Raw genomic sequence first — 72089 nt, 5'->3', positions numbered from 1 at the left:
AAAGGGGAAAATAAAGAGAAGAAAAGGAGAGAGAGAGAGGAGGAAGGAAAAGAAGAACAGAAGAAAAGGGGAGAGGAAGAGGGGGAAAGAAAGAGAAAGGAAGGGGAATGAGGATATGAGAAAGAAAAAAAAAAGAAGAAAGAAATGGAGATGGGAAACGAAAGAGGGAGATGTTGACCCGGACGTCGATTTGATGTTCGAACTAGGCGGCGCCAAAATAACATTCGAACTACGGGGCGCCGAACTGATGTTTGAACTGGGAGGGGGGCGCGAAATTGATGTTCGAACTATGGGAGCGCCGAATTGATGTTCGATCTAGCGGGGCACCAAATTGATGTTCGAACTAGAGGAGCGCTAATTTGAATTTTGACCTTAATGCGACAAATACATGTTTCAGAGGGGGGGGGGGGGGGGGGAAGGGCAAAGTTATATATCACATGGGGGCGCCAAGTTTATGTTCAACCGAGGGCGCCAAATTGACCTTGAACTTAGGGGGCTTCATGCAAATTCATTTTCGACTGGGGGCGCAACATTGCTCGTATTGCCTGTTTATAGTGAAATATATGTCCTGCCCAAAAAGCTTAAATTAATGCGGGTGAATTAAAATATCCCGTTTTTACGATAATAGACAAAAACAATGTTTTCGAGTTTTAAGTCTGTTTAGCGAGATAGATACCCTGTTCAGGGTCACAAAAAAGGGTTATTATCAAATTCAGCTCGCGCTACGCGCTCGCAATATTTCATCAATGAGGTATGCATCCTCTGCATCAATCCTACATGTAAGTGTTAGTGTTTTTCAAGTCAACATACATAGGCCGATCTACGGGGCAAAGATTTTGCCCCCCCCCCCCCCCATGGTGGCGCAAAAAAGGGGTAAGAAACAGAAAACGAAGAGAAAAAGGACAAGCAATTAGAATAGGAATTATACCTTAGTTCTTATTAAGTCAGTATATAAAAAATTGAGCTCGCGCTTCGTGCTGGCATCAATAAATTGTTTAGTTATATACGCATCTCGACCTCACAGTTTTTTTTTAAGAGAACGAGAAGCACAAGCTGAAAATATTTGATATTCTAACCTGACAACTGAAAATGTATTTTTCATTTCATCATTATAAAAGTTTTCAGCTAGCGCTTCGCGCTCGCATTCATTTCTTAATAGATATGCATCGTGTTCATCATAACAACTACTAACATAGGCGAATCCAGGGGGCCCGAGAGCCCCTCCCCCTATTGACGGAGGAAATAAATTGGGAAAAACGGGGAAAGACAGACAAAAAGAAGGGGAAAGATAAAAGGAGGAAGACGAGTGAATAAAATAAGGTCAGGAGAAGACTTGAAAAATATTTTTTTTAATATTTAATGTCACTTTATTAAAATTTCGCTCGCGCATCACGCTCGCATTGCCTGTTCGATGAGATACATATCTCGGTCAATATAGGCTGATATATAGTTCAAAAGATAAAGTTTTGAAGTCAATATACAAAACATAATTCAGCTCGGACATCGATCTTTCATTTTTTTGGTTTTATTTGCCAATTTATTTTTTTAAAGTGCTCTGGGAAATGTCCGTTTTATGGTGTGAATCAACATTTGCAACATTTTGTGCGCTCGCATTATTTGCTATGTAGGCCTACCTTTTGCCTTTTTGTATTTCATATAAGATTATCTAAATATTCCTTTTCAGGTGTCTCGATTCTAAACAAAAATGAAGGCCTATGCTCACGCTGTGCTCTCGCATTTTGGTGAGTTATGTACACCTATACTGTATATTACAAACTACTTAAATTCCCACCCCCCCCCCCATTTAAACATTTCGGATCGCGATTTGCGCTCGCGTTATTTATATATCAACCAATGAATCCTATTCATGATTATAAAAATACTTAAAATTTCCAGTTTTCAGGCCTCATACACTGTCAACAAATTTCACACACTCATTAGGCTTATTAGATTAATAAATATGAAATAAAATTGTTATGAATTCATAATAAACTAAGTTGTCCCTTTTTCATAAATAAATATCGACACGTTTTAGGAAAAGAAATAGAAGATAGTCATCATTCTTATATGATGACAAAATATCCTTAGGCTTAAAATGTCTCGATCCTAGGTTAAAATAATAATAAAATATCAGCTCACGCTTCGCGCTCGCATCATTTATTTAATAATATAGGGTATTTATATTGCGCACATATCCACCTTGTTAGGTGCTCAAGGCGCTCCTATATTACCCGGCTAAGCTAGGCGTTCATAGCGCACACAGCTTTTTAAGGAATTACTTCCTACCGGTACCCATTTACCTCACCTGGGTTGAGTGCAGCACATTGTGGATCAGTTTCTTGCCGAAGGAAATTACGCCATGGCTGGGATTCGAACCCACGACCCTCTGTTTCAAAGTCCGAAGACTAATCCACTGGGCCACAACGCTCCACATTTATTTAGTTTATAGTGCTATCCACATCGACGTCACAATTTCCCTATATACAAAGTGCTGTAAATAGTGCTTAAATTGACTCATTTCATATCGGAATTTCAAATATTATTTTCAACTCGCGCTCTGCGATCGCATTATTGATTTTCATGATGAAAAATGAAATGTATTCAGAATGCAGATTCTGTCTAACTCTAAAACACGCGCACGCATGTTTTTTTTTTTAGATACGCAGCTTGATCTTATTCAGTTTCAGATCAGAATATCAAAAATTTTCTGCTCGCGCTTTGCGCTCGCATTATGAAGACACTAAAAATTACCCATCCTTTTTCATGATTGACAAACATGACTCGAGCGTCCTGTTGGGGGGTTTGAAATCTCATCTTTTTAGGTTGGAATATCAAAAATGTTCAGCTCGCGCTTCGCGCTCACATTATTTAATCGTTGAAATATATATCGTCTTAATGGCTAACTGCAAAACGTCCTTAACAGGTCCCTTTTCGACTAGGCCAGAATGCATATTTAAAGGTCAAGTCCATCCCAGAAAAATGTTGATTTGAATAAATAGAGAAAAATCAAACATGAATAACGCTGTAAACTTCATCAAAATCGGATGTAAAATAAGTTATGACATTTTAAAGTTTCGCTTATTTAAAGAAAAAAAAAACAGTTTTATGCTCAACTCAGTGATATGCAAATGAGAGAGTCGATGATGTTACTCACTCACTATTTCTTTTGTTTTCTATTGTTTGAATAATACAATATTTCAATTTTTATGAATTCGACAATTAGGACCCCCTTGCTTGAACCACAAAATGTTAAAAAATTGAATTACATGTGTTCAGGGAGGAATGAAACTTTGTTTCACATGACAATGACGAGAAAATCAAAATATTTCATATTTCATATAATAAAATACAATAGAAATAGTGAGCGGGTGATGTCATCGGTCCCCATATTTGCATACCGACCAGGATGTGCATATAAATGTTTTGAAAAATTAAGCAAAACTTTAAAATGTTATGTGTTATGTTAACTTTCTTTTTTTACATCCGATTTTGATGAAATTTTCAGTGTTATGTTTGTTTAATTTTTCACTTTCTATTCAAAGCAACTTTTTGTTGGGGTGGGCTTGTCCTTTAACACTTCTGATCGCGCTTCGCGCTCATGGTAATTATGTAGTTACATAACGCGTTCTATTCAGGTTCACAAACATTGCCCAGAATTTTCAATTTTCTGGACAAAATACATGAAATTTCATTTTTTTTTTTTAGCTAGCATAGGGCTTATGAGATTATTACACATTTATGTTGTTTATAAATTAAAGCTAGGAAATGACTGTTAGGACATGGGCGTTTTGCCCCCCCCCCCAAAAAAAAAAAAAAAAAAAAAAAAAAGAGAGAAAAGGAAAGGGATTAGTATGAAATATGATATTATTTTCCAAATATTATGTCAAAATCTATCACAACCTTGTATTTTTGTAATAAAAATGTCAGCATATTTGCTTGCTCGCTTCGCTCACTGGAAACTTCTTATTAATTTTATGCGATACGCCATATCGTGCCCCCTCAAAATTTTTGGCTTATTACGCCACTGGAACAACCCCTTCAAAGAAACCAAACAAAAAAAAATCAACATTGAGCGGCCGATCGGGGAAAATATGGGTGAAAAAATTCGCCCCCTCATTTGCGGAAGCTGGGTCCGCCCCCGGAATTAGGCTTTCAGGATGAAATACATAAAAAAAAAAATCAGATCGCGCTTCGCGTTCTCATATATTTAGGCCTTGTGAAATACCTCAATGTGTTTTTTAAAATAAAATCTCAGATATTCTTTAACTTCTACCCCCCCCATTTCATTGATTGTTGTTATCTTGGTGCCCTCTACAAAAGTTCAACAAGACCCCCCCCCCCTCGTGCACCCATGCTGAATAAATACGCCACAATTGAGGAGAATGAGTCGATTGCTTCGATATTGCATTATTCCCAAGAAGCAATCATTAATATTATTGAAGGCTATTCTAAAACAACTAGCAAAGAAACTACAGCTCCCGTTCACACAATATTCTAGTAGGGCCTACTCTCGTGAGAAATTAAACCAAATTGAACCCCCCCCAAATCGCTCGCGCTTCGCGCTCCCATTGATATTTCATTATTATATTCATGGATTTTTTTTTAAAGAACACATTAAAAGAGTGGTCTTTAATTGCCTTTTTAAAATGTGATTATAAGATAATTCAAAATCCATTTAAGGCACTTAAGTTAGCCTGGCTGGAAGGGAGTGGGCGCAATTTTTCGAAAAGTACACATGGGCGCCAAGAATCAGGTCAAATTTGGGCCCCCCCCTTCTCACCAAATCCTGGATCCGCGCCTGGGTTCTATAACAATAACCAAATTAGGGCAATCATCCACTGACAACTACTTCAAGGAAAATATGATCCCCATATTTTTACCGCCGGGGACTGTTACCCCCAGAAATTTACCCTCGAGACAATTACCCCGGATAATTACCCTTAGTACGGAGCCTTTAAAATGCCATCGACGTGACGACATGGCGTGATACTTTATCTTGCCATGTATAGTTGATAAGCTTATTATTTCGACATGGCGATATATTCTATCTTGTCAAGTCGATATGTCGACATGGCGAGATCTGAAGTGTACAAGTCCCGGCCAGAATCCCGATATATCGCCATGTTGACATATAACTTGTTACAAGTCGACTTGGCAAGATAAAATATCTCACCATGTTGACGTATAACTTTTATTTATTTATTTATTTATTTATTTATTTATTTATTCATGCATGTTCACAATATACAATGTAAAAGAATATACAGATAATGTATAAATATATGAAAACACAAGTAAATAATGAACATACAAAGGTGTTGCAACATAAGCTAAAAGCTTGATTGGTTTAAGCACCTTTAAACTGGTTTTGCATCCAAGAAAACAAAATAAAAATGTAAGAATAAGGAAGAGAGGAAAGAAAGAGAAGAATGTAAAAGTGATAGACTGCCGAGATATAACAATTAAGTTTTAAATTGTTATGAATATATGGTAGAGTAATTCAACAAAGTTAAATTCTTAATCTTCAGTTACGAATAAGAGAAAGAAAGAAGATTTAATTACTTACATGTATACGTTACTAGCAGTTTACACATTCTGTAATTTTGAAAGGAGATTGTGCTTTACAGCCAATTTAAAAGAATGTGAGGTTTTCAAATTTCGAATATTATGTGGAAGAGAATTCCAAACATCTGAACCACGGTGTCTGATATGTGGACTTGGCAGGTATCTCGCCATGCCGACATAATATGCTTATTTAGTCGATATGGCAAGATAAAGTATCTCGCCATGTCGTCAAGTCAGTGGCATTTGAAAGGCTCCGTACTACTAGGGGTAATTGGCGTCTAGAGGGTAAATTTCCGGGGGGGGGGGGGGTAACAGTCCCCGACGATAAAAATATGGGGATAATATTTTCCTTGAAGTAGTTGTCAGGGGGCGATTGTCCATTCGGTCATCGTTATAGAACCCCATGGACTCGTATCATTGACCGTTTGACCTCTTGATGACATTGGATCTCACTATATTCTTATCATAATTTTACACACACCGCGGACTATCGGACCCGCGGACTATCGGACCCGCGGTCTATCGGACCCGCGGACTATCGGACCCGCGGTCTATCGGACCCGCGGTCTATCGGACCCGCGGTCTATCGGACCCGCGGTCTATCGGACCCGCGGACTATCGGACCCGCGGTCTATCGGACCCGCGGTCTATCGGGCTGTAACCTCCTTGCATAAACCCGCTTTCTACACAGTTTTGCAAATTAAAGAAATTTAATGTGGCTAAAGTTTTTACAATCAAATCTGATGTGAAGGTAGGCATTTTATACCACTTCTGTTCTCATTTTTTTTAATAAATAAAACGTCCTAGCTTTCGCGCTTCGCGCGGTAAGAGGAATTATTTTGAATTCCTCAATCGTTTCCCATTTTTTGGGCGGTCATCTTTTCTTTTGAAAACAGGTTTTGTTTTTAAAGGTAAGTCCACCTCAGAAAAATGTTGATTTGAATCAATAAAAATGCGGCAAGCATAATGCTGAAAATTTATCGGATGTAAAAATATTATTAAGAAAGTTATGACATTCTAAAGTTTTACTTATTTTTCACAAAATAGTTATATGCACATTATTTTATGTTACATGCAAATAAGAGAATCGATGATGTCACTCACTCACTATTTCTTTTGTTTTTATTGTTTGAATTATTGAATATTTCAATTTTTACAGATTTGACGATAAGGACCAACTTGACTGAACCGTAAAGTGCTAGACAATGGGTAATTCCACATGTTCAGGGCGAAATAAAACTTTATTTCACATGACAAAGAGGAGAAAATTTGAATATTTCATACAATAAAATACAAAAGAAATAGTGAGTGAGTGATGTCATCAGTGCCCTCATTTGCATACCGACTGGGGTGTGCAAAACTTTAAAATATCATAACTTTCTTATTTTACATCCGGTTTTGATGAAATTTTCAGTGTTGTGCTTGTTGGATTTTTCTCTTTTTATTCAAATTTGATGGGGTGGACTTGTCCTTTAATCACAGCAAGACAATTGAATTCCGTTGATGAGGGTATTAGAAACGCAAGAGACGTCTTCTTTTGATTCAAATTTGATGAGATATCTAAAAGTTCGCGCTTTTCTTTTGATTTAGATTTGATGAGATATCTAAAACTTCGCTCCCCCTCCCTGCACCCCCCCCCCCCAGGGAGCGCCCTTCGCGTGCACTTACCGCCACCTCCAAAATTAAATCCTGGCTATAGGCCTAGCTACGCGGTTGGGAGCTATTTTAGTGTTTCAGGTGAAGAATTAAATGTTTGCTTTTGTCATGTTTGTAGTTGTTTTGTTTTGATAACACCGCACTCCAGCTACAAAGTATAGACAGGCCTATACAGCTGGGGGCCTCCAAAGGAAAGGTTATTTGAAAAAAAATTATCAAACAGAGTCGGATCACATGTCCAATACGGGGTATACGGGTCCCCAATCATGCCAATTGTCATGGCGCTTGGCTATAGCTGGATATCACGGGCGTAAATCCGGGGGGGGGGGGGGCTCATGGGGGGGGGGGTATCCCCCACTCTTCGGAGAGGGGGGAGGTGGCATGTACAATCATTCCACCCACTTTTATAGACAGAAACGATATTTTTTCAATCATCAATGATTACATTGTTAATGCGTGGATTCATCTTAAAATGCGATCGAAATGCTTAATTTGCCCAATTTCTCGTGCGGTCGCTCGATTCCCGCGCTCATTCTAATCTTTCCAGAATTTGGCCATGACAAATCCCTACGTTAAATAGCATATATTGATATTGCAAACGGTATCCCAGCATGCATCCTGAGAGTATGGTTCGTCCATGTATGAATTGTATGATACAAAATTAATGACCTTTAAATGGTTGATCACCAATCAAAACATCCTTTGAATACATTGGCGTGAATGCATATGTGTGTGTGTGTGGGGGGGGGGGGTGTAATTACTCTCCTTGTATCTTTGTGGAAGCGGCCGGGGATAATTTGTACAAAAAATATACATGTACCATGTATACAGATATACTCTATACTTCAAGTTAAGTGCACGATGAGTTACTGATGACCGACCAAATCAATACCGTTATAATGAAACACAGATGCAAGTATAAGGGCAGCAATATTTCCCACACACTTTACAATTTACAATCCGTTTATAGGAGATCTAAAATCACACGTTTTATTAATTTCATAACAATCTGATGAATATCTATTTATGAATTTAGTTTCAAATTTTGAATGTTGCATCATTCAAAATCTTTCCTTTCTGCAATATTTTTTCTTTAATTTGCATTATTGTGCTATTTCCAATAGGGCCTACTAGTAATTTTACAAAAAAATCGTAAATTTATAGGATTTTTGTATACCTTTTAAAAACAGACGACACAATGATTTAACAAACCAAACGTAATTATGCAGTAATATGTAACGTAGAAAGTAAATAAGTTCATGGACCTGGGAAGCGGGGGTGCTGAGGCACCCCCAAGATTTTCCCAGGGGGTGCTGCGTGTATTATTTTCCATAGGCAGCACCCCCTGGAATTCTGGTTGGTGTGTCACATGGGAGAAATGTATGGAAAATGACCAACATCTTGTGTTGAAACCATTTTTTTTTTGGCTTATCAAATTTGTTGGCAACAAAACAACCTTCATTGTTTAGTGAAACCTGTTTTGCTTGTCAAATTTACATAGGCGGATCCATGGGCCTAAGGGGCCCGGGACTCCCTATTGGCGGAGCAAAACAAAAAGGGGGAAGGCATTAAAAAAAAAGGAAAGAAGGGAAAAGAGAGGAGAAAATTAGAGGATGAAGAAGAGTGAATAAAAATAAGGTGAGGGGACGATTTAATGAAATAAAAAACCTTTCAAGTCACTATAAAGTTTTCGCTTGCGCTTCGCGTTCGCATTGCATGTTTGATGAGATAGGCCTACATGAGATTCTTCCTCAATAGGCTGATAAAGTGATACGGAGCTTCACATATCAAGTTTGAAGTCAATATACAAAACACATTTTAGCTCCAACATCGAGCTTTCATTATTTTGTTTGATTTATAAATTGATTTTCAAAAAGTGCTCACATTATTGATTTAGGATACCCAATTACCCACTCTTTTCATGATTTACAAAACATAAATAGAGTGACCCATTTTAGGTATAAATCACATTTTTCCCCCGCTCAAGCTTCGCGCTCGCATTGTTTATTTATATCCTATCCTGCGCATGATTATAAAATATGCTTAAAATTTACATTATTTTTAGGTCGGAATTTCATAAATTTTCAGCTCGCGCTTAGCGCTCGCTTTATTTGATTATTGAATATGTATCGCTTTATGGCTAACTAAAACAGTCCTCAACAAGTCTCTCTTCGATCAGTTATATACGGATTTTGTTCATGATCACAAAATTTGCCCAGAATGTTCGATTTTCAGGACAAGATACATGAAATTTCCAAAAGAAATAGCTCGCACTTTTTAAATATGGCTTATTAGATTACCTTGTTTTATAAGAACAAAGCAAATTAGTGACTGTTACGAAGAAACAAACAGAAATCATCTTTGAGTGGCTGATCGGGGAAAATATGGGTGAATTGTTTTTCGCCCCCCCCCCTTATTGGCGAAAGCTGTATCCGCCCCTGAATTTAGGCCTACTTCAGCACCCCCAGCCAAAAAATCGGTCCCAGGGCCCTGAATAAGTAAAATGTAAAACAAAGTAAAATAATTATAATTTGTAAAAATACCAACGAACTATACTAATATCGCGTTTTTACGTTGATTGCAGTCACTAGCGTACCTACGGGGGGGGGGGGGGGGCAGAGGGGGCAGTCTGCCCCCCCCTGACGAGCCACAACCCATGCAAAGGACGTATCCCTGCCCCCCCCCCCTGACGAGCTTGAAGGCCTTTATTGCCCCCCTGACGAGCTGGAAGACCCTTTTTTTTTTTTTTTTTTTTTTTGCTTGTCAATTTTTTTTCTGGTACGAAATCCTTCATTTGTGATTGAAGACCTTTTTTTGTGTGTGTGGTTTTTTTTCTGGTACGAAATCCTTCATTTGTGATTGAAGACCTTTTTTTTTTTGCTTGTCAAATTTTTTTCTGGTACGAAATCCTTCATTTGTGATTGAAGACCTTTCTTTTTTCTTTTTTTTTTTTTGCTTGTCAAATTTTTTGGCGGACGGTTTTGCCCCCCCTGTGAAAAATTCCAGGTACGCCACTGATTGCAGTGCATCCATCGTCGTATTTGTAAATTAACGGCAATTTTCGTGTTAAATGAATGTTAAAATTGTGGGGTTTGTTAACAGTTATCCAGTTTTTAACAGTTCATACTGTTTGTGAGTCCCAGCTGCCAGTAATAATTACTGTTTTTTTTTTTTACAGTTTTATATGAACAGTGCACCTTTTGGGGTTTTTATTCTTCCATGGTCAGCCCTTCTACTCCTGATTTTCAAAACCGTTCCGCGGCCCCTGATTCTGATTTTCGAGGGATGAACACAAAATAGGGCCTATTGCCTCGAATTTGCGAAACCCAGAAAATCTCGAAATTTCAATTTTCCTCCTTCGCTGCTATACAGTAACTCAGCAAGAAATTAAGATTTGAGCAGCAAGATGACTGGCCGTTAAAATATCATATTCCTTGACGTACAGATTGGGGTGCCATGGATTCCCCCAAATTTTTACTGCCCAAAAAAAGAGAAAAGTAAGGAAAAGGAAAGAGTGAAGAGTGAAATAATTATTAATTTATGAATATAATGTCAAATTCTATCACAAAATTTGAGTTTTGTAGTTAAAAATGTCTCAATTTTTGCTCACTCTCTTCTCTCCCTCGCAACTGTTTTTTCTTTTCTGGCCCTCTCAAAATTTTCGGCTCATCGCGCCACTGATCATAACATATAATTTTTATCGCGTGTTCAATTTTCTATTAATTTTTCTCAATCCATCTGTTTCTAACAATTTTGAAAGGAATGTTAACAAAGTCCGGTAAAAACACGATGGTCATCAGGCTTAGAAATCAATACATACCATCATCATGATCATTTTCCCCCCTCCTTATCATCATGATCATACTTGTCATCATGGGCGGAAATCCCAGGGGGGACAGGGGGGACGTGTCCCCCCTACCCAAAATAGTAGGGGGGACACAATATCAAATGTCCCCCCTACTATTTTCGGTTTAATTACGATGGAAAGAAAGAAATTGAAATAAAACATGTATTTTGGACGAAATGACCTTACTTATTGGGTGGTAACCTTTTTTTTTTTTTGCTTGTCAAATTTTCCAGCCCCTGGTCCCCCCCTACCTTTCGAGACAGATTTCCGCCCTTGCTTGTCATGATGTTCGACCGTAAATTATAAATGGGGGGGGGGGCGGGAATGATAACACAGGCCACCCTATATATACCTAAATCAATGGGGGAATATATTCCCCATCACCCCCCCCCCATAAGGGTTAGAATTCAAATTACCATCTCTTCCGAATATTCCTCTTTGTAATCCAGCACTTGGTCAAACTGCCACAGAAATAATATTTTCTTTTTTTTGCTAGAGACGGAGCGAATAATAAAATGGAATATTAAAGGGATTGTCCGGGCTGAAAATATTTATATATAAATAAATAGAGTAAAATTCACAAAGCAAAATGCTGAAACTTCTTTCATCAAAATCGGATAACAAATAACAAAGTTATTGAATTTTAATGTTTATAAATATTTTGTGAAAACAGTTATATGCACATCGTCATGAATATTCATTGGGTGGGCTAATGATGTCACATCCCCACTTTCCTTTTTCTTATGTTATTACATGAAATCATAAATGTTTCATTTTTTTCATACATGTGTTAATAATGTGTCTCCGTTATGATGAAGTAAGTTGTGGCAATAAATAACTAATACACTTAATCAGTTGTCAATCCAATTGTTTTAGCTCTTGGTAGACAATTTTTGAATAAACCTAATTTCATATAATAAAATACAAAAGAACAAGTGGGGATATGACATCATCAGCCCATGCACCTAATGAATATTCATGACGACATGCCTAGAACTGTTTCACCGGAATAATGCAAATCTTTAAGATTCAATAACTTTGTTATTTGTTATCCGATTTTGATCAAATTTTCAGCATTTTGCTTCGTGAAGTTTACTCTATTGAGATAGAAATATCTCCAGCCTGAAAGATCCCTTTAATTTCTCTGGTCAGAACGTGGATATAGTGCTTCAGCACTCTGGATCGCTGGATTGCGACTTTGCACTCCATCTTTCAACCAATATTGAAAGCGACTAAACGGGGGGGGGGGGGGGGGTTCAAGGGAGAATAACCCTCTCGCACGTATCATGGCCTATATCAAGATTTCAAGACCATTTTGCATGTGTATTTTGCTCAGTAAGACTGACTATAGGAACCAATCAGAATTGTTCTTTCAAATTTGCGATTAATCACTATTAACCTCTTTTGTTCCGGGGCCGCTTTTGAACAGGACAGAAACGAGACACTCTCTGAAAATGTCAAACATGTCAAAATCGGACAAGTTTCTACAAAATTATTACACATCTTTTTCCCCACTTATTGTTTTGTATTTTATTGATATGAAATTATATATACAGTATTGTCTTTAAGAAGAAAAATTGCTACTTTAGGGACTTAATTTGTGTAAGAAATAGAGTATAAAAGTCGCGGTTATAGAGAATAATTATAACAACAATTTTATTGGGAATTAATTATAAACATAGTTCTAGTTAAAATTCACTGCGAATGACTAAAATCGTAACTGAATTACATACGCGAAGAGCGCGGCCCTAATCTGGCAAAAGGGTCTATCTGCTCATTCGCCCTCGAAAAACTTTCTGAGATAATCAGCTTTGAAGTTTGAGCATTTAATTTACTTGTAGAATACTTGAGAGTTAATTTTAGCTGGTGGACTCTATTCTATCACTTAGTTTATCTTTGAAAAATTATTTTTAGTCCCTTTTTATTATTTTAATCCCTTTACTTTTCTTGTAAGATCCAATTTAATGCAGATAGACCCTTTTGCCAGATTAATCTCGGGAGCAAAGACAGTGATATTTATCTGGCAAAAGGGTCTATCTGCACATAGACCCTATAAAAATTGGCTGTAATCTGGCAAAAGGGTCTATCTGCACATAGACCTTTTTGCCAGATTAAATGATGGCAGATAATATGTTTATTTTATCAGGCAAACGGGGTGTATCTGCAGATACACCCTGTTGTTAGATATACAGAGGGAAATTGTGATAATTTAACCAGGCAGAAAGGTATATCTGCACGGTTGGTAAACTATTATAATATTGGACAGGCTGCGCAGGACTCTCAACTTCATGGTCTACAACCACTTGGTTTACTATCCATTTTGTCCAAAACCATTTGGTCTACTAGGCGTTTGGTCCATAACCAATTGGTCTACTAGGCATTTGTTACAAAACCATTTGGTCTACTAGGCGTTTGGTCCACAACCATTTGGTCTACTAGGCATTTGTTACAAAACCATTTGGTCTACTAGGCGTTTGGTCCACAACCATTTGGTCTACTAGGCGTTGTTACAAAACTATTTGGTCTAATAGGCGTTTGGTCCACAACCATTTAGTCTACTAGGCGATTGATCCACAAGCATTTGGTCTACTAGGTGTTTGGTCCATAAGCATTTGGTCTACTAGACGTTGTTACAAAACCACTGGTCTACTAGGCGTTTGGTCCACAAGTATTTGGTATACTAGGCGTTTAGTCCACGACCATTCGGTCTACTAGGCGTTTGGTCCACAAGCATTTGGTCTTTTTACTTGGCGTTTGGTCCGTAACTAATTGGTCTAAGTAGGCATTTGGTCCACAGCCATTTGGTCTACCAGGCATTTTACAAAAACCATTTGATCTACTAGGCGTTTATAACTAATTGACTTTGTTCTGAAAGCAATTGGTTGGATGCACAGGGTGTCTTAGCGATTGGAAAATTTAAAACCTAACCCCCCCAACAAAAAAATACATAAATAAATAAATAAGATAATAATAATAATGACACCATCCAAGATTTTACACTTAATTGGGTAGGATATTCTAATCAATTATAAAGTTGGGCATAACAATATTTTTTTTTAAATTTTATCCATCTTATAAGATCTTCATTAGTTATAACCAATTGTATTTTGATTTCTCTTTCTCACACATGCCACAGACTGACGAAGAGTTTTACTTTGCCTTTCATGCATTCTTTAAGAGCTATCTGTTTTCTTCTTAAATCTATGATTTTATTTTTTATATGGCAGTCTAACATTTACCAATTGTGTTTTTTCATTTCTATTTTTTGCCTTTTTCTCCTCTCTCCCTTGCTCTCCTTTACTTTTTCTCTACTCTTCTTCTTTCGTGCTATCCATCCCTTCCTTTCTTAAATCTGTATTCACCTTTTGCAATTTTCTGCGGCATTGCACTTTGACATATAGAAGTAGTGTGGGGAGCTTATTTCAAATATTGCTGGCCCTCAGCGATCTGATCCCCTGAGTCAGGGTTATACAGGCGTAATTACAACTGGCAGGCCAAAGATATTCATTTGAGCAAACCCATTCTAAATTTTTAATTTTGATATTGCTGATTGACAAAAATGAATGAATATGATTGATAATCTTACACTGATTCTAGGGAGGGTAACTTTACTGAACTTGCTTTTCTCAAATTGGGATGATATATCACCACTTTGGAACTATTTTTATACTGGCGGAAGAAGTATTGCCATTTTACTGTCTCAAGCCATGAATTTGATCCTGTCAGGTGTAGTCTTCATAAATGTGTTTTAATAGAACCCTTGTAGGATTATGACATCATTGACATCTGGACTAATGCCTTATATACTTTGGCGCAAGTCAAAATTTCACTGCAAAGAATACCTAGGACCTACTAATAATCATCCAAGCATAAAGGCCTAGGCCTACCACATAAATGTGGTACATGTATCAAGTAAATTCGGGAGAAGATATTCTTTCAGAAATTATGGGCTCATGTTATATTTTTCCTTAAATTGGGTATTTGTGAAGAGTCAAGTTCTTTTTTTTTTTTACTCACACGGTACGTAAAGTAATATTATGCGCGTCATTGCAGAGACGATTTTTTTTTTTCAGTCACTACTTGAACATATTTAGAAAAGAAAACTGCATTCATTGTTTGTTTTTGTCTTAGACATGTTAAATATTAATTGGATATTTTTAACCTTTATTGGGGCCGGGGGCATCATGCCCCGGCCGACCGCTCCCCCCTCTCCCGAACACAGAAAAGCAGAATTTTGAAAATAGAAGAGTTATGGAATTCCGCTTCTATGAGAAACAGGTAAGGGAAACGGATGATACTCCGCCATTTATAATCAAGGAAAGATATATCTAGGGGGCGGGGGCGTTATCAGACAAGTTGTCAGATCCGACAACTTTCCTTGATTTTGATTGGCTGAGAACCGGGGCTGAGAAGTGAGAAGCATTGTTACTATGGTGACTTCATGAAGATAAAACAATAGAGAAAAGGTTATTGATGAAAATGTTGGAAGAGATGGAGTGTTTGATGAAAGGACTTGTCGGATGTTTTATCCGACAGTTACCATAGTAACAGTGCTTTCCAGCCAATCCAAACCAAGAAAATATGTCAGACAGGACTAAAATGTTGATGAAACGCTCGTTGGGCGTGTCTCTTTTCTCTTCCCACAATGCCGCAGTCGAGGTTACGTGCGTTAGCTTTGAGATGTTCTTCCGGTATCTCATCAGCACAAAGAAGACCGTTGTGCGAATGAGACGGAATTTTTCGACCTGAGAAAAACATCATCCAGGAAAATGTCCGAGGGCCAAGAAGACCAGCCCCAGACCAACGAGGCTCCAGAGAAGATCGTTCTGGGTATGTTGATAAAGTTTGGTTGTATTTTGTGAACGGAAATGTGGAGTAATAATTAGTTAAATTTGGGCTTGTTATGAGGAGTCGTTAGTCGTGCAGTCACTTCACACGAAGTCGCGTCACGCTATAGCATGTGCAGTGCATTGCCATTATTGGCATTGCACACGTGCACATGCCTGCGTGGCGTGGCAAATCTCGGAGACTAGGTGAGTCCAAACTCCAAACTTCGCGGATGGTCATTATCTTAAAAACTAGCCAATATCCTTAAAATCTGACATTAACGTGAAGAGCTACCTAATATTACCCTTTGATGTAAGTTTCTTTAGGATGAGTTCAGTATTCATGAAAATATTGACCAAAAAAAATCGGCGTTCAGAAGAAATCTGAAAAATTCTCAACATTCAATTTCAACAAGTATCACGATCATCATTTTGCAAGCAGAATAGCAGATATCATAGCAGATATCAAAAATGTAAGTTTAATGTGGTACTGATTGATTCTATAAGACTATAGCATTTTGGGAAATAGTTCCATATGCACCCCCCACCAAAACAAAAGATTGTTGAGACTTCCGAAGTTCCGGTTCGTTCACTTCAGATTTTTCTATCAGTATCATTTTTTTACTGTTGCTTACATGTACCTTAGTTGGGACTCGAACTCACCTCGTTTGATCTGCAGTCAAGACCTTTCCCGCTATGCTAGCGAGAAGCGCTGATACCGGAAAGGGTATTTTTACGATTATAAGCCGATAAGGTGATAGGTCGACTAGTCTTGACTCGCAGACCCTTTGCTTTAGGCTTTACTGACTAAATAAAGCGATGTCTCTGGACAATGAATTACACGCACAAGATCTCGCTCGAAATTTGACGGAATAAAGCCATATTTTGGTATGTATTTCCACTTCCCCATCATATATGTTCGATATTACTAGGGCTAGATATATTATTCTGAACCTTCTCCATGTTTTTATTTTCAATTTTAGTGGGGGGTGCATATGGAACTCTTACCGCATTTTGCCGTCAGTTTGATAATGATATAAACATCTCAATTTTTGTTTTGAGCTTTTTGTTTAAATCTCCACAAAAACTTTGGTCCACGAAGTTAGGTCACACTTGCTCTTTTTTTTAACAGATTTCCAGCACTGGCAGTGACACTGACAGCGCAGTTGTTGATCGGAATAGAATTTTGAGATCGCGAAACCCCTTGACCTACTTCACATTTTCGTCAGTTTTATAGTAAACAATCTTGCCGCGTATGCCGCTGCCGTCACTTTGATAGCTAATATTTGAATTGGATTTTGATTAAAATTATGAAATTGATGATTTTGTTTGACCGATCGGGCCACCAAGAAAAAAAGTTAGCCTTGGGCTAATTTTTGTAATAACAAAGCGAAGTACCATCAGTTCTGATATGATGGATTAAAATAGTTTGTGCATAGTAGTAGTTACAGGCTGGAAAAAACATTATGCAGCCACACACTGGCAGAGTTACTCTAGGAAAAGAAGAAATTTAATATAGGAAATAACATGATACATATGGTAGAAGAAAAAGGACAGGTAAAATAAAAATTGAAATAAAGAGAGAGAGAGAGATAAATAACTTTACAAGAGAGAGAAAGAGAGAACATATAAGAAAAGGGGGATAGTATTATTAAGTAGGCTAATGCCCCAAAATGGAAATTAGACGTCTAGACCAAGGCCAAGTAAAAAAAGAAAGTAGTTGATCGTCCTCGCGCGCATCTATTTTGGCCGCCGCATGAATTTTTTTACTATTTACTATTTTCAAAAATTGGCTTCCCTTTTTGATTGCAGCATCAATTTTCTTGATATTTACTATTTTTATGGCTGCTGAATAGCGAAAAAATTCACAAGATTGGCAAGCGATTTGCTCTTATGTGCTCTGGGATCTCTCGCAACTTCATAAAACAATTGCAAAGTCCGATATAGCCGTAACTGCAAGAAAAAAAAATTCTGATTTGGTTTTTTATTGGAATTTTGAAGAAACAATCATAAATTAGCAAGAAAATAAAGTTTGCAAACTTGGAAAATATCACAGATTTCTTCATTTTTAGTGCATTTTCGGGGACCCCGCTTCCTGAATCTGAACTAATCCGTCGCGTGCTTTGGAAATAAGGCGCAGATAAATCAATTTTAATGACTTAATTTGTATTTCAGCAGGGTTTTTTGGTGAGTGATAGCACCTGTACTTTGATGTGTGTTGCGGCATGGTTGCAGTGATTGACTGCTGGGTGTGCATGTCTGCTGCAGTGATGTGATTGACTCCTGGCACGACATGTGAATTTGTGAAATGAATTGAATTTTCTGGCGAGTTTTCTAACGTCAGCAGGCAATGCATTGAATATTAAAAAAATATTTCCATTTCAAGTGAGTTATTCATTATCAAGATTGAAGATCATTAATAGGATTCCAGTAAGTGCCAATTCTGTTCAAATTTGATAAACTTCATTCTTCCTTGAGCTATTCAATTTGATGGACAATTGTAAAAATTAGTTAGTAAATAGATCTAACACTAAATATTGAAATAATAAACATGTGAACAATTAACAATTAATTCAATAATCATTTAACATTTGATTAAAAAAAAAAGAATAACAATTTAATAAACAGTATATTGTAAACAAATATACGGCAGCTGGAAACTGCGATGCGAAACCATGCCCAGAGCTGAAAAAGAGATTGGCTCTGGAAAACTGAACAAGGCTTCCATGGTAATAAAATGAACCCCTCAATGCATTTTTTACCCTTACATATATATATTAATATAGAATAATGTTTAAATCATTCACTTGACATGAACATTTTGTTTTACAACAATACAGTACCGGTATACATCAGTAATACATCAATAGATTTTTATTGCAATATACATTTCCATAGATTTCCAATCAATTGTATATATCTATATATATATATTATGCATATAATATGTGTGTGTTTCTACTCATTTATTAATATTGAGCATACATCGATCACATAATTCGAGCTTGACATGGCCTGACAATCATTTGAATAAAAAATAGCAAAAAATAGTAAATAGTAAGGACCTCCCTCATCACTGATGTCAAAAAACGGGCGGAGAAAATGTCTCCTTGTTTTAAAAAAAAATAGAACGATAGCAAATAGTAAGGACCTCATCACTGCTCTCAAAAATCCCGGACGATCAACTACTATCTTTTTTTCTTGGCCTAATAATAATAATAATAACATTTCATTTACCCTGGGTAGCCACTTCAATCATAAGACTTCTCTTCCAGCGGGCCCTGCATAACATAACATGTTATTATTACCCTTCTCCAATCTAAATGCTGAGCGCCAAGCAAGAAGGAAGAAGTCTTTAGTATGACTCGACCGGGGATTGAACCCACGACCTCCCGTTCATGAGGCAGATGCTCTACCACTGCGCCACCATACCCAGTTATAAAGCTTGAATAAGGGAGAAAGAGAAAAGAGAATGGGAAGGAAACAAACTGATCATAGTGTAGTAGGTTTCACGGAACACCATGTATCTTTCTTGAGCGAATGTTGGTCCTAAATATTGTGCCTGTTTTGTATTATAATCATGGTAAATTTGCCATGAAATTGGCCATGCCCAATTACCCATCCCTAAAGTTCTGCCAAATTACCCATTTACTCACAAAAATGTCATAGTACTAGATCTGCAAAAATCACCAATCATTTCCCTATTTGCACATCTTTATCTCTGTCTTAGCCACAAAAGTTTCCGGAACAGTCAAGTGGTTCAACGTCAAGAATGGCTATGGATTTATCAATCGGTAAGGCTCTCTTTGTCATTCATCTATTGTTTAGCTAAGCTTGTAAATGTCAGTTTTGTTAAATGTGAATTTTCTTATAAGGGCTGGATCCAAGATACAAGGGCGGGGGCACCAACATTCTTTTTTTTTTTTGGGGGGGGAGGATGGTTGACAAATTAGTAACATATATCACTGTAGAGTTTGTCACAATTCTGATAAAAATCCACAAAGAAGGAGTTCATCACTTCAGAATCAGATAAAATTTAAACAGAATTACAAACTTCCAATCAGGGGCCTCTTTTTGCTTGATAAGAGGAGGGGGAGTACAAAGGAGGGCACTGCATACCACTGTTATTTGTCTACTGAAATCCATGTTAAACCCCCATTTCACAGAGAACAAGACCGCTGAAAGACCTTTCAAAGACCATGAATTCTGGTTGATCTTTCAGAGGTCTCTCAATGAACCTACAATGGTCTTTGAGGTCTTACACGAGTCCTGACCAGTTTCAGTGGTCTTCGTGGTCTTCATGGGCTCCAAAACTTTTTGTGTAAACGGTTGAAAACAGTCTTACAACGGTCTTACAGGAAAATGGTCTTTCAGAGGTCTTTCAGCAGTCTTTCAGTGGTCTTTCAATGAACTTTCAAAGGTCTTAATAGTCTTTAAATGACCTTTTGGCAGTCTCTCAAGATTTTTGTGGAGATCACTGTTAGACTCATGAGAGATCATTGAAAGATCATTCAAAGATCACTGAAAGACCAGGCAAAGTCCATGAAAATAATTCTGAAAGATCACTTGTTGCATAAAAGATCTCTATAGGACAAGTCTAAGACCAGTAAGACAAGAAATATCCATCAGTCTTTCAGAGTTCTTTGAGGGGTCTTTATGAGTCATTCCCCAGAGATGACAAATTTCAGTGATCTTGAAGACCGCTGTAAGACCTCACCAATTTTAAGTCTTTCAATGGTCTCCGTTCTGTGGAATGGGGGCCTTACAGGTTGAATTTCTGTCCAAAATGATCTGAATTTAGTGAAGATAGTTTTTTTTTGTCATATGTCTTATCTTTTATCTCTCTCTCTTGTACAGAGATGACACAAAGGAAGATGTATTCGTCCATCAAGTGAGTATTTTCTGCTTTTCATCTACAAATGAATGAATTACAGAGGTGTTATTGGGTCAGTTTCACAGTCACTATGGCTCAGCTCTGTGTTACTTGAACAGTTGGTTTGAGATATTATTTTTTCTTTTATGGCTACTCAATCCTATTTTTATTTATCATATTTTTGAAAGACAACAATGATGTGGGGGCTGTTCCAGAAAGCTGTTCGTAAGTTAAGAGTGACTTTAAGAACGGCTGGTGATCCTTTTCCTCGTAAATGATATTCACCATTAAATTATCATTGGTGATTATGTAGCATGTAAGAAAGGTTCACCAGTCGTTCATGAAGTCACTCGTAACTTATGAACAGCTTTATGAAACACCCACCTGAACTAAGCTTGTATTTGATGAGGATATGAATATTAAAAAAAAGAGTGATTTGAGCAAATAATTCAGAAAAATCTGAGGTTTTCTAAATTGTAGTACATTTGAAATAAAATGCAGTCTTTAACATTTAAAATGAGCCTTTGGAACTTCCAATCAGTCAGTTATTGCACATTGATGCATGAACTCTATGAGAGAGGCTGATAAATTTTGTCAAGTTCATTTTAAGAACAGGAAATATATGAAGGTTTCTGCTTTACTTTTATAAATGGGATTTTTAAAAATCGACAATAACTAGACAAGATCTCGGCAGCAATTGGTGATCGGAACTGGCACAGAACACAGGCTTGTCAAAGCACAAGTCACAACAACAATATTAATTGAACAATTCCCTCATATGTTAATGCATTGTGTGTCTCGTGTGAATCTTGTTTGTTTTTACAGTCAGCCATTGTAAGAAACAACCCACGCAAGTACCAGCGAAGTGTTGGTGATGGTGAAGTGGTAGAGTTTGACGTTGTAGAAGGAACCAAGGTAAGAGAGATTACTGCTTCAGTTATAAATTCAACAAAGACACCGTTCTCACTACCTTCCTAAAACTAGTTTACTGGAAACTAGTTGATCATGTAATGAGAATGCTCAAAGCAATCTTGGAAGCTATCTTCCAAACCGGTTCATAAAACCACCTTGCGATGTAGTTTTCAAGATCGCTTTGCCTCGTTAAACTGGTTTTAGCGTAAGTGAAGACACAAACAAGCGATCTTCGCACATTTTGAGCACGCTACTCCGCACACTGTAGAATGTCTACACTGCGGTTTCAAAGTTCGCGTAAAACATGTCACCCCACTGTGAGTGTTCCCGTAGCAACAAGATCGCTTTACGTAAAGTAAAGCAATCTTCCAAACTGGTTTCCTGAACCGGTTTCCAGTAAACTACTTTTAGAAAGTATAATGAGAACGGTGGCATAAATGCCAGTAGTCGTAACAAACTAAAAATGAGCTTGAACAGAATCCAATAATAGTCATCCCAATTGTGTATATGTACTAGGATTACAGAAAAATGAATGTATGCACCAAACAGAGCTGCCAAATAGTACGATTTTGTCGTATTCCATACGATTTTTCACTTAAAATACGACACTAGGATTTTTACAAATAAAATACGATTTTTTGAAAATATAGCTATGGTAAGATCGACATTACAGAAATCCACCTCGGGCAATCATTATTGAAAAATGTTAAGTTTTGGTGGCCCGAATCGAGCAACCAATAATTTTCAAAGTAGCGCAATTTTTCTCCCAATTTTGCACCATTTATCAACTTTATACAGTTCAAATTGCAACCAATTCGTCATGCGCCCTTTTTGTTGATCTACACACAAATACACACACACATGACAGTACATAGGCTTACCGCTCTAGCATACAGTAGCTATTATCCAGCCGGCCGGTTGGCGTGCGTGAGCTTTGCATGAAACCACTGCAGCTACATGTAGCTATCTGTGCGCTATCAGCCTATTCAGACTCGGGGAGCTACGATACGAAATGTTGCTGCTAAGATATCTTCCACAGAACTTTGAAAATCTATTTGCAAGCATTAAAAACAGGAATTTTGACCTCTCTTTTGACTCAAAAAGACCGATTTCCAAATGTATTAGTACACATAAAAACACATAGGTGAGTACATCACAGTCCCATATGTGCATTTGTATGTATGCTGATACTTGGTTTCTTTCGAAGCTGTGTCTTTTCTAGCAAAAAATAAGCAGACAGTTTTTTGTCTCACCTGCATAGCAGAGTGAGACTATAGGCGCCGCTTTTCCGACGGCGGCGGCGACGGCGGCGGTGGCGTCAACACCAAATCTTAACCTGAGGTTAAGTTTTTGAAATGACAGCATAACTTAGAAAGTATATGGACCTAGTTCATGAAACTTATACATAAGGTTAATCAAGTATCACTGAACATCCTGCATGAGTTTCATGTCACATGACCAAGGTCAAAGGTCATTTAGGGTCAATGAACTTTGGCCGAATTGGGGGTATCTGTTGAATTACCATCATAACTTTGAAAGTTTATGGATCTGATTCATGAAACTTGGACATAATAGTAATCAAGTATTACTGAACATCCTGTGCAAGTTTCAGGTCACATGATCAAGGTCAAAGGTCATGTAAGGTCAAAGAACTTTGGCCACGTCGGGGGTATTTGTTGAATTGCCATCATATCTCTATAAGTGTATTGGTCTAGTTCATAAAACGTGGAAATACGAGTAACCAAGTATCACTGAACATCTTGTGCGAGTTATAGTTTTCAAAATCAGCACTGCTGCTATATTGAATCGCGTGATGCAGGTGAGAAGGCCAGAGGCATTCCACTTGTTTGTTTATAAATGACTTCTTAAACCACTCTTCAGAAAGAAAATACTTTGGGAAGGCATTTCTTTGAAATGAAATGTGATTTTTTCAAATATTTTCTTTATATTTTGGGGTCACCAAACTTTAATATCGAGCCACCAAAAAAAATAATTTGAAGGTTTTGGTGGCCCGAATGGGCCACCACCAAAAATAGTTAATGTGGAACCTTGCCTGTCGGATGTAAAAATTACAGTGAGCACAACAAAATAATGAGATGTATAGTAGGAAAGTACACGACGGGTATGAATAGGATTTTTTGTCTAAAAATAGGATTTTTTGGGTGAAATAATAGGATTTTTTGTCAAGTGTGGTTGGCAGCTCTGCACCAAATGATTCTGCGAGAAAATTTGTATTTGCTGAGAAATTGACAAAACAATCATGGTATTCCAGTCATATGTTGGGGTCTTTTTCCAGGCAATAATAATACACTGTTCCCCCATGTACTTATCTGTGTTGTTGATCGTAAGTCCTTTTATTGTAAGCACTTTTGAGTATATTGAAGATTCTGCATATTCTCTTCCCCTCACTCAGGGTAATGAAGCTGCCCGTGTAACCGGTCCTGATGGTGCTCCAGTACAAGGTAGCAAGTACGCAGCGGACAAGCGCCGCTACCGTGGCCGCCCACGCTACTACCGCCGCCGCAGACCCCGCAACTCGCAAGGAGACGAGGAAGAGATGGCCTCCGATGAGAAGGATGGAGGAGGAGAAGAGAACGATGCTCCCAAGGAAGGGAGGAGGCAGTATCGTGATGGAGGAAGGGGAGGCTATCGTGGCGGTCGACGGAGGTTCAGAGGTCCACGTAGGCCAAGACCAAACCAGGATGGACAACCTCAAGAAGGGGAGCAAGTAAGTACAATGCTTTCTATTGATTCACACTCCAGAGATGAATTTATCTTGCATATTTTAGAAGAGGGAAGGGGTGTTCTTAAAACTGTGTAGAGCTAACCAGACCATTCTATTCATTTTATATTGCAATAATGACAGAGTGCTGTTGCAATTAACTAATTGAAGAGCTTGATTCCAAATGGGGCTAAATCCACTTATGACCAGGATTGATTTTTTTAGTATAAATATATGGATCTTAGATGTGGGAATCAAATGCACCATATCACATTTGAAAAAAAAAAAATTGGAAGGTTGGTAAAAATTGATTGCAAATTTGAGTTATATTCCAAAAGGAGCTAAATCCAAAACAGTTTTATTCCAAAAGGAGATAAATCCACTATACAGTTATTTGAAAATGGTTAATTACTACTTTACCAAAAGTTATGCATTCCCATTTATAGGTACATGTTTGTGGATAGTAGTTCACACCATCAGTGCAAATTGTACTATTTTTATGAATATTTTTGGATTGAGCTCCTTTTGGAATAGAACATTGAAAAGTCAGTCCTTAGAAATGATACCAAAACATAAACATAAAAAAAAGATAAAATGTACTCTGCTAGCAATATTTATGTATTTCGTGTTCAGTTTCTAATATTAAACATGTTTGAATTGTTTAAAGCATGTTAACAAATAGAGTTCAACTAAGGTTTAATTCCAAAAGGAGCTAAATCCATGAAAAATAAAATTTAAAGAAATTCTTAAAAATTGATAACGACTGCTAGATTTTTAAATCATGATGTAATTAATCTAAGATGATGGTACTATCATATCAGAATAAAACAGTAGTGGATAAGGAAAAGTGAATAAAAAACTTTGATTTACAGAAAAACACTAAAGGTGGATTTAGCTCCTTTTGGAATGAAACTCAAATTTTTCCTTTCTGTTGTACTCTCAAGAATATGAACAAATTAGTTATTATTAATTTAAGGTTCAATAGATGACAGAACCTCGTAATATCATGGCGAGTTGGGCAAAGGGCTTGAGATTGAGTTTGCAACAAAATTGATAATGATTTCTAAAAGATAGGAGTTGAAGTTAACATCTACCACATGCATTTAATTTACAGAATGAAGAAGACGGTGAACGCCAGGAGAAGGAAGGCGGTGACAAGGAAAGCGGCAACCGCCGTCGACGTTACCGTCCAAATTACAGGTACAACGGCCGACGCCCCCAGTCCCGCGGTGACCAGAACGAGGATGGAGATAGAGAGAATGGGGAAGGTGGCGAGGAGAAGGAAGGTGGTGATGAACAGCGTAGGAGGCCAAGACGCCCTTACCGTCGTCGCTACAACAACCGCAAAGGTGCCTCCAACAAGGGCGGAGAAGGGGACCAAGGAGAGAACGGAAGCCGGGTAAGCTCCATGATAGATAAAGATTTCGCTAATACAAACTTAGTGATTGATCATAATTGTCTTACAGTTAATTGTATTGGTCGTCATGTGCAATTATTCATGAAGTACTTGGCAAGACCTACGAGTGGAATTCTAAGTATTTTCAGACTCGAGTATTTATTGCATTCCCAGAAAAATTTAACTGAATATTTAGCCCAAGTGTGTTTCTATAGAAATTCATTTCTAATATTGAAGACCTCAATATCTAAATGGTTCAATACTAGTTTCAGGGAGAAGTGTGGATAGCTAATATTAAAACTTGTAATTGGGGAAGCATGCAGACAATGCAAACTGATGTTATGGAGTCTGAGATGGGTATGAAATTGAATTGGCAACCAATAGAGAGTTTGCATGATGTGTTTCAGTGTAGGTTTGTAGCCAAGATAAATCACCAATTATGGGGTATCGGGAAGAATCATTGCTTTATGCTGTAATTTTTGTAGGCGCCGTTTTTCAGACGGCGGCGGCAGCAACATTGAAATCTTACCAAGTTTTTTAAATGACATCATAACTTAGAAAGTCTGTGGACCTAGTTCATGAAAGTGTGACATAAGGGTAATAAAGTATTATTGAACATCCTGTCTGAGTTTCAGGTCACATGACCAAGGTTAAAGGTCACTTAGGTACAATGAACTTCGACCATGTTGGGGGTATTTGTGGAATTGTCATCATAACTTTAAAATTTATGGATCTTGTTCATGAAACTTGGGACATAAGAGGAACCATGTATACCTGAATATCCTGTGTGCATTTCAGGTCACATGACCAAGATCAAAGGTCATTTAAGGTCAAGGTATTTGTTGGATTGGCATTGAAAGTTTATGGATCTACACATGTAGTTCATGAAACATAGCTATAAGGGTTATCAAGTATGTTTTGCACACGACTTAGGTCACATGATATGGTCAAAGGTTGTTGGGTCAATGGACATAGTATTTTATTATCATATGAGTGTTTTCTTTTGTGAATAATTATTCAATAGCAGTTTTCAAAGTCAGCACTGTTCCTCTATTGAATCCAGTAATGCAGGCGAGACAGCCAGAGGCGTTCCACTTGTTATTACCTACCCAGTTGTTGAATAATATTTTTGTTTTGCTCTCTCGTAGAATGACCCCTCGGAAGGACCGGTCATTAAGGAAGAGCAGCCTGCTCCAGCAGATACCAAGGCTAGCATCAAGGTTGAAGAGTAAGCGGAGTTTACCACCAAGAAGCACTGCACCCTGCCTTGTAGAATTTCACCTATAAAATCATCATCATCATCATTGTTGGCACGGTCATCTGAGTTTAGACGCTGCTCACCAGCAATGCAAGAACAGTAATAGCAACCTCTTCTGTCATCATGGACAAGACACTTTTTCTTTTTGCTTGATATTGTTGTTAAGTTCAAGAATTTTCATTTGTTTTCTGCATTTTCTCAAAAACTACAACACAAAAAAGTGCATTATTGAAATTTTATGTAGGAATGAACCAATGACAGATAGGCATTGTGAATCAGTAAGTGTGATATGCAAGGCTTGCATGAATACCCATTTTGCGCCACATGCGTATGGGCAGTTTTCGTCGCTTGCATCACAAATTGAGCTGGACGAGGCTCTATACTGATGACATATCTGTTAATTGTTTGCATTCTTCCATACACAAATTCCGACTCTCTGAACTTGCTTTACTATTTGGAATGATTGGAATTAGGTAAAATTTTGAAAGATAAAAGAGGACAAAAGCACGTCTATAAGAAAAAAAAGATTACTTCTTGAGTTGCATTTTGCTACAGTTCTCAATTTGTTTGTGGGCAGTGTCGACTGTATATTATAGGCAGGTGCAAGTTATGGTATTAATTTGTATTAGTTCAAAGGAGTTTACAATCAAAGGAAAAAGGAAGATACCAAAGTAGATCTAATATCTTGTAAAGTAACATCTAGAAGGTACAATGTATGACCTATACCTGTTTGATTCGCCTGTTGGCAATACCTCCAGCTATCGCTAGCAGTTGCGCACATTTTGAAATGAACATTTTGCTATCAGTATATTTTCTTTTAATTTGTTTTCGTTTATTTTGACAAAATTTATGCGGGAAATTATTCAAATGATTTCGAATTTCCACAAGCATTTTATATAGTTCTAGTTTTTCCACTCTTGAAAAAAAATGTATGAATTGTAGAAAGAAGAAAAAGTGCTGAAATAGCTTTTACAGGCATATTTAATATATTTTTTTTATTTTAATTTTTTACTGCAAGAACTTGCGCATAGCGCATAGCAGGGAGGTATTGCTGTTTAAATACAGGCATATATTTTTCTCGAATGCCTCAGCATAAGATTAACACACGGAATTAAAGACCTTTCTATTAACAGTATGCATTTTCATGTTAGTGTTAAGACTCGTTAAAAGCAAAGAAAACGTCCTTAAGATCAAAAGTTTAACCTACCATCTTGAGTCTTAAATATTGCTCATCACCTCTCTTGTGACGCTGACCATCGAGACGACACAAGATGATGGCTGATCATTGCAAGCTCAAGAAAACAAGACCCTTATTTGAGCAAATCGTTGGAGTCTGTGTCTTTTCTTGTGTACTGTGTCTTTATTTTCATCTTTCAAGGCAGTGGCGTATCTAGCTGGATCGGACACAATACTTTTGATGGCCCCCACTGTGTGCATAAGCAATATGGCCCTTGAAATGCTATTGTATTTAATCCAACTAGATCTGCTACTGGTTTGGGGCCATCTCAGTTGCACTTTGCTGCTCTTGGGGAATATCACTGGGCACCTTCTACTGTTGCCATTGTACATCAGGGCCCCGTCTTACTAAGAGTTACGATTGATCCGATCAATCTCAAGTCTATGGAAATCCATCAATGTCCTAATTTTTTCTTTAGGAAATTTGCTGAATTTCCTTTGAAAACAAATTGAAGCATACTGCATTGTCAAAGAGAACAGTGGATGTATGAATATGCATCATTTCTAGAAAATATTGTGAACAAACATGTATTTTTAGATGTTGACGTTGCTTCCCTTCCATAGTTGCGATTGATGGGATCAATCGCAACTCTTTGTAAGATGGCCCCAGATATATTTCCTTGGGCCGCTGTAAATGTGTTGTTCTGGGTGGTAGGAGCATATAGAAATTGAGAAAGATTATCAGGGATTCCATCTGGGGACTGCCATGAATCTGTTCACAAAGTTATGCATGATTTTACAAATGCTTAGAATATTTTCTTTCCCATGAAGTCGGACTCTCCGTGTGTGATTTTAATTTGTGGTCTTTGACCATCACAATGAACTTCAAAGAGTACATCTATTCCACTTGTTGAAATTTCATTGAGTTTTATAATAAGTGTTGCCACACATTGCTAAAAATGATCTCAATTAGCCCAAGGAATAATTGAAGTTGTTTGTGAAGTCATGCATAACTTTATGGACAGCTTTAAGAAATGCCCCTCTGGTTTTGACTGTAGAGTGAAACCAAAATTTCTGCAGATTTCATGCATTGTTTATAGAGGAAGTGTCCAACAATGATGTATTTTTCATCACAACACACATTAATGTGCCCTATAGGCTATGTTTTGATTCAAGGAGTCATTGATTATGTTGATATGATTTTCATGACAATCATGATTTGAGTGCTCTTGATAAAAGAATGGACGCATTCTCAGTATTTGTCACATGCAGAGTTCAGCATGTTCGGTGGATGAAATCTGCGTAAAACAAGGTTTCAAACCATTAATTCAAAACCAATTTGGTGAATTTTGGCCTCTATAGGCAGTTTTAGATTGTGAGAACGCAGACTGTCCCAGCCTACTGACCCCCCCCCCCCCCGTGGGGTTTTCATAAAACTGTTCGTAAGTTAACTGGTGAACCTTTCTTGCCAGCTAAATAATCACCAATGAACATTTAATGGCGCATATCATTTACCACAAGAAAGGATCACCAGTCGTTCTTAAAGTCACTCTTGACTTACGAAGAGCTTTGAGGCCCCTGATCATGTACTAGTAAACAAATCTTTAGAGCACACTCAACACATACAGCCTATATTCAAAGGCACAACTAAGATCATTCTGCCACCAAATATTTGACCTCTATTCACTTCAGAATTTGGTACATATTCCAGACCTGCCAACCAGTATGTTTTAGCCGTATTTAGTATGTTTTTGCAACCAAAATACGGCATTACGTTTTTTGTTTTTTTTAAATCGTAATTTATTGAGAAAAATCATCTCTATATGCCTCTATTTCATAAAACGTACACAAATATGGTTATTAGATCAATGTAATTTCGGGTAACTTGTTTTTTTTTTCAATCATTTTGTAAAAACCAGGGTGAGATATAAACAAGTTTCAATGGTTTTTTTTTTTCGTCTGCAAGAGCAGTGCGCATTTTAGCTTGCATGCAGCTTGAGCGCCGTGATGGGCGAGTGCGCCAAGCATTTTATTATGAAATACTGATTTTGGGGGATAAGAATACTGAAAATGCAAAATACAACTTGGCAGCTCTGATATTCAGCCATGTATGCACTAGTTTGCATTTTTTTCTTGAAAAAATATCAAATTTTTTCATTCCAACTAGAGTGTAGTAGATATTTGCCTCAATTACCCTTATTTTTACAATTTCAAGCACCCATACTGAACAGAAGTGCAGAAAAGGACCATAAAAAAACCTTTATCTTTCACTTTTGAGTACAAGCTAAAAAATGTAATTTATCTATTTTAAGTTCAAGATCAATAAAACAACATTTTCCAGAAAGATCCCCTTTTCTCACAAAATTATAAGAATGACCACACTTTTGAATATATTAGAACAGGGCCTAGATTCTTGTGAAATGTCAATAATGACGAGATAGAGAATTGAAATATAAAGGTTTTTACGAAAATGAGATTAAGGGAAATCCAACCTTGATAAAATAAATGTGTGGACTAGTAACAGAATGGTGAAAATTTGAGAGAAATGGGCAAGACATGAGAAGTTGGGAATGTTTGAAAAATTAGATCACTGAGGCCCATATTCTGAAGTTGGGTTTAACTTTTATAGACCATGGTCTAACTTTGTGCTAAAATTATGTTAAGCCAAACATTTGTTTACATTGCATGTTTCTAATGTTTACTGTGCTCTTCCTGAATTCTTCATTAGTGAAGACAATTATAACATTCATCTTTCCAAGACAGTTAAAGGGGAATGAAACCTTTGGAACAAGTAGGTTTGTCTCGAAACAAAAAGTCAAAGAAACAGATCAGCGAAAGTTTGAGAAAAATCGGACGAATAATGAGAAAGTTATGAGCATTTGAATATTGCAATCACTAATGCTATGGAGATCCTCCCATTGGCAATGCGACAAGGATGTGTGATGTCACATGTGAACAACTTTCCCTTTGATGGACTATAAAATACCCTCAAAATGTCTCTGCTTTTTCTTATGGTGATACAAACTCTTTATCCATGATGTATTCTTTAAAAATCTGTATTACATGCCCTATATAAATAACACATGATCTACTGATAGATGTGATAAAAGAGGCAATTTAAGTGAAATATGTGCTAAAGTAATGGGGAGAGTTGTTCATAAGTGACATCACACATCTTTGTCGCATTGCCAATTTGAGGATCTCCATAGCATTAGTGATCGCAATATTCAAATGCTCATAACTTTCTCATTATTTGTCCGATTTCTCTCAAACTTTCGTTGATCCGTTTCTTTGATTTTTCTGTTTTCACACAAGCTATCTTGTTCCAAAGGTTTCATTCTCCTTTCAGAATGATTTGAGAGTCAAATTGGCCGATACATTGAACCTCTACTGTTTGAGATTTATGTAACAATTGGCTAGTTAAACTACAACTTTAAACCAGAGTTGAAATTAAAACGGACTTCAGAATAGGGGCCTAAGACTATAAAGCTGAAGGGTAGATTGTGACAAGTGGTATTAGAAAACTTTCCCATCTGTCATGCAGATAAAATAATAATATACTGATTTAGTGCAGAAAATATGTGCATATATTCTACTGCACTGTAATGAAGAGATTACGAAATGCTTGAGAACAAATTTAGAAAAGGGGGAAAAGGAATGTATGGGAATTAATTGAAATGATAGGTTTTTAGTGTAAGTTTGAACGTTTCTACTGATGGACAGGATCTTATTGCATATGGCAAACCTTTCCATAATTTGGGGCTGCGCAGGCGATAGCACGATCTCCCGAAATTATCTTTGTATTACGAGTAGGGATGTGAAGGAGCAAATTATGAGAACTGCGCAGGTTGCGAGTGCGTCTGTGAACTTTTTTATTGTAAAAGCTCAGAAATATAGCTGGGGGCTTGGCCACTTAGTGCCTTTGTACATACAATAAACAGAATCTTGAAAGATATTCAATTTGTGGCTATCTCCAAACCATGTTTCCCTAAAAATATAATACTGCATGTCCTCTTGACAGAAAAAAAAGTTGTACCGTAAATGGAGGAATTGTTCCTACCACGGAAATGAAAGGCTGGCCTTGTGCCACAAAGCTCACAAAGCTTAGCAATTAATCGGAGATGAAATTGATGCTTTTGTGCCTTGACCACAATTAACAATGGTCCACACTGGTTGGATTAAGACTGTGCTAAAGCCTTGGTTTAGCTGTGTATAGCCAATCGTGATACAAATCTCTGGCAGTGTCGGTTCGATTCTACAGTTCATCCGTTAATAAGATCATTCACAGCTGAATAATAACTGAATCAGTTTTCTTTGCCATTACAGCATGATAAAAGAGCATAGTGAACATATGAAACCTAACGTGTTAAATTTCTGACATTTTTGGTTTCCCATAATTTTAAGTTTTATAGACCATGACCTATAAAGTGATTTAAACTCAACTTTAGAACACGGGCCAATGTGGTATATGATAAAAGTATTTGATATATGATAAAATTGACATCCAGAAGACAAGACAGTCAACCTGCCCGAAACGTCGAGTCTATTCTGCTCCAGCTACTGTATACTCGCCGACTCAAGCCAGCCTTCTCTCACCTACTCAAGCATGCCTACTACTCAGCTTTCTACTCCTGGTTTACACTAATTTCGAAAAGGTTACTCTACTTTCAAACCTTCAATTCTATCCACTTTTCTTATCTCAGTCCCTCCATGGTGTAGCATAAACCTCTTTTGCGATTGCTCATACCACCATGCAAACCTTCCAACATCATCTAATTAACATTTGTTATTAATCTTGACAATCGGTCATGAAAATCAATCACAATCCATAGCTAAGCATTGTCTAACAGGACCCAGTTTCATAAAAGCTTTACAATATGGGATTAAAATAACCACCATGGAAACCTGGAGCGGTATTCTGAACTTTTCTCCATATTTTATCTTTTCTTAGAGATATGACAAATTCGGTATTCTGTTGGATGTCATAATATTGTCATAAATTTCGTCTCTTCTCTTTAGCGCGCACCAAAAATACGCGGCTTTAAATGCGCGTAATCCTTTTATACAAGCAAAAGATATGACAAAAGTTATGACAGGGGGGTAGCAGTCATAAATTTTGTCATATCTTTTAGTACCAAATATCCCGATACCCTGCCGACTGAATGTCAAGCATATAATGATATTTAGATTAGATTGTGGTATTAGTTTTACTCATCATCCATTACAATTTTCAATATTACATTTTCATGCTACAATAATTAATTAGGCCCTACATATTAATTCCTCCTTTTTTATCTGTTTTCCTTCTTTTTCTACTTCTCTAAAATCCTTCACAGCTCCCTGTCTCTCTTTGTAATAAAGGGCATCGATATTCGCGATGCCAGCAACTGTATTGGGGATACGCCCTACCTGTCACGGGGCCTTCCTATTGGCTAGAATGGCTCCCACTGGGAACCAACGATGATTTTGATTGGTTTGCTTCCAAAAAAAAGATGGGCAGGAACTTAGAGAGATATGACAGGGAAAAGACAATGTTCAGAATACCGATTTGTGACAATCACAGCGGTGTCACATCTCGGAGAGAAATGACAAAATTTATGACAAAAGTTATGACAGTGTTCCAGAATACCACCCCTGAATTTTGCCTGCCTAAAGAGTCTTATTACCATGGATCTATACACATACTAACGAAGTTACCATAATCGTAAGTTTTTCATGAAACAGGCCCCTTCTCCCTGGGTAGGTGCTTCATAAAGCTGTTCGTAAGTTAAGAGCGACTGGTGAACCTTTCTTACGCGCTACATAATCACCAATGAATATCACTTGCCACAAGAAAGGATCACCAGTCGTTCTTAAAGTCACTCTCAGCTTACGACCAGCTTTATGAAACGGCCCCCCAGGAACCTAAACTCTGACATTTATGAACAACTTTGTAAAAACTGCCACATTTGTAAAAAGAAAGGTTTATTTACATCCACATTTTATGCAGCAAAAATGAAATCCTGATTGACTCAATTATTCTAGTTTTGCCTTAGGAATGTTGATCCTGGTGTTTCATAAAGCTGTTTGTCATTTACGAATGATTTTACACCGGACTGGTAGCCCTTTCTCGTGCTACTATCCCTATGTAGCTAGCTGCCTTAGCACCCGAGATCATGTCCCAGTCATGCATAAATTTGTGCGTAAGCTGACAAGCGGCTTTATGGAACACCCACCAGGCACATGGTACAGATCATATACCCAGCTTTCAAATGCACAAACTTATTGGCCTAAATTCATGTAGATCGTTTTTAATCAGTGGCATGAAACCATAGTTCATACAGATCTTATGAAGTGATTACTCCCTAATTCAATGTGTGTATATTGAGAAAGCACCATAAGGAATGCACGATTTTATCACAGCGCCCTAAAGGTTACAGCACAAACGAATCAGCTGTTAATGATAATTGATTTACATAAACAGTTAGATCATTAAATGCAGTATCCTTAGTGACGGGCGTCAATATATTGCGCATTGTGATAAAAGTGCGCATTCATTATTGCATGGTTCCTAATTATATGCACTGAAATTATAGCAACTTATGCAAGAAATGTGCATGGTTTCAAATGACGGTTTTAAAACCATATTTGCAGATTTCCTTAAAAACTGGAACCAAGATATGAATTTCGACCAATGTATATTTTTATTTGATAATGATACATGATAAACTAGGGCTGGCATTCAATCAAAATCTTGGATTATATAAACATTTTACTGTTTCATCTACAATAAATACTTAGCATTTTCGTTTAGTAAGCTGCAAAGTAAGCCGGAATATGAAAAGCAATGTGATGTCCCAGTGTTATTGCCAAATAACATACCACTAGTGCATTGCACCCAAATTGCTATTTCATAATACTGTGGAGCTCAGGCTGAATGACGTACAAAAATCTTTACCACACAACAAAATTTGCAAATGAGAGAAGTGACTTAAATATAAGGTAAACTACTTAGCCAAACTCATGAATTGAATACTAAAATCGGCTAAGTATCCATCAATTCCGAACAAAATTCCATCTAAAATACTTGTTTTTCTGACTAATTGTATTAAATTGAATGCCAGCCCTAGAATGGGTCCATAAGTGAATATATGACCACTCAGAATCCAAAGTCCACAGTCTGAAAAAATGGCGTTGGAAACAAAGACAATATTGGGCGTGCTGCCGTTAGAGAAAGCGACATCCGAGACGTGATCATCGTATCCTTGGAGACGCTACTTTCTGAGACAATGACTTCAGAAACTTTTATTTCAATGTTGATGTTCTTTGACTAGGAGTGTGCGATGAAGCCACTGGGCCCGGTCCACATCACTCACCAGCTATGCCACTGTTCACAAAGCATAGATACCCTAGGGGAGCGTTGCATGAAAGGACTTGTTGTACGTTTTATCCAACAAGTCCTGTTTTATCGAACAGCCTCCATAGCAACAGTGCTTCTTAGCCATTTAAAATCAAGGAAAGTTGTCAGATCCAACAAATGTTAATGAAACACTCCCCAGTTCCTGATATTGGACCAGGATCGTCAGTCAAATGATAGTCTTTACGATGAGCAGTTGATCATCATCACATTTCTCCACACTGCGAAATCAGGACGGGGATCTTGGGTCTGTTATTAGCTCCAGTGGGTACGTTCTGAAAACCAAAAAAAAAACGTATCAAGCAATACGATGTGATCACTGCCCTGTGTTGCAGTTTCAAACGATGGGGTAGGAATATGCATCACTGTTGCGCATCCATATCCCGAAGATGCACATCCCCTCTGGTGACAGGACCCGTTTTTATTGTCCAGAACTTTCCCATGACTTACATGTACCAGTACTCATTCCCTCCATTTACAACCTGTGTCCAGAACTAATTACCTCGTTCCCTCAAGTCACAAACTTATTTCTTCAATTATATAGTACTCGTAAAATGCAAGTCACCAGGCATTTTTGGTTCCCAAAAGTTACTAGCTCATCCCCTCCACTTATTTACAAGTTCCTAGTCTACAAGCGCAGACTCATATTTGACATTTTAACCAACAAGGGGTCTAGAGTAAGGACTTGACGCCAAAGGCTCTGTCTGTGTGGTAGAGCCAGCCAAAGTAAATAGTAAATCTAGTCTCGCTACATCAGACTCTGCATTATGCACTATGCAAATCGCAAAATCCAAGGGTCTGTGCTGGCAGACTAACATGCTCTCACCAGCATCTGGTTGTCGCGTACGTTTGGGTTTAGAGATCAAGCACTAAACACAGTTAATTTTGGTAATGTGCTTTTGAGACAAGGGTGTTGATATCCAAACTTCGAATTTGAGTTTGAATACTCCTGAGTCCTATGTCATTGGAATTTCTAACATCCTCACTTATAACTCGCCATAAACCTATGAAATTAGTCAGGTGGTCATGGGAACAAGTTGTAGGAACAACTTAATATTAGTCAAGAAAACATTTAATGAGTACAGTAGGTTTATTTCCAAGTCGTCTAATGCCAATTCGTCCAATTGCCAACTCGTGTACTACAGTATCATTTGGTCTACCATCAGTTCGTCCACTCACCACATGGTCTACTTTCATTTAGTCTAAAGCCATTCCGTCTAACCAGTTGGTCCAATAGCCATTTAGTCCATATACTAATTGGACTAAGTGTTAAACTGTGCAAAATGAATGAAAATTAAATGGATATTTAATAGACCAACTGGTTATGAGATGAAATGGTAATAGACGAATAGGGGATTAGACGAAGTGATTATTGGACCAAATGGTCAATGGACTAAAATGTTGTTAGACGAAATTTTGGTGGACGGAGTGGCATTAGACTATTAAAATGAAAGTAGACCATGTGATGAGTGGACAAGTTGGCAATAGACGAATCGGCAGTTCCCCATACGTACAGTAAAATGGGGGAGAGAGTTTAAAAGTCAAGGAAATGAGTAACAGGTGACTGCGTAGTAAACTAAAAATATTTAGGACCACAAAAATTAGTGTACGCGAAATTAGACTTGTCTGAAATAATGCTTTTAGTTTGGCGATTATTCAACTTGTGGAATGTCAACTTATACGTGCAGAGTTCACAGTAGTATAGTGTGGGGAAAAGTTCTGAAAAATATAACATGTGTCATGTCACTTTAGGGGCTTCGCATAAAGAGGAATATGGAATACAGTCCCAAGCAGAACGACTAAATGTAACACATGTATGTATTTTTTTTCCCCAGCAAACCATGGATATTGTGAAATTCACATATCTTTACAGATGTACAGTACATACATGTAGGATTCAAAGATATTCAACAAAAGAATTTCTGACATCACCAAGAAACAATGAAGGAGCAATTCCCTACAAGTCAGCCGGATATTCCTTGGCCACTGCTACAAACGCTTCCCAGATTTATTTGATTTGTGTACATGTATGTGTAGATTTATTTGATTTGGGTATGTATAGCAGAATTTTGCTGGTATATGTGAACTCTTGTTCAAATCGCCTAAAAATCTTGGCATTGTCAAGTCTGGACATTCCTCGTTTTATTTCAGCAAATATATTAAAATAAAATATATGGACAAAGCCTTCTTTTTATCCGACAGTTACCATAGTTACAATGCTTCTCGGTCAATCACAATCAAGGAAAAATGTTAGATCTGACAATTTGCATTATGCACTATGTGAAAAGCAAAGGACTGTGCCTGTTACCCTTGAGAGAATGTTCCCCTCCATCCCAGTGAAAGTCAGTGTATTTACCTCAATTTTTCTCATGACAAGAAGTCCATCTATCACCTTGCCAAAGACGACGTGCTTGCCGTCTAAGAAATCACACTTTGCGCACGTCACAAAGAATTGACAACCGTTGGTACCTGGTCCAGAGTTAGCCTGATAAAAGAATAATAATAAGAATATTTGTAAGGCACTTAATTCCGATGGTTCTAAGCGGAACTTAGCACTCAATTAATCAATAAGTAGGATTTAAAAACAAGTTACAAAGATGACAATACAGAAAATGCTATGTAGGAAGACAGCAACGACTTTGACTACTACTACAACCTTTACTACTAAACTTTACAACTATGATAACACAGGAAATGCTGCTGCTGGTGCTACTACTTATTATTACTACAAGGACAAGGAGGTATGATAGCTTGGTTGGTAGAGAGAGGATTTCAGAGACACAGGTTTGATTCCCACTTGGTGCCCTAACTGCCCTTTGGTAAGGCCTTTATCCTCATTACCAGGTCCCTCAGCGAAAACCTTCAGCCCTTGTTTTTATAAAACTTGTTATAATAACAAATTTGCAACAAAAGATCTCCTTCATTCTGATTGGCAGATGGTAAATTCTGTATAGAAACTGTTCATTAACTTCATTTGTTACAGTCTACTACTACTACTACTACTACTACTACTACTACTACTACTATTACTACTACTACTACTACTACTATTACTACTACTACTACAAAAACTACTACTACTACTACTACAAAAACTACTACTACTACTACTACTACAAAAACTACTACTACTACTACTACTACTACTAATAATAATAATAATAATTATAATAATAATAAAGATGATAACAATAAACAAAATTCATTTACCATGGATAGTAATCCTGGTGCATCATGCTTTAATTTGAAGTTTTCATCCACAAAGTTAGCGCCATAGATGCTGAGAGAACCTGAGCCATCCCCCTAAAGAGGAGAAAGATAAGCGATATATTCATAAGATTTACCTCCAATACAAAATATACATCTTGATCAATATCATCAAGCAATCTAAGTTTAGATTCAATTGGTATTCATGCAGATGACCTACTCTTCAGATAGTCTTATCACATAGGGCTTGAGTCCTGAATAAGATGTTGGGGGTCCATGTCCCATGATTAAATCTCACAAGTTTTGTTTTGATTTTCTATTAGTTTTTTTATAATTGTCCCATACGTAACTTCCATTTTACCAATTATTAGGTGCCCTAAATTAGCATAAAATTTGCATATTATCTAATTTTTCTCAATTAAGTATTAAAATTCAACATTTGGGCTTTCTTATCCCATCAAAGACATCTTGAAATTTTGTCTTCTGGGGTGACCTTTTCTTGGACTTGCCCTGCGATGATTTCAGTAGCTTATAACAGTGAGAAAAAAAATCACTTTATTTCATGAAACGCTTCCCATACTCTCCTCTTCCTCACCTTAATGAAATCACCTCCTTGGATCATGAAATCTTTGATGACTCTGTGAAAAGTGGCTCCTTTGTATCCTGTCGGCATGCCATTTTTCCTTCAACAAAATACCGGATAAAGAAAACTAATTTCTCAATAATCACAATCACTGATTTTATGACAGATATACCAGTTTACTCTCTCAATCTTGCTATTAGTTCTTGGGGAGTTAATGGAAAGGGAATTAATCAACCAAAATAGATTTAAAATTTTCTGAAATGTGAGTATTTATATATCGGAACACAATTTTTTGCTTACTGTTGTACAGATTCAACACCTACAACCAATTCTTACACTCAAGATAATCCTGCTATACGTATCACCCACAACCCTGCCCACAACCTGTCTTTATGGTTTTATATTGTCATCTGCTGTGTAAAAAAATGGTTTCTTACTTAAATTCTCCTGTACAAAGTTGCCTGAAGTTTTCTGCTGTTCTTGGTACTACATCAGCAAATAATTCCATCTTCATTCGGCCTACATCCTGTGAAAAAAAGAACAAAAGAAAGAACAAACCCATTTGACTATTACTGTAGAAGACTCTTCAACTTGTAAACAAGATTCTAGTTTCGGAACCACTCCTAGTAACAATGAGGTCAAACATAACACTATGACCTGATGCGGCGATAGCGTATATTACGAGGTAATGCATTGGACAAAGTCGTTACCCGCGGTAACAAACAAATGCACAAAATGATGATGACAATAAACTAGCTGCAATAAAGAAACTAATTTCACTCAAAAAAGTTCATAACTAAAATAAAATAAAATCACAAGAGAATTCACTGACATTCATAGACAAGCCTAGTTGCAATCATTGTGTGCATTTGTGTGTTCGCACGAGTGCCAACTTTCTGCAAATGTACCACCCCAGGAGCGGATCCAGGATTTTAAAAAAGGGGGGTATTTTGATTTTGTACAGGAAAATTTTGACAAGTGAAAAAAAAGAAACAAAAAGGTCCTCACTTCCGTATGCATGATAGATCGATTCCCTCAAAATAAAAAATATTTTTGTGCCTCTCAAGGCCAAGGGGGAGGGGCACGGGCCAGAACGTGCCCCTTCCGTCTACCTCGATCCACCACCCTGTATATGCGCTAATTTCGCCTATGTCACATGCGACATTAGCGCATTTGAGGTCAATATAAGTATTGAACTCATTAGAACTTGGGGAGAACATGATAAGGCCTAACCCTCCAGTTAAGCCTAACAGAGGCCAGACAGTAGTAGGCCTAGTATGTAGTTGATCTTATTTGTGTGGCCTGGCCGGGGCTAAGATTAGGGGAGGGGGGGGGGGGGTGTCTGCTCAGTACACACCATGCAACTATTTTCAAAATGAAAAATCTAACTGATATCTCAACTTGTCAAACTTCTTGTGTTTATTAGGTTTCAAGCTACACTGACTGCCTCCTTCAATCCTGAAGATTCTTGCAGTATTGTAGTACCGGCAGGTGCATGCACCTGGTGAACACCCTACTCTTTTGACGAATAGTGTATTGGTTTTAACGTGCATAGGTTGTGACTCTCGTATACACGGGACCAACATTTGCGTCCTTTCCAATGGACGGAGTGTTTTCCAACTGCATTCACACCTGCACTGAACACAGTGGTGAGGCACACTTACACACAACGCTATAGCATCTGATTTTTTGTTAGATGCGTTTCGTGATGGTTGTTAGTAAAACTATTAAAAATTGCAGTTGCCAATAAGATCTGACCGGGGGGGGGGGGGGGGGGGGCACTGACAAGTGGATACCATGCGTGACCATGGGGTTTCGAAAAGCATTTTTCAAGTTCTGAAAATGTATGCCTATAACAAGTGCAAGTACATGTATTGGCGTGTGAAACCCTAACCTTAACAAGTACTGGAAACAAAATGGTGTAGTGAGTGACTGTATTACCGACCAGCCTTGTATTACCGAACGCGCGCATCGTAGCGTCAGAAAATAATTTCATACGCTCAAAGCCTTGCAACTTTCTTCCAAAGGGAACTTGAATAGAAAGATGATGAAAAATGGTCAAAAACACATTTTCAAAGTATTAATATTCTAAAAATAATAAAATATGGTAAAAGTAGCTCATCACTAGACACTTTTGTTGTTTTCTCAACTTATCCCATAGAAAACACATGTTCGGTAATATACAATACTTTTTTCAAGTGACCAAAATATTTCACATGCGAAGAGGGGTCCGATCGATTGGAAGCTAATATCGTAAAAAGGTAAAACGATTTCGGCAAAATTTTTACATATTTATATTTTGTAGGTAATTGTGTATTTATGGTGAAAGTTTGGGGTGAATTTTGTGAGAGTAATGTGTTCGATATCATACAGTATGATTGAATTTGAATTCATGATAAGTGTGCGGTAATACGATTACGATCCACTTCCATATATGTATACCTGACTGTCCCGAGTATTCCTGAATTGACAACCTAAAGTAAACAAGTCATGACAAGTTGACCTTGAAGTAGATGATCTACAACGATATATTATTCTTAATTTTTGTATTCTTGACTTATGACTACACTGAGGGCATGTAATAGATTTTCAAAGAATACATTGTCATTATTATTTAAGGATGAAGAGTTTGTGAATTTGTATCACCAGGCATAAGACTAAGACTAGAGCAAAAAGAGACATTTTGGGGGTATTTTATAGTCCATCAAGCTCAATCAAAGGGAAAGTTGTTCACATTCACACATCTTTGACTTTGTCGCATATTTTTGCCAATGGCGATGCCATTGAATTGGCCAATTAAATTGGGAGGATCTCCATGATAGCACTGCCACTAGCCACTAAGTTTAGCATGCAGGGGCCCGTTTCTCAACACCGTCATAAGTCTAACTTCTTGACTAAATCGGAGATAGTGAGCTACTTGTCCGCTAACCGTTTCACGAAGCCCTCTTTACCAAGATCGGGTACAACAACCTCACTAAATATTTATGACACATCCGAACCTGTCATAACTTCTTTCTTTATGACGTAGTAGCATCACGTGGGTAGACTATGACATGCAAAAGTGCCTAGAAATTTTAAAATTATAATCTTACGTAATCAATCATAGAGGTTAAAATCACATCACAAAACAAGTGGGATAATGCATTCAATGATAATTGTAATACAAATAAACTATATAAACTGTTGGTAAAACGCCACAAAACTATTCATTTTGAAATAGTAAAATGATTTAATCGATAAAGATTCTACCACGTCAGGCCATCCATAACTGAACTCGTATTTGTTGTTTTCAGACCCCTATTAACAGTTGGATGAATTCTAATTTCTATCTCTAATTTATGCATATAATTTGTCCAATATCGTATCTTTCGGTATCAATGATTAAAAATGTTTCGTTAAACTATATTTTGATGACGTTTGGAATCGTAAAAGTCCGTATAATTATCACCATTTTACAAAAAAAAACGTTATGGTTTACTTTCGTAAACTATTAAAATTGGGTCTGCCGGGCCGGGGGTACCCATCTCAACGTCCACAAGTGATTTTTTAGTCATGAAATGAATTATTCATAATTTGATTTTCTCTGCAATTGAATGCTCCAGTCTTCATGGTCTAAGTATGTATGATGCATAATTCACCTGTGCTATTATTTTGAAAAGATTTTTTTCCCAATTCATCATAATATTTGCAATTTTGTCATATCATATTTATAATTTTTCTTTTTGAAAATTATGCTATTTTGTGACTAAGGCTACGTCTCGTCTGCTCTTTTTACCGATAGTATCGATATCAAGGTATTCTAGTTAGGAAGCCTTTCGAGAAACAGGTTTAGTAAGATTGGAACTAACTCCGTGGTTGGTGGATAAAGATATGCCGATAAGGCGATACATGTATATGACTAACTTGTCCATGTGTTGAGAAACGGGCCCCAGGGCCTTCACAAAAATCAGCACGTGGGACCACAGCACACAGGCACGGAGTAACTAACGGTCCGAGAGCACATGATTATGATAAGAAAATTACCTGCCCTCCTATTGTTATGTCAAAGAAAACAATAGGGTTGGTTGGGTTTGAAGCTCCCGTCGTCATTGCAAACTTTTTAGGACAAGCTTAAGCCAGAGAAACGTGATGAAATTGTGTTCCAACTTCCAAGGGCAAGGTTTTAGCACACCACCACTGCATGCACTAGCCACTCTCTCACGCGCGGTATCGAGGTCGAGAGCGTACGGTATACCAAAGGTGAAGGCGGGTACGGTGATCACGAAGCTGCTGGTTAGACCACTCTAAATGAGCGCAAAGGACCTCAAAGTTAGTAGTTACTGATATCTAGACTCTGGTAAGTAAAAAAAAAACAACTTGGAATTCTAACTTAAGTTTTATTTAGGCCCTAGGTCTCATTTTCATATGCAAGTAATGAAAGAAGCTTGATTTTACCAAGAATAAGATTCAACTACCGGTATTCGTATCATGATATTGTAGTTGGTCTTGGATAATAAGATACTCAAAGTTAATGCATACCCGAATCGGGATAGCGTCGCAATTAAAGAGGCGAAGTAAAGTTTTGCCTGTGATGCGGTGGGTCATCAAACCCTGTGCATCCCCACTAAAATTGAAAATGAAAATATAGAGAAGGTTCAGAATAATATATCTAGCCATAATATAGATTAGAACATATATGATGGGGGAGTGGAAATACACACCAAAATATGGCTTTATTCCGTCAAATTTCGAGCAGGATCTAGTGCGTGTAATTGTCCATAGACATCAGTTTATTTAACTAAGTTAGTCAGTAAAGCCAAAGGGTCTGTGAGTCTAGACTAGTCGAGCTATCGGCTGATAATCATTAAAATACCCCTTCCGGTATCAGCGCTTCTCGCTAGCATAGCGGGAAGAGGTCTTGACCACTCCTAGTACCAATGAGGTCCAAACATTACATGTATGGACCTCATAGGCGACATCAGTAGTATTTTTGGTTAGAAATCTCTGAGAACAGGATATTTATATATTATATCACAAGTACAAGCTATATTCCTTTCTCTTATTTAAATTATAATTTTATAGTGTAAATGCATCGTTAGCAACAACAAAAAAATGAAAGAAATGAAGGGGAACTTACATTTTCACGGCTTTTTCCTGATTTTCTGGGCAGTTGCTCTTCTCTTCTGACTCGCGATCGAAGCTGATATGAAGATCACGTGATTCGCGTTCTCGTCAGCTGATCGGTTGGTTATTCTTTTTGTCAGACGTTAATAATATATATTTTATAATGCTAGCATTCATCGCTAATTTAGGTGAAAGAGATTGAAGTTAAACAGCGCCAGGTCGGAATCATAATTATTTTGGAAGAGTGTATTTATACACTCGATCTCATACCTGACGTAGACGGCGCTATTCAACAAATGCACAATCTTCAATATAAAAAATAAAACAGAAAGAACGCCTTGAACACATGCCAAAATGCCTAACGATTTCTCCGCGGCATTAACAACTATCGTAAAGGGCGCTCCATTTATTAATAAAGATGGATGCATAGCTGTCTATGGCGACAAAATTTGCCGCAAATATTTACAAAGAATTTGTGAGAAATGGTCTGAAAATGCAACAAAAGAACCGGTGAGTACCGATTAAACATTATCAATTTATTTAATAGAACATATTTCATGACTAGAGTTTATTAATTTCTAGATAATATTGCTTAGTTCTAAGCTAGGGCGGCCCAAATGCGCGTGAGTGGAGTCCCAGTTTATTAGCACGGGTAAGTATTGGGGTGTCGCCTAGAGTGGTCTTGACTGCAGATAAAACGAGGTGAGTTAGAGTCCCAACTAAGGTAAGCAACAGTAAAAAAATGATAGAAAAATCTGAGATGAACGAACCGGAAGTCTCAACAATCTTGTTATTTTTGGTGGGGGGTGCATATGGAACTCTTTCCCCCTGTACCTGTATTATACTAAACAAAGTTAGTGTAGATTGAGAACAACATGCATTATGCAAAGGCATGGAAGCGTGATCATAAGGTTAATATAAAATAAAATAAAAAACTAAGACTAAGAGCATGCATGTGGAGCAGGAGTGGAAATAAGCTTGGTGGGGGCACTTGATCTCAATTTTTTTTTATGTATGGGGATGTGCCTCACGAAACCTACCTCAAGTGCCCGGGGGGGCCACTTACATTGACGAGTGGATACCATGCGCGACCAAAAAAACACGTAAAAAGGATGTCTTTTTCAAGATAGGGCACGTTACGTACGTAACGTGATAAGGGTGTCAAAAACACAAAAATAATGAAAAAAGGGTATCTATTTCGCTAGGAAAGCTAGTACGTGTTTAGGGTCAAATTTGCGGGGATGATAAACAAAATTAAAATGTTTTATAAAGGATGTCCTTTTTGCCCCAACACTACGTGTTTAGAGTAATTAGAGTCCGATTTGCGCGAGGTGTGGAAGCTGGGGCCATACTAAACCAAATGGTGTGTAAACTGTAAAGGTAAAACCGACGACCGATGGACTCGTGACATAACAATCAAATATCGCTGTACTTGTTTAGGGGTTCATTTCAGGGAATACTTGCCAAGAGTATCGTTTTGTTTCCAATACTTGTTAAGGGTAGGGTTTCAGACGCCAATACTTGTTAAGGGGTGCATTTTCAGAATTTGGAAAATACGTGTTTAGGGTGCTTTTCGAGACCCCTTGGTCGCGCATGGTATCCACTCGTCAATGGAAGTGGCCCCCCCGGGCTCAAGTGATGTTCGTGCAGGCTCCACTCCACTTCACTACCGCTACAGCCTACACTACGCTCCACCTACCTGAACCTCAACTTGAGGCTCCAGGTCCAAAACTCGCTCTGATACTCCGAGTGGCAAAGGTCGTGAAGGTGGGAAAAAATGCATATTATTGTAAAAATCCTATATACGGAAACTAGCTTAAAAAGAATAAGAAGCTTAATTTCTTACTTTTCATCCTAATTTCACTCCATATCCATCCTCCGGTTAGCCTCAAAATTGGTGATTTAGAGCCAACATCGAGTTCCTCACACGTATAAATAATTTGCTGCCGATTTCAAAACATCGCATGCGCAAGGGTCTGAGCTCAGACCCTCGTGATAATATTGAAAAAAAGAGAAAGAAATCCGTTCCTATACTTCGCATATTTTTTGTAACATCATTCCGGCCGCATTGATCCTCTACAATGAGCTGCATTTTTGGTGAAAGTGGCCTGCAGAGCGCTGTCCGACCATTGCCTATGCGCGAGCACACCCGGCGCCCGTGCCCCCGGGCTAGCTGCATGCACGTTCCAAGGACCCCTGTTTTCTCAAACATTTGTAGTTCCGAAGACCCTCCTTTTTTTTAATGGGATGGAAAAACTTTCACTCGTTACTAAGACCCCGTTCTCATTACCACCCTTAAACTAGTTTACTGGAAACTAGTTAACGTGTAATGAGAACAGTAGAAGCAGTTTTGGAAGTGATCTTCCAAACCAGTTTGGAAAACCACCTCGTGATGTTTTCAAGATCGCTTTGCTGTGTTAAACTGGTTTTAGCGTAAGTGAAGACACAACCGTTCTTCAGTTTTGAGCCTGTTACTCCACACACTTTGTGTAGAATGTCTATGCTGCGGTTTCCAATTTTGCACGAAACATGTCACCTCCACTGAGAGTGTTCCCATAGCAACAAGGCCACTTTACGTGAAGTGGTTTTGAAAACCATTTTCTGCTGATCAATGGGAACGCTAGCATTGAAGCGATCTTCTAAACTGCTTTCCTGAACCGATTCCATGTAAACTGGTTTTAGAAAGTAGGCCTATAATGAGAACGGTGTCTAACAAAATCTTTAATTAGCATAGTTAAAGGGGAATCCAACCCAAATAAAAACTTTTTTTTATTAGAAAAAGAAAAATCAGACAAGTTGATAGGTGAAAGTTTGAACAATATTGGACAAACAACAAGAAAGTTATGAATTTTTAAAAGTTGTAAATATTGGTAATCACTATACCCATGGAGACTTCAAATTGGCCGCATATGGGATGTCATAGTGATGTAAGGCAAGGACTACTCTTCCATGTACTCCAATACATATTATGGCTAAAATGTCATTTTCCCCAAAAGTTTTATTTCAAATTATATTTTTCTTTCATGGGGACATAATACAATATACTACCTGGATTATATTTAGATTACTGCCCCAGGGGAATGGGTACTTATGAGAAAACCACAAATCCCTGATAATAAAGTACATGGCCTATGGGAAAGTTGTCCTTGCCTCTTGTCATAATTTACTTACCCAGTTGCCAATTTGAAATCTACATAGTATTAGAGTTTTCAATTTTAAAGCAGCTATAACTTTCTTATTGCTTGTCCGATTTCTTTCAGACTTTCACTATTCTGTTGGTTTATTTTTCTCCTTCCCAACACAACATTTTATGGCCAAGGCTGGATTCCCCTTTAAATTGATTGAGAGAAAGGAATGCCATGACATGATGTGGTGGTGTTGTTATGTCAGAGATCATGTATGTGAATACAGTGAATTGTGGAAATAAAATTCCGGATGAGATCTTGACTTAGAATTCATCTAAATCTTTAACAATGTTAAATTGTAAACAGCTATGCTAAAATGGGGACTGTGGAAGGAAGGTAAAAGTTTTAATTGTTAACGCAGATAGTCCGCTAAATTTGACTGTAATACTAATATTTTAAAGTTTAATTTCTTCTTGACCCTAGGAAAAGAACGCAGTCATGGAGGATACTAGAATGTCCATCAATGGAGGAGAAGAAAAGCTCAATTCAGCAGCAGAAGATGCTCCAGGTCAGGAACAAGTCGATGGAGACAGAGCGGCAGAGATGAGGAAGAGAATGGAATCATGGCTGAATCAACCGATGAGGATACAGATGACAGATGGGAGGACACTGGTTGGCACGTTCATCTGCACCGATAAGGATCGAAACGTTATATTGGGCTCGTGTGAGGAGTATGTGAACCCTCCAGGTAAGAATAACTCAAAAGTAGACAGGTTTATTTCTAAGCAAATTCCCAGTGAGCTCATGATCAACCTTTTTTTTTCAAACAGAAGGATCAAAGAAGTAAATCTATGAAAGTTTGAGAAAAACTTAAAAGAAAGTTATGAGCATTTGAATGTTTCAATTATTAATAATATGGAGAGTCTCATCTTGGCAGTGCTACCAAGGTGTGTGATGTCACAGATGAACAGTTATTCCCATTTGTTAAAATGTTCCTCCAGACATCTCATTTTGTTTGATATTGCAAACTTTTAATTCATGATGAAACATGCGAAACCTGTATTACATGTCTTCTCGTCAAAAGAATACTTTATCTATTGATATGACTTGGTAAAATTGACAAAGTGAAATATGTTCAAAACTAAACTAACGGGGAAGTTGTACGTCACAGATCTTGGACGCACTGCCAATGTGAGGATCTTCAAAGCATTAGTGATGTCAATATTCAAATGCTCATAATTTTCTCAATATTTGTCCAATTGTTCTCAAACTTTGATTGATCTGTTCCTTTCATTTTTAACACAATTTGCTGTTTTTATAGATTTTCTCCATTAAATAGCACACTTTGAATTCCATTCTTCTAGATGTTCTGACACCTTTATCAGGACCCGTCTTACAAAGAGTTGCGATTGATCCGATCAATTGCAACTATGGACGGCCAGCAATGTCAACATGTATTATGCATGTTTGTTCAAAATATTTTTTAGCTATGATGTATATTCATGCATTAATTGTTTTCTTTAAGAATTCACTGTGCTTCTCTTTGTTTACAAAGGACATTGTGCAAATTTCCTGTGGAAAAATTTATGTCACTGATGGATTTCCATAGAGTTACGATTGATTGGATCAATCGTAACTCTTTGTGAGACAGGGCCCCAGGTCTAGCTAACTTCCCCATTGCTTACTCTCTACAACAGATTCACCTGATAAAGAAGAACCTAGAGTGCTAGGACTGGCCATGGTACCTGGTCAACACATAGTCAGCATAGAGATTGATGAAGCAAGTAACTCACCGTTATGACAGACATATCCAGGAAAAAAGAAAAGGGTGTGAAATTTGCAGGTGCGTCTTCGAATCTTTCTCGTATAGACTCAGGTGAACCCTGAAAGACACTTGAAATTGTTGGCAGATAGTCAGCATAGGGATTGATGAAGCAAGTAACTCATTATTATGACAGACATGTACAGGATAAAAGTAAAGGTTGTGAAATTTGCAGGTGCGTCTATGAATCTATCTCGTATAGATTAGGTGAACCCTGAAAGACACTTGAAGTTGGCACATAGTCAGCCTTGATATTGATGAAGTAAGTAACTTGCAATTATAAACAAGCAGATTGAGAGAAAAGTAAAGGTTGTAAAATATGCTTGTAGTGTCTTTGAAAATATCTTGTTTAGGATCAGGTGAGCCCTGAAAGACAATTGAAGTTGATGACACATAATCCGCATTGACATGGATGAAACGAGTAACTCACCATTATTACCGACGTAACCAGTATCATAGAAAATGTGAAATAAGATCTATCTTGTACAGTCTGCAATGAGATTGATGAAGCAAGGAACTCACGATTATTGCAGACACATTCAGGAGAAAGAAAAAAAAAGTAAAGTAAAGATTGTGTAGTATGCTCGATGTATCTTCAAATCTGTCTCGTACATGTATAGAATCAGGAGAGCTTTGAAAGACTCTTGAAGTTGTTGTCTGGACCAGTATACATGAGCCGAGACAGTGATTGATGAACTACAGTAATTGAACAATCTCATTTGCTCGGAGCCAATCAGATGCACTGTTTTCAGTAGCTTGTAACAATTGTCGGAGATATCACCGACAATTTGTTCCATGAAATGATCTCTTGCTGTGTTTTGAGCACTTTACTATGACAGGACAACAGTGTCTCAAAGTGCATAAGATATATTCTTTGACCATGATCATTGGATTTACAAATGCCTTTCATGCAGGTTTTGCACATTCTCCACTCCACGTATCAGCCAGGTACCAATATACAGATATGCTGACAAAAGGATATTGCGCACACCATATATCAACAGTTACATTCTACTGTGTACGAATTTAACAACTCTATGGAGCAGCATGGTAAATGAAGACTTGACGTTTTGGCGAAGTACAGTATTGATGCCAGACTGCATTTTGGGATCCGATCCTACCTGGTTATCAAAGACTGGTGTCTTGCACACAAGATAAGAAGCTAGGGAGTTGGGACTATTTGTAACAAAAACATTTTTGTTAATTGATTGTGCGACAAAATCATTTCTGTTGATTAATTTTGTTACAAAGTCATTATTGTCAATTGTGTATTCAACAAAATCATATCTGTTGATTGATATTGTAACGAAATTATTATTGTCAATTGTCTTTGTAACAATATCATTGCTCTGCATAAATTTTGTCGCAAAAATCATTGATGTTTGATTTTGTAACAATAAGAATTGCAGGGTATTTTGTTCAAAATCATTTGGTTTGTAATGATGGTAACAGAATACATGGGTATTTTACATCAATAGGGATTTTGTATAGGACTTTCCCAGGGAATTCAATGCGCAACTATCATTACCACCAGCTTAATTCAAGCTAGATGAATTTGGGGATTAGGGATGTACTCTTGGAGCAAATGGAGTTTAGTTTGAGAGAGATGATATCTGGTATACCGCCCTCTCGTGGTAAGAATTAAGAATTGTACTTGTACTAGTAAGTCATTTCTATAACTTCCTGTTTAATGAGGAAGAAAGGGGGTTCCATGACATTTGCTCTGGCGACAATTCCTCCGTTTAAAATTCCACACACTAATGGAATGACCAACTTCAGCCCTGGGTTTACCACTATGCCCTCTTAAACCTAAGCCTAAATCGGAAAAAACCCTCTTGTAACCGCCAGAGCAAATGTTGTGTCACCAGAAAGGATGATACCTTTATTTGCCATTGTGTAATATTTGCATTAGAAATTATACACTAATTTGATGAATCTAACTGATGAGTTATTTTGTATTTATTAATTGTTATTATTATAACTTCAAATTAAGGTTGTTAACTTGTTATTCCAAAGTTCATGTTTAAGATATTCTCCCAGGCCCGTGTTATTCACGTGATATGACATTGAAATATTCCTATTTAAAAAATATTCATTTTAAAAGGTATTTGAATTGAATTAAAGTATGGAGAATGTGCTCATTCATTGATTTTAAAAGGGAATGTAGTAATATGGACATGTAAAGGGTGAGGGGGGGGGGGGAGAAGGATATTAAAATGATCAAGGATAGTGATTTGGGCATATCTGTAAGAGAGAGAGAGAGAGAGATGGATAGAGAAGTACGATGTTCCCTTGTGAGTGGAAATATATGTGGGGGGGGGGGGCTGTAAGTGAAGTAACAAGTTCTCATTGAAATTTAAATAGGGTTAGTTGACGGGCTTAACGGAGAAACATGAAGTGAGCTAAAAGAAGAAATTAATAATAAAGGAAAGAACAGGCATTATGGTATGGTATGGTATTCATTAAGCCATGCATCGCAGTTACAAAGACTGAATTGCACATGGATATACAATATTAAAAATGTACAGTCTCAACTCTCAAAACTGGAATTATTTACATAATTTAAAAGTACACATAATTATTACAGACTGAATGCAATAAATAACATTATACTGTGTATTAAACCATACATATATTTACGATAAAAGAGTAATGTAAAACACCCATAATTAAAACAAAGAAGACGAAGAAGAGGAGGAGGAAGGAAGAAGAAGAAAAATAAGGAGGGGAAGGAGGAGAAGAAGAAGATGGAAGAGAAGAAGACAATGAAAAAGAAAGTTAAAGAAGAATAACAAGAAGATAAAAGATCACATAATATATTGCAAGATGAGAATGATATGTAAAAGGTAAACTTTTAAATTGTGGTTTGGCAATCATTAAAACACGGATAAAGCGACAGTTTTAATGTCCATGATCACTTGAATAAAAATATGATTATTTTTCTTTGGTTAAATCCTATCTTTGGGTGTGATCACTGATAATGCACATTCCTCATGAGTATTCATTTATCTCGGCAATAAGATGGGTTCATTACTCAATGGGGACGATGGTGGTGATGATGATGATGATGTTTGTGATGATGATGATCATCATCATGTGATGAAAAATATCATGATATTGCTGATGATAACAGAATGATAATGATTATGACAGTGGTGATGAAGACTTTGAAGCTGCTGATAATGATGAAAATGTTAATGATTATAATTATTATATAGCACCCAAAGAGCGGATATTCAAACTTTATTTTATAAGTTATTTTTTTTTCTTATGAGCATGGTGGTAATGATGATAGTGGCAATAGTAAATAATAAGTATGACCGTAAAACGGTATTGATAGTGATAATACTATAATGCTTATGATACCAAATACATTATTTGTTGTGTGTATGTGGCGGCGGCGGGGGGTGTACCAATGGGGATATAGACTTTGAGAGTAAGTAAAAGACCCAAAATTCAACAAAAACTGGAGGGGGGGGGGGGGGGGGGCTTCGCATGTAGTATATAATCTCTTTCTGTCCAGAAATAGCATTATTGAAATCGAAGATGCACGCATTTCTTCTATCAGTCATGTATTTACAGACTTCAGTCATGTGCTGACAAAAACTATTTTGTTGAGTTCTAAGCGCACTTCCAGAAAAGGGCACAACGATAGCCTTTTCTCCTTCCAAAACAAATAAGCTTTACAAGTTGGAAAATTGGAGGGTCTTGTCAACATTTACTAGGGGAAACAGTTAACGGGTAGTGACGTGACAGGCATGTCATGTTACAGAAAAACCCTAACCCATATCAACGTTACCGCGGCCATCCCAATATTGCGTTCACCATCGGTAGACATGCAAAGACAAACTTGACTTAAACATCATTATATTTGTCATGGTCCTATTTGGTAAAGTCAGTAGAATATTTTCGCAATCACTATACGCATAGACGCTTTATACAATGCCCCAATTCCTTTGAAAATGCTAGTAAAAACCATTGTACATTGGAAAAACATTTGACAGCTTCCAGGTTTTTGTCGAAAGTTGGTGGTCCGGGACAGCAAATCATCCGAAGTTTCGGACCGGACGAAATTCTGCAAATATGTCGTTTGTCCAGAGTCCAAGACGATACTGCTGTTTTGATTCACCGAATTTCGACCAAGGATTTGTTGTCATTGAAGGGATTTTGAAGGAAAAAAATTTATCTGCGTTATAGAAAGCGTCTGCTTAATCATTGCGAAAATTCCCTAGTGATTAAGAGTGACCGCCGGGGGAGGGAATGGGAGGGGCGACTGCCTCGTTAATTTCCAAAGAGCGAAAAACATTATGATACTTGTGGTGAAGAGGCCGTAAGTGGTCGTGAATATTTAAAGACCATTCAGAATCAGCCATTATAAGACATTTCTTTATATCCACAAAGACCACAATTACCATCACTTCTATATTTCATACCCCTTCCCTCTAATTATTCTGTGTCGATCTCTCTTCTTCTTCTTCCCTTTCCTTTGAATTCACCGTTGAATTTTCATTTATCCCATCTATTAAAAAAAAAAGAAAAAAGCTATAGGACACGAGAAAACCTACAAGAACAATCAACAAGATTAAAAATTATGGTTTCACGAATATGCAATTACAATATTTCCCCATGAGGAGAAGATAATACTTTCTAGGTGCACCAATTATTTTGGTGAGGCCCTACATTCAGATTTGATCATGTTTTTACGGTTTTTCTTGAAGGTTAATGATGGGTTTTAAAATAGTTCATAGTGATTGCATGACGTGCAGGACGTTGAGAGGGTGCTACGTCAACACATATAACCAAGCTGATAGATTTCACTGATCTGGAATCTGTGACCAGGGAAGTACAGTTCCCACTTCCCTTTTGTGAGTGACCAAGCTCTATGGAGACTTCCCCGATCCGACTGAAGCCGGTTGATACACATCGTCCCTGAGCTTGCACTTACATTTAGCTTTCAATGATAGCTGAGTGCAATTAGCTCCGCAGGGGTGATATCTCTATAGCGTCCAAAACACATACTCGTGCTTCTCTATTTGAGAGAATTGGTACCTGACGGGATTCTGAAATACGGAGCAGGTCTGTCGAAGATTAATCAGGACTTGGCGCCATCTGCCATATTCCTGATCAAGATGTTGTAATTTTCAAGGTCAATTGAAGAGGACACCCTTGTCATGCAAATTATGCACAGCCTTTAATTCGACATCTGAAGCATTCAGAAGAATTTCTTGTGTGATATGAGTCCCGACTGACCATCGCTATGACTGAGCCTTGTTTAGAGGGTTGTGCTCTTTCCGATGACTCCATCGCCCACAAACTCCTTGGCCATTCCGACTTTATTCTCATCAACCTGATGCAACCGAAAGACTTTGGGAAATACGGGGACTTGCTGGCAAGTTACTGGACTCAGTGCACTTTCTTCTTGAATTGTAAAAGTGTTGAAGAACACTTGACGAATCCTCTTTGAGAGAAAGTACTTTGGGTGCCACTGGCTCAACAGTGTCTTCGCGATGAACTGCTCTTACGACGCCTTGCCCTATCTCATACCCTTCGTGGGAAGATGGGTTCCAAGCAGTGCAGAGATCACCAGGGGACGTACAGAGAAGGTGGTGTTCGGCAGGCAGATGGAATCAAGAGTTTGACTTTGATCTACAAGATCTGGAATTCTTATGATTGATGGGATTGACTGAGGAAACCGAGGAACTCAATGATATAGATTTGTGTTATACATTCCAAACAAACAACCATTAAAAAAACATTAAAAAAACATGTACAGCGCTATAACTTAACATTTTTTTTTACTGTGCTGCTAAAGAAATCTGAGATGGTAAGAGAATGTCCTAAATTTCAAACAACTTGAAATAAAGTTGAATCTTTATGTAGGACATCGCATTTTAAGAGGGTTCAATGAACAGAATCGGCTTAAAACGGAAACGTACATTGAATTTCCGAGTATTGGTACGAGGATCAAATGGTTTTCCAAAATGTTCTATTTACAGTTGTTTTAGTGGATCTGGGTTAATAAATGGGTCTAATTAGCATTCAAGTTGAAGAGTACATCTCTGTGAACTCTTAGACTGAAAACGAAAACGCACGTGGCTATTTGCGGGTGTACTTGAGCAAAAAGGAGGGGCGAACGTTTGTTTGAGGCAAATGGAATGGTTTTCCCTTTTTTCGCATATAATGTGGTTCCAGCCTGTATTGCTTGTGGTCTGTACTGTTGAAGAGACGAGTATTTGAAGGTTTTTAACAAGAAGTAGCACTTAATATCCTAATACTTCAGATTTCCAATTCCTGCGTTTACTTTGCGATTAATGTGTAAGATATAAACTCTATAAAATTGTCCCAAGCCACTTTGTCTGTATGTGGTGAGGGTATCTCGGAAGAGTGTGACCCTGTATATCCCTCAATCCCACATGACATGGATAAAAAAGGGACATTGCAACTTCGAGCATTCATTTCTATAAGATTTCACCAAAATCTGTTTTTAATCGTTTCATTGGTGAGATTTTATGATTGGAATAAAAACCACATAGCGATCAATAAATAAAAAAATGATGAAAGGGAATAGAAGTAAGAAAACTTTCGCGAAGTCAAATGCTCTTTTCAAATTTATATAATATTTATATAACATACCTGTAATTATGATGGTGGTCCCCAAGTCTGCGCACCTAACGATTTGAGTTAAGATTTAACATGAACTTCTTTTTATTTCACAAAATCTCTGTTAATAATGTTCCTTATATTATTATGAGTAAGTGTACCAAATATCTCATTAAAATTTGAAAAAATAAAGGATTTTCTTAAAAAAAACCTCGGGCAGTCATTTTCAGATTGAAAAAAAAAATGGTACCCCATGTCTGCGCACCCATTCACTTTGCACACGATTCGGGTATTTTGATGAGAAAGGCTGCATTTTGAGGCCGTCACATGAAATGCCCAAAATTCATTATTTTTCCATCATTTTGAGTCGAACTTTTTAATGAATATCTGTCTATGTGCTGCATGTGTAAAGTTTGTGGTCGTTGCGTATCTTCTTTTACTAGAATATACGCGTGTGCGCAGACAAGGGGGACTGCGCAGACTTGGGGGAACTTGCCATACAGACTATTGTGGTAGTAAAGTAGGATGCCTACCGTATCCTATCTGGTTCTTAATGAAAGTGGCGAAAATTGCAAAATGAAAACATTGGTTGCTAGGTGGTGGAAGCGCAAAGCGCATTTGTAATGCGCATATCCTATCTCGTTCTTAATGAAAGTGGCAAAAATTGCAAAATGAAAACATTGGTTGCTAGGTGGTGAAAGCGCAAAGCGCATTGGTAATGCGCATATCCTATCTCGTTCTTAATGAAAGTGGCAAAAATTGCGAAATGAAAACATTGGTTGCTAAGTGGTGAAAGCGCAAAGCGCATTGGTAATGCGCATATAAATTATATGCGCATTACCAATAAAAAGTATTTTCGCCCTTATATATATATAAGCTTGTTTTGAAATTTAGTTGCGGGGGCTTACATGAAACACATAATTTTATTGGTATTTACTGCAGACATTTCGAAATTCGAATGCCCTTCAACTTCGCAAACACTGGTATATATAACTATGCATGATGCTTTGCCATTACTTTTTTTTTTATCGCCACGCAAAGCCCCGAAGAGATAGGGTAGGTCGTCGTGGTTTTACGTCACTACCCCTGGGCATAGTTTAGTGATTTTTCGTAACTGTCATCATTGTCAAGAAATTAATATTTTTTATCAACTTTAGTCTCTTTAGCATTGATTTTCAAGAAATTGCCCGGAGACTGAAGGGGATTCAGTGGTGAGATGTTTATGATTAATTTGGCGTATGATGATGAAAAAAGGGAAAGGGAGAAGCAAGGGAATAAGTAATCTACAAGAGGGGGGGGGGGGGGGATGAAATACAGAGGAAGGGAATAAAAGAAAATCAGAAAATCGCCCGGTTACTATGACAGGGAATGGGTTGTGTCACAAGGGCAGGGACTGACGGACAGCCCTTATGTGAGAGAGAGATAGATAGAGGGGGAGAGAGGGAGAGAAATTGAGTGGGGGGGGGGGGGGCTGGTAGAAGGTTCATAAACATTTGCAACACCGAATCCAAATATTATTGCTACATCTATTATCAGGAAATTAGCGAGACCAACCTTGCGGCAAATCGGCGATCGCTGCCAAAACAATTTTCCTTCCTTTCCATAACACATGATCTTTTTTTGTCAGTAATTACCACCAAATCCATCACCGAATACGGGCGCAATACCTGTTATTTATGCCACTTTCTTTAATCAAAAGAGAGAAAGAAATAATTGGCTCGCTACACTGATATGTCATTAACTCTACAATTACACCACTCGAAGGGTAACACTTGCGAGATGTTAGTGTAATTAGGCCCCCGGCTCGACGCTGTTAAAGCTCCATCGTGCCGAACTTTGCTCGGTCCATATGCGGGAGAATATAATATAATAACGAATGCTTATAGAGTGTGAGGAAGTGATATTGATTACGGTTATGTGATCCATAATAGTCCCTGGTGTTTGACTATATAGTTGAATTACCTGTTATTTCTGCCAATATAATCATGATAAGAGATAGAAGTTGATGGACCTACATGTAATTCATTTCATTTGACCCCATGTCCCAAAAGACGCCCAATAGTCTTTCGGCAAAACTATTACCATTGTTATAGATCGTTACTCCGATTGTTCAAATTCTTCGAAGTTTCGATTACCCGAAGTTTCGTTAATCCGAAGGTTTGTCAATTCGAAGATTAAAAGATGTTCGATGTTCCGAAGGTTCTTCAATTGGAAGGTTGGTCAATCCAAAAACGAAATAATGTTCGATATTCCGAAGATTCGTCAATTGGAGAGTTGGTCAATCCAAAAAGGAAATAATGTTCGATATTCCAAAGTTTTGATGTAGTCCGCAAATGTAGAATTCATTAATTATTTTGGCTCTAACGAACCCTTTTCATTTTCTGACTGTCGATCGGATTCAAGAAACTTCGGAATAACAAACCTTATTTTATGAATAACGAACCATTGAAATGAGAATGCAAATGCTCGGATAGGCGATTTTCTCATTTTTCGGACAAATAAACATGTTAATACATTCAATTCGGGTGTGCCGGGATATCGAACCTTCAATATAACGAGCAGGTAGCAAACAAAAGAGCTCATGTGTTATCAAGGTGGGGATCTCTTCCATCAGAAATTGGCATCACACCAAATGATTGCTGTCCCTTTAATTATTATTTCTCATTAAAAAAAAAAAAAGTATAATGTGTAATATCTGTGACGAGCAAACCCACAGGCCTAGGTCTATTTCTGTTATTAAAACTATAAAAATGCGGATATCATGCAGGAATACACGTGAAAAGTGTAAATCAAGGTTAACGACGGAAAAGTAAAACTAAAATAAGTTAAACGAAAATAATAGGAAAATTTTAGTTCTGTCATGAATAGTTTTTTTTTTAAATTCTGGCACAAACATTTAAGGCCGAAAAGAGTTTGTAACTTGTACATGATTGTAAGTCAATCAATCCATGTGAATACATCCATTGAAATAATAAATTTGAAAGATAATGGTCATCTTTAAAAAAAAATCACAATCATCTGGAAGTCTGTTGAATCGTCCCCAACAATGCTTCCTCATTATGCTGATAATGGTAACATGGTGTTAAGAAAACCCCTTCAATCTCTATATATTTCCTCCAGATCTATGGCACTCCACATTGCTTGAAGCCATGCAATATCTATACAGTGCGTATAACAAAAACGGGACAGATTTGAAAAGTCTATAAAATTTTTGTTTCAAATTATGATATCTATATTTTGGTGTTAATAGGTGCTCTAGGGTCTTATCTTTCAAATTCCATTAAAAAAATTTAGTTTCGTTCATGCTTGAGCGAACACGGATTGTTTTTGTCTAGGATTAAAAAGGAGGCTTGCGCCAAAATGGCATATAATGATAAAAATGATGATCGGATTTCCTTTTAATCAGCAGACTTCCTCTTAACCTTTTCATTGTCTTTGCCATAATTTTCGAATTATGCTGTCAAATTTTATTAACATATTTATATATTTACTTGAATTATTTTTTTTCATTTAAACTTCTTTTACCTTTTAATTTTTCTTCATTTTTTTGTTAATGGCATTTAAAAGATAAGACCCTAGAGCACATATTAACACCAAGATATAGACATCATAATTTGAAACAAAAATTTTATAGACTTTTCAAATCTGTCCCGTTTTTTATATATATATATTTTTTTTTTCATCTTCCATTCTGTTACCACGCATCCGAGTTCCATTATTTCCTTTCAAAGCGCAGCAAAGGCTATACTTAAGAGACAAGTCCACCCCAACAAAAAGTTGATTTGAATAAAAAGAGACAAATTCAACAAGCATAATGAAAATTTCATCAAAATCGGATGTAAAACAAGAAAGTTATGACATTTTAAAGTTTCGCTTAATTTCTCAAAACAGTTATATGCACATCCTGTTCGGTATGCAAATGAGGGGACCGATGACATCACCCACTCACTATTTCTTTTGTATTCTATTATAGGAAATATGAATTATTCTAATTTTCTCCTCATTGTCCTGTGAGACAAAGTTTTATTCCTCCCTGAACATGTGGTATTACCATTGTTATAACATCTTATGGCTCAGTTAAGTTGGTCCTTAATGTCAAATTGGTAAAAATTGAAATATTGTATAATTCAAACAATAACAAACAAAAGAAATAGTGAATGATGGACATAATCGACTCTCTCATTTGCACGTCACTGAGTTGTGCATATTACTGTTTTGTGAAAAATAAGCAAAACTTAAAAATGTCATAACTTTCTTATATTACATCCAATTTCGATGAAATGTTCAGCAATATGCTTGTTTGAATTTTCTCTATTTATTCAAGTCAGCATTTTTCTGGGGTGGACTTGACCTTTAAAATACTCATGATAATGGTGTTGGTAATCTAGGAATGAACCTTACTTGGTTTCGACTATACTACCAGAAGGCCGTATTGAGATAATTATTAGCCGCAAACTCGTAAACGAAACTCAGATTCCCCATGGGAGTAAAACACCAATCCTATTATCACCGCTGGTCACGGAAAACGGCTGGAAAATCCACTACAAAACCAACTCTCTATTTACCTTTTGGTCTCATTATACATTAGATGAAGTAGAAGATACTCGAGTTTTGAAAGATGAAAAATACACCTGATGCAGAAAATGATGTAATATAAGCATGATATTAATCTTATTACACTCTAAATTCCAATCCAAGGATTAAAAATAAATCCAGATCGGCTGTGAATAGTGACCGGCCGAATATAATATTTCGTTTTAAATAAACCTTGTAGATAAAAATCTAAAAGATTTGAATTTAAATCTTTTGAGATTTGATAGTTAATCCTAAAGATTTAAAAAAATCCAACATTCGGCTGGTCACCACTGGCGTACTTTTCCAGAAGGGGGGCAAATTTTTTGGAGGATATTACGTCCGCGAAAAAAATTGACAAGCAAAAAAAAAAGGTCTTCAACAAAAAAAAAAGGATTCCTTCCCAGAAAAAAAATTTGACAAGCAAAAAAAAAAAAAAAAAGGTCTTCAGGTTTGAAAGAGCACGTCTGTTTTTATTGCATTTTTACATTACAAATTATTAATTTGGCTTCTCATAAGGAGGGGCCCACGTCCCCTGTATCAGTTGTGACTCGTCAGGGGGACAGGGATACGTCCCCTGCATGAGTTGTGACTCGTCAGGGGGGCAGTCTGCCCCTCCCCCCTTAGGTACGCTAGTGCTGGTCACTATCCACAGCTGATTTGGAGTTATTTTAAATCCCTGGAATTTAGAGTCTAGATTTAACATCTTTTATAGCATTAATATTGTCAATGTGAGCAGCAATACTTAGTTTGGAAACTACACTCATGAACGAAATTATTGATGGCCGAGGGCATCTTTGCCGATTTGTAAACAACACCAGTACTATTATGATCAATAAACATATTAATTTTCATCACAAGATAGCTCGTCGGTGATGTGATGTTTGAAATATTTTTAGAGCCGAATTTCATCAAATTCTGCTCTGAGTTTTAGGAATATCGCATTTCAAATTTGGTATACGGGGCTACTAATCAGAGAGATTATTAGTGATATACGATACGCGTTTTCAGGGCAACTCCGTATAGTATGTTTGCTGTACACTCAAGTAATAGTACTAGTAGTACTATAACATAAAATAAAAACGACAATAAGTCAACTAACCTCCAATCAAGATCGCCCAAGTCATGTTATTTCGTGATGTCAATTTACACATGAATGCGATAAATGATGGTTTGTTAAAGGAGAATGAAACTCTTGGAGCAAGTTAGCTTTTGTGAAAGCAGAAAAAAATCAAAGAATAAGATCAACAAAAGTTTGAGTAAAATAGGACTAGCAATAGAAGAGTTATGAGCATTTGAATGTCGAGATCACTAATGCTATGGAGATCCTCCCATTGGCAATGCGACCAAGATCTATGATGTCACAGATGAACAACTCTCCCCTTTTGGACACTGAAAATATACCCCAAAACATCTCTTTTTGCTCATTCTTATCATATGACAAACGATTCATCAATGATATAATGTTGTGAAACCTCTGTACTTGTCCTAGTCATATTAAGAGAACATCTCATCTTGTGATAGACTCTATAAAAGTGAGAATATAAGTGAAATAAGTACTAAAGTAATGGGGGAGTTGTACGTGTGTGACATCACAGATCTTGGTCGCATTGCCAATAGGAGGATCTACATGGCATAAGTGATCTCAATATTCAAATGCTCATAACTTTCTAATTATTCATTCAATCTTCCTCAAACTTTCAACAGTATGTTTCTTTGATTTTTCTCTTTGATATGGATTCAGCTAGTTTCAAGGGTTTCATTCTCCTTTAAGGAAGTTTTCGAAAATGTATCTGTGCAATCTTTCTTAGTTCTAAAAGCACTGATTTTTTTTCTTATTCTTTTATAATGTCATGTGTTTCCCCCCCCCCCCCCGGTTTAATATCTTGATTCTTAAATTTTTTCGTGTTGATGTTTGAAATAAAACCTGAACTGAACTGAAACCAGTTTTCGAAAGCTCTCCATTTGCTTTTAGAAAAACATATTCTGTCGGTATAATACATTATTATCCGATATACAGTTAATCAACAAAAAATTATCAACACGTCACAACTATCAATAGACGTTATTGTGATTTAAAGAAATCATATTCGCAAATACTAATTACAATTTCTTTACCTTTATCGAGGCATCTTTTGAATAATTATAACCATTATAAACTGATGCAGACTTATGACACGATAGCGTGATAGCTGATTATCTGTAGTTGGCACCTTTCGCGAGACAGCCGATAATTAGAATCACACTTTTCTTTCTTTTTTGTTTTGAAGACAGTTGCCCATAAAAGATTATCAAATTAATTCATATATACATTTTTTTTAGCAACAGGTCCAGTTATCTATTTGTTATCACAGAATCCTATTATTTGGGGTTTGACAACGGACCACATTTATGACGGACTTGTTCTGCCGCAACACACCATACCTTTAAAAGAAACATAGACTTGCATATTGCATCTAATTAGACGTTGCAACATGTTAAAACCACTGTTTATTTAGACGTCAAGAGATGTTTGCTTGCTTGCTTTCACCAACCAAAAAATGTGACAAATAAGCTTGGAACGAAGTTTCTTGTATTCTGTCGCCATTATGATATCCATTACACATGTTACATGGAACTGTTTGGATAAAGATCCTTGTTGTCAAATTTGTTAGATTTTGTCTGCAACCGTTAATGATTAGGAAATCGTGAGATTTTAGTCGCAAGACAAAGCATAGTACTGATGACTCCAACTTGAACTGACAAATTGAGAGAGATCAGAGAGAGAGAGAGGGGGGGGGGGGGAGAGGGAGAGGGAGAGAGAAGGGAGACGGGTGTGGTAAACTCATATTGTGTTCCATGCAACATGTGCAAGCATGGTTCAACAACATGTTTTTCTTTTAGATGGTGTTTTGATTGTCTTAAAAAACAGGGTACGTAATCAAATATTTTTTGGTTTTGTAACATGCATTCTCTCTGAAAACATGCAGTTTACAAAAAAAAATAACACAAGATAATCAATATGCTTCATGCTATTGATATTGATTTGTTATTAGAAATAATCTGAAATAAGATTTGAAAGAGAAAGAATATATAACATGAATTAGGAGAGAAGGGGAAATGGCTTTAAGAAGTAGAAATCTGAATTATTTAATTTCTTAAGATACTTTTTGAAGGGAAAAAGTATGGCACGTCGCCCCACCCTTTTTTCAAAGAGGAAGGAGAAAATTTTATCGCCAATAAACTGGTATCAAACTGGTTGCCAGAATATTCAAAAGATAAAAGCCGACCTATATTAATCAAATTAAGTAATAAAGTTGAAACATTCAAGGATATACCCCCAAATTAAACCTACATTATACTTAGATACCGAATAAACATTATGAAAAACAGATTTCTATCCGCTAATCTTTGCACGTGACCCAAGCAGTTTGACAAATCAGCTACGTTCTTTCTAGTTGCTGCGTGACTGCGCAATTACATCCTAAAACCACCGCACGTACGTTTGCCAGTGGTAATCCTTTTCTTTTGTCAATCATTCTTTAGTAAAATAAGTCGACAGAAAAGATTTTGGACCAAATTCATCACACTGACACGCAAAGTGTGGGTCTTTTTTAATCCGTGATTAGTGAATACCCTCCCCAGAAGAGAGAAAATATTTACACTGGATTTTGAGAAGAAATTCATGTTATTTTTAGAATCTTCTTGTTTAAACTACCACAAATCTACTCCAGCTGTCTTCGATTTATGAATGATGTTTTGATACATGAAACTCAAGTAGATTCTTCTGCCTCGACCCTCTATTTTTTGGCTTGTCTATTTACCCTCCCTCTCTCCCCCTCTGTTCGTTTGTTTCTCTTTTCCCCTTTCTCTCCCTGCTTATTGTTTCTCTTCCTATTCTTGTGTATATACTGCCACACATGTCATCATTTTAGAATGATTAATAGGCATTTTGTAATCTTTTTTACATCAATATCAAAGGGATGGTCCAGGTTTAAATTATTTATATCTGAATAAATAGCGTAAAATTCACAAAGCAAAATGCTGAAAATTTCTTCAAAATCGGATAACAAATAACGAAGTTATTGAATTTTAAAGTTTATAAATATTTTTTGAAAACGGTTATATGCACATCGTCATGAATATTCATTAGGTGTGCTGATGATGGCACATCCCCACTTTCCTTTTTGTTATGTTATTACATGAAATCATTAATGTTTCATTTTTTCATACATGTGCATGTAAATGATGTGTCTCGATTATGATGAAATAAGTTGCAGCAATGAATAACTAATGCACTTAATCAGTTGTCAATCCAATTGTTTTAGTACTTGGTAGAATTTTTTTGAATAAACCTAATTTCATATAATAAAATACAAAAGAACGAGTGGGGATATAACATCATCAGTCCACCTAATGAGTATTCATAAAGACATGACTAGAACTGTTTCACCGGAATAATGTAAATCTTTAAAATTCAATAACTTTGTTATTTGTTATCCGATTTTGATCAAATTTTCAGCATTTTGCTTTGTGAATTTTACTCTATTTATTGAGACAGAAATATATCCAGCCTGGACCATCCCTCTAATACGCTATCGTCAACCCTCTAAGAACCTCTCTATATACTCTTTATTTATTTCATTTTCCTCGATTTTCTTTCAACTATTTATTCAAGGCTTTCCTCTTCATCCATTGATATCTCTCTCTCTCTGCCTCACCTTGCTCTCTCTGTCTCACCCTCCCTCCCCTCTTCATCTCTCCTATACCTTTGACTTTCTCTCCTCCCCTCTCTATCCCACCTCTTCTCCTCTTTCCCCATTCCCTGCTACCATCGTAATTTTTTCCTCTTTTGTTTTTTGTTAACGTCAGTCCGAGCAACATCTCGCATTCATCCAGACACATTCCGCCAGGAGGGAGAAACGCAACGTGCGAGATATTAATTATGAAACTATTAGACTCAACAGTCAGCATGTCAACGTCATCACTTTGCCCTTCCATCTATCTTTTGATCCTTCTCCCGTCGTCCTTCTCAAAAAGTCACGTCTATCGAAACGAAACCTGGAGGGAATACCGTGATTGAATGTCCGACGCTGAGGAGCGTAGGACGAGGCCACATGAAATTAATAGCGGTTTATTTGTATTAACTGCCAAAAGTTTTGCACCTAATTGGAGACTTTTGTTTCCAGCGATCCTGTTATTTATCAGTAGATAGGAGTTAATGAAGTGATGTATTATGAGAAGGGAGGAAGACAGAAAGAGAGAGAAAGAGAGAGAGAGGGGGGGGGAGGGAAAAGAAGGTACATGTAGTCTTAAATGCTCACCAAGATTTAAAAATCTACTTATTAAAAAATATCAATTATCATCTTAGACATTTATCATTCACATTTTTCAAATAAAGTCAAATCGAATATTATCAGGAATTTAGGGCGCAATGGTTGGGGCAAGTGTTCATGAGAGGACCGAGCTCGCGGGGAGGGGTGTGTGTGAGGGTGAGGCCGTGTTTGTGTAATTATATCAGAAGGAGCGGAAATGTTTGGATGTGGGTGTGGGTGGGTGCTGTGCGGGTGGGTGGGTGTGGCTCCTCGCGTATGTGATGGGGATGAACATGGGTTGATGGACTATACGCGTGTGCTTATGGGTGTGTGGGGGGGGGGGGTGTTTGAACTTGACGGGAAGCGGTCATTGCGGTGGATGAGTATATCAAGCGGGGGATTCGGAATTGATCAGTATTGGTGGCAGGCCCAAAAGTGGTCCATATTTTCTTTTTTTTAAGTTCTCAAAAGCACATAGAGGAGAAAATTGCCTCAGTTCTCGACAACATTTTCGACAAGAAAAATTTATATTTTTCTCTACTCCATTTTTAAAGATGTGTTCCCTTTTTAGGGTTTTATCAACATGATATCTGCACCAATCATCTGCATGAACATGATAAAGAAAAGCGTCATGGGAAATTCGAAATAATTTTATATATATAATCATGATGATTGAATGTATTTAAATCCACTGACTTTCACTTCAGTAATCCTGTTGCTTTTATGATATATTGTCTTGGTAGTTTATCCATTTATTATTAGAAATCTGAAGAAGAATTCATCCACAGTTGACTCCAAGCTTCGAATTGAGGGCCATTTAGGGACCTCGGAAAATACTTTAAGCTGGTCTATATTTACATGGCCAGGGTAATGATTTACTGATGACGCATGCAATGTGGGGTTCATTTCCAGCAAATATACTTCAAGTAAAACGTGGAAGATGTTTTAGCACCAAGGGGAACATTCTCTCCAAAATAGATAATCGGGTACACCCTATTTACGTCATGATATTCGTAAGAAACCGTAATCTGTATCTGCGTTCTCTACGAAAATATAACTTCATTCATTCTTAAGAGACGACGGGTGAATCAAGATGCGTTTTTACAGGCGGGGTAAAAAATGCTTGGAAGCACTAGCGTACCTACGGGGGGGGGGGGGGCAGGGTGGGCACTCTGCCCCCCTGACGAGCAACAACCCATACAAAAGACATATACCTGCCCCCCCTGACGAGCTTAAAAGACCTTTTTTGCCCCCCCCCCCCCTGACGAGCTTGAAGACCTTTATTGCCCCCCCTGACGAGCTTTTTTTTTTTTTTTTTTTTTTTTTTTTTTTTGCTTGTCAATTTTTTTTCTGGTACGAAAACCTTTATTATATCCTAGGTACGCCACTGCTTGGAAGGGTCCATGTGCCCTGGTCCCCTGGGCTCTAAATAAAAAAAGGGGAATAACAAAAAATATGCAAGGGGGAGGGGTTAGGGAATAAAAATAAATTATAGCCATACATCATTTACATGTTAAAGGAGCTACCAACAATATTTTTCCCGCCATTTCAAACGCGACACATTGGCGAATAATCCGTGCTAGAAGAAAGGGGGGGGGGGCTTTTTCCTTTTGCCCCTGGCGCTGTAAACCCTATAGATACGCCAATGAGTGAATAAATTTTCTATGCTACAGCCAATCTAACCGGTGACACGACATTTGCTCCGGCGAAAGTTGCTCCGAGCTTTATTTCATCTAAGATATGGGCCCGGGGGGGGGGGGTGGGGCACTCGACCAAAAAAGTGGTAGGGATGTGCCGCGGGCGAGACAAAAAACGGGGGCCTTGGAGCGGGCTTATTGTAAAAAGGAGGGTCCTCGGAACGGGCTTTGGAACTACAAATGTTTGTGAAAACGGGAGTCCTTGGAACGGATCGCCAGCGTGTGAATGCGTATGCATCCGTATGGAACGGGCATGCGTGCATGATGCAGCTAGCCCGGCAGGCGATGGTCGGACAGCGCTCTGCGGCCGCTTTTCACCAAAATGCGGCAGCTCATTGTAGCAGATCAATGCGACCGGAACGGCGTAACGAAAAATAAGCGAAGCTTTGGAGCGGATTTCTTTCTTCTTTTTCTCGATAAGAAGAAAATGCTATGCTTTGGAGCGGCTTTCTTTGTTCTTTTTCTCAATAAGACAAAAATGCTATGCCTTGGAACGGAAATTTGAGTGTAAAAATGGGGGTCCCCTCCGCGGCACATACCCACTATGCATTATATACCGAGTGCCCCCCGGGATATGGGGTTAGGGTTGCAATAGGGTGTTATGTTAGGTTTAGGTTGAGGTTTAGAATAGTGTATAATGTTAAATCCAGGGTTGAAGTTGGCCATTCTGTTAGTGTGTGGAATTTACAGCGGAGCAATTGTCGCCGGAGCAAATGTCATGGAACCCTCAAACCTACCCGACCCAAGACCGATCAAAGGTATTATACGCTATTTCCAACGATATGGTATCGGTTCGTCTGGATCCGGTTAACGACCAGTGTGACCGTGATATCTGGAACTGATTATAATTCACAGTTTGTATTTAAAAAAATGACTTCGTTATGATACGTGTCTTTCTACTTGGTTGCATCCACTACCAGAGAGATGGGGAGGAGGCTTCAGGGGGTAATGAACTCTCCAATTTTTACGACCAAGAACAAAAAAAGAAAAAAAAGAGAAGAAAAATGATAAAATATGATAATATCTACTAAATATAGCGTCACATACTGTCTCACGAAATCAGATTGCGTATTAAGATCGATAGCTCGCTCGCTCATACCTTTTTAGAAATGTTGCCTTATACGTTATGTCTGGTCCCCTTATGTTTTTTCTTGGCTCATTACATCACTGGTTGCACTTCTTTTACAATAACGGTTTGTATCATTAATGCAAAGGGTAAGAATGATATTCCAGTAGAGCTGAACAAAAGTTATATTCTACAATAAAACTATTTTGTAAACCTACCTGTATTAGAAAAAAAAAAGATTTCCCTATTTTCAGAGAAACAATTAAACATAAATATATATTTATCTTATAAGATTTGTTGGGTGAAAATATGGAAATAGTTTTAAACACTAGGCTATAAAAATTAACACTCTACACATTTAGCATTGGTGATTTACCCTTAACCGCATATAGAATACCAAGAACCTCAAATAAATAACTTCTTTATTTCATTCCGTAATGTGAATTCTTATCAATGCTTACAAATCTCTGGTGAATTCAATATCTTATTTCATCAAGGGGGGATCTGGAGTAGGGGAAAGTGTCCCCCTTCAAATTTCGAGTTTTGTATGCCATCCTATAGGAAAGGGTTGTCTCGCCACCCCCCCCCCCCCGAACGACCAAGTATTTCACGAAATCGTTTGGCGTGCAAATGGATTACAGATAACTTGCGACTACATTCAAACATTATGTGTATTTTCTCGCCACCGATAAGACAGACTAAAGATTCATTTTTTTTCTCACATTTCAGCCCTATTTGTTACAAATAGTGTTAGAGAAGTTTGATGGCCTTCGTATTTTGCGCGTGTGTTTAGATCGAGCAGTGTATTTCGAATTTCACTCTGCGCAGTTAGAGTGTCTATCCTAATTTGACCGATCACATCCGAATACTAGTTGTAGCGCTTAGAGCTATACTGTAAACACTGAGCATTATACTACTGCTTACAATCAGATATCTCAAGATTTTTGCAGTATCGCAGTGCGGCATGCTCCACTCACACGCGCCATGCCAAATGGCCCAATTAGGAGTCGGGCAGTTTTTCTGCAAAATACGATGACATTTTCTGCAAAAAAGATATAGCTGTATCCGAATTTTGTTTACGAGTCCACCCTCACATATCGGTCTGTTTATGCAATCGAAACCATTCCTGGCTATATTGATTGCTATTTTCATACTGAAAACAAGAGCTTCACCGACAGAAAGATCAACTGTTTTGCCCATACCTTTTTACCCTTGACTTTACTCTCCGAGGCTACCGTTATTTATACATTTTTTTAATTAACAAGAGAAAACCAGCATTAATCAGCGTGCCTCGTGACCCCCTCTCAAATTTGCATCAATTATCCCTGTCCCGTATTTCATAGGTCTTCCATCATGTCTTCGTTAACATGCTCCCCTGGCACCTAAAGCGGTGCACTTGCAATTAACTTGTGCGTGGAAAATCTTCGATAGAAACATTCTCCGCCATTGGGGGCAAATGTAAGCGATATGTTTTATTTTCCTCTTTTTATTATTTTTTGTTCTTTCAATAACCCTACGAATTTTAATCCTGACTTCCACTTCGTGCTTAGCCATCGGCTCTCTCTCAGCTAAAAGGGGACAAAGGGATTCTCGTATTCTTCACAAAGTTTCGGATGCTTGGATACTCGCTTAATTAAGTTGATGATAATATTGTCTTTTAACCCCCCCCCAAAAAAAAAACATAGAAAGGTCACACATTTTCTAATCTAGTAGAACTTTCGTCATTTTGCTTTCTTCAAGTGTGGCCTCTATCCTGAATCAGACAAAAAATGAAAGATGAAAATGAACGTATTACAGTAAATAGTTTATCACTTTTATGAAACGATGAAACACGTCTACGTTATACCATTGATTTTGGGATGAGGTGCTTGGTTTGGTGTGGGAGAGAAAATTAGAGAAAATGTTCTTTGACATGTGTGATATCAAGGGCGGATCCAGGATTTTCCAAAATGGAGTGGGGCACATTCTCCTGATGAAAATTTGACAAGCAAAAAAAAAAAATTTTCACGTCAAATTTAAGGTCATTTCGTCCGCGGAAAATTTGACAAGAAAAAAAAAGAGAGAAAAAAAAGGTTCTCACTTTTAAAAGGGGGCGCACTTGGGTCAAATCGGTATTTCAATTATGGCTCTCAAGAGGGGGGGGGGGGGGGGGGGGCACGGGCCGGCTTGCACCCTGGATCCGCCACTGTTTGATATAATTATTATTATATATCTAATAAATCACCTTATCAATCATACAAAATTTGTTTACATCTCAATCAATCTGACTGTGTGTACAGTGTTTGAGATTTCAAATCTCTACATCAGTATCTTTGAGGAAACCGGTGTCCACAACCTTACGTGTGTGTAGAAAAAGAGGAAAAAATCAAAATATTGAATAGGCCTATGTATCAAAGCTACGTGAATAGCTTCATGCTGATGAAACCATTCCCCAAAATGTAACCAGTTTCTATCATCTTTCCTTATTCAAATGCATTTTTCATGGCGTTTATCATATTTATTAAGCATCTGTACACACTAAAAATGTTGGGCAACATACTGTCCACTGTGTTGGGTAATGTATGTTGGTAAATATATATATATTCTGGGCAATTATTATCCAAATGAGCAAATTTATTACCCAATTACTAGTTTTTTATTACCCAATTTGGGTAGATTGTAACCAATAGTTGTGTGGACAGTATGTTGCCCAGGGTTGGTTAAAAGTTGGGCATTTTTTGCCCAACTATTTTAAAAGTGTAAATATGATAATTTGATTTTATTAATCTTACAGAACATCAAGTTTGATTAAGACAAGCTGAAATTCAAATCATATTCCTCAAAACAGATTGGGGATGGTGGGAGAAATTGGGATGAGAGGAGGGAGAGATATGGCTCGGAGAAAAGGAGAGAGAGGAACGGAAAAAAAGAGAAGAGAAGGTGAGGGAAAGAGAAAGAAGGGAAGGAAATAAAGAGAGATGGTGAGAAAGGGTGTGTGTGTGAGAGAGGGAGAGATTGAGTGAGAGAGAAGGGGGGGGGGGAGGAGATTCGGACTAGTATAACGAAACTCACAAACTCTGTGCATGTATATATTCTCATACTTATGATTCAGCTTAAATACTTCTGTCTTATGACCATAAAATGAGTTTGGTCTGTGTCTCGTCCCAATGATGATAAATGCAGCATCACAGCATTTTTCTGAAGTGGACTCTTTCCTCGATCATCGGAATGATAAGGAACAGAAAAACACGTGCTCAAAATGGAAGAGAAGGAGTGAACGAACCGTGCTGCATTTAACTGGAAAATACTTAAAACGTCATGCACCAAAAATCATAATCAGCAGACTGCTTCAAACAGGAAAAAAAGTGAAGAGTTCAATGGACTACGAAAGTGCTTCCGTCTCAGCTTCTTATT

General features: G+C 37.5%; 3 protein-coding genes across 3 annotated transcripts; 2 read left to right on the top strand and 1 right to left on the bottom strand.

The window, feature by feature from the left end:
- Nucleotides 1–15712: 15712 nt before the first annotated feature.
- On the top strand, nucleotides 15713–28378 carry LOC129276401 (Y-box-binding protein 1-like). Its single transcript, XM_054912776.2, has 7 exons — nucleotides 15713–15898; nucleotides 19625–19688; nucleotides 20752–20785; nucleotides 21593–21682; nucleotides 24093–24407; nucleotides 25516–25800; nucleotides 26946–28378. The coding sequence occupies exons 1-7, from the start codon at nucleotides 15838–15840 to the stop codon at nucleotides 27027–27029; spliced, it is 933 nt and encodes a 310-aa protein (XP_054768751.1). The 5' UTR covers nucleotides 15713–15837; the 3' UTR covers nucleotides 27030–28378.
- Nucleotides 28379–34178: 5800 nt separating this feature from the next.
- On the bottom strand, nucleotides 34179–43904 carry LOC129276404 (peptidyl-prolyl cis-trans isomerase H-like). The gene is made up of 6 exons (XM_064109063.1): nucleotides 43441–43904; nucleotides 39855–39943; nucleotides 39430–39517; nucleotides 38838–38930; nucleotides 37984–38112; nucleotides 34179–35902 (listed from the first exon to the last, which is right to left on the bottom strand). The coding sequence occupies exons 1-6, from the start codon at nucleotides 43504–43506 to the stop codon at nucleotides 35834–35836; spliced, it is 534 nt and encodes a 177-aa protein (XP_063965133.1). The 5' UTR covers nucleotides 43507–43904; the 3' UTR covers nucleotides 34179–35833.
- LOC135156576 (N-alpha-acetyltransferase 38, NatC auxiliary subunit-like) lies at nucleotides 43647–51407 on the top strand. Its single transcript, XM_064109064.1, has 4 exons — nucleotides 43647–43753; nucleotides 48129–48393; nucleotides 49343–49488; nucleotides 50382–51407. Exons 2-3 carry the CDS (start codon nucleotides 48144–48146, stop codon nucleotides 49444–49446), a joined length of 354 nt encoding a protein of 117 aa, XP_063965134.1. The 5' UTR covers nucleotides 43647–43753; nucleotides 48129–48143; the 3' UTR covers nucleotides 49447–49488; nucleotides 50382–51407.
- The last annotated feature ends 20682 nt before the right edge of the window (nucleotides 51408–72089 follow it).

Source organism: Lytechinus pictus, chromosome 14, assembly GCF_037042905.1.
Source record: "Lytechinus pictus isolate F3 Inbred chromosome 14, Lp3.0, whole genome shotgun sequence".
Taxonomy (NCBI): domain Eukaryota; kingdom Metazoa; phylum Echinodermata; class Echinoidea; order Temnopleuroida; family Toxopneustidae; genus Lytechinus; species Lytechinus pictus.
This window is presented reverse-complemented; position numbering and strand designations above follow the sequence as displayed.

What these genes read in the sequence shown, in the direction of transcription:
- LOC129276401 (XM_054912776.2), top strand. Translation starts at nt 15,838, where the DNA reads ATGTCCGAGGGCCAAGAAGACCAGCCCCAGACCAACGAGGCTCCAGAG. An exon ending in GGCTATGGATTTATCAATCG is followed by an intron (nt 19,689 to 20,751) that starts GTAAGGCTCTCT and finishes TCTCTTGTACAG; the next exon opens with AGATGACACAAAGGAAGATG. An exon ending in AAGATGTATTCGTCCATCAA is followed by an intron (nt 20,786 to 21,592) that starts GTGAGTATTTTC and finishes TTGTTTTTACAG; the next exon opens with TCAGCCATTGTAAGAAACAA.
- LOC135156576 (XM_064109064.1), top strand. Translation starts at nt 48,144, where the DNA reads ATGGAGGATACTAGAATGTCCATCAATGGAGGAGAAGAAAAGCTCAAT. An exon ending in GGAGTATGTGAACCCTCCAG is followed by an intron (nt 48,394 to 49,342) that starts GTAAGAATAACT and finishes TCTCTACAACAG; the next exon opens with ATTCACCTGATAAAGAAGAA.
- LOC129276404 (XM_064109063.1), bottom strand. Translation starts at nt 43,506, where the DNA reads ATGACGACGGGAGCTTCAAACCCAACCAACCCTATTGTTTTCTTTGAC. An exon ending in ACATAACAATAGGAGGGCAG is followed by an intron (nt 39,944 to 43,440) that starts GTAATTTTCTTA and finishes TTTTTTTCACAG; the next exon opens with GATGTAGGCCGAATGAAGAT. An exon ending in AAGGAGGTGATTTCATTAAG is followed by an intron (nt 38,931 to 39,429) that starts GTGAGGAAGAGG and finishes TCTCCTCTTTAG; the next exon opens with GGGGATGGCTCAGGTTCTCT.